The sequence below is a fragment of the Podarcis melisellensis genome, assembly GCF_964234715.1.
Source record: "Podarcis melisellensis genome assembly, chromosome: 8".
NCBI lineage: Eukaryota > Metazoa > Chordata > Lepidosauria > Squamata > Lacertidae > Podarcis > Podarcis melisellensis.
Genome location: NC_138540.1, coordinates 79954005 through 80009055, shown reverse-complemented (window position 1 = coordinate 80009055; position 55051 = coordinate 79954005). Strand labels below are relative to the sequence as shown.

General features: G+C 51.7%; 1 protein-coding gene across 3 annotated transcripts; it reads left to right on the top strand.

Moving 5' to 3' along the window:
* Positions 1-8684: 8684 nt before the first annotated feature.
* Positions 8685-54634, top strand: CIC (capicua transcriptional repressor). Of its 3 annotated transcripts, none has more exons than XM_081921876.1 (21): positions 8685-8803; positions 13900-16488; positions 35685-35834; positions 36006-36222; positions 36587-36716; positions 36888-37070; positions 37702-37861; positions 37956-38146; positions 38575-38794; positions 41781-41881; positions 42392-43661; positions 44784-45004; positions 46034-46200; positions 46354-46547; positions 46705-46974; positions 47632-48086; positions 48714-48985; positions 50485-50636; positions 51516-51647; positions 51900-52031; positions 53282-54634. In XM_081921876.1, the coding sequence occupies exons 2-21, from the start codon at positions 13932-13934 to the stop codon at positions 53629-53631; spliced, it is 7524 nt and encodes a 2507-aa protein (XP_081778002.1). In that variant the 5' UTR covers positions 8685-8803; positions 13900-13931; the 3' UTR covers positions 53632-54634. The 3 variants fall into 3 exon arrangements, with proteins under 3 accessions (XP_081778002.1, XP_081778000.1, XP_081778001.1); XM_081921874.1 differs by having other exon boundaries at positions 50482-50636; XM_081921875.1 differs by lacking the exon at positions 8685-8803 and adding an exon at positions 9904-10066 and having other exon boundaries at positions 50482-50636.
* Positions 54635-55051: the final 417 nt, after the last annotated feature.

Here is a 55051-nt window from a genome sequence, read left to right as displayed (position 1 = left end):
GAAAACAGAAAACCTGTAGTTATCAGCAGCCTGGGTGCCAGGAAACATCAATTTGTCTCCCCTCCGCTGGGAGAATGCCAGACTGCAGAGATTAGCAGTAGTTACGTTAAAGGTAGCCTGCGTATGTCACAGGCTCTTCACGTATTTCTTTATGTTCCAAAACTAAAGGGAGATGTTGTTTCTGTTTCTTTTCTTTCTTAGAAGAGAGAGGTGCCCGTCGTTTTAGAGGCCACCTGTTTCCAATTTTGAAACCTAAGGGCTTCAAAGTGCGCTTAAGGGCCTCTGTGTCTGTCCACTAGCTGAAGGGTTTTGTAGGGTCAGAGGCCACCTGAACCTATTTTCTGTGTCAAATCTCAGCTCTGGAACCTGTCAGTGTGCAAAGTAGCCTTCACTCATGCAACCTGGGACAATTTGTGTATGGGTGTGACCAGAAGCGGATGAGCTTTTAAGCACCACAGAACTATTTATCACGGCAAAATGGAAACCAAGAATACAGACCGCAGCTTCTTGGATAATTACAGCACCCTACTTGCCAACATTTAAACTGGGGGGGAAATGTGATTAAGTCGCAAATGGCAAATATTTGTTTTGGTGACCTAAACTGCTTCTGACATTTTTTCATTCCACCCAGTTAAAGAGTGTAACTCTAAAGCTTGCGTGTTTGTAAACCAACAGAAAGGGGTAAAAATACATTTCTTTTCTAGTTTTGCATTTCTTGTGGCTACCCAATGAATCCAGCAATTTCCTCCCACTCATCGAGGACCCCTACAGTGCCCTCAGCAGATCCCCCCGCTATTGTTTGCATATCAGATCTGAAACACCAGCAGCTGCGTTACAGAAAACCCAGTGGCCCAATATTCTGATGCAGCACATAATATTTTACGTATTGAATGGGTGGTGCAGAGAACCATGCCTATCTGGAAGTGCTGTCCCTAACCCCAGCTATGTGAAGGTGGTAAGAGGAAGATGCTTTTCACATGCTCAGAGACACTCTTTTCCAGCCAAGCTGGAAGTCAAATGTAAATCAGTCCTTGGCTAATATGGATAGATCCAGATCCTATGTCCAGAGCTGAAACAGATCCCATTGATTCAGGCCAATGTGAGAGTTGTTTGAGATTAAAGATTACACTCTGTGTGTGTGTGTGTGTGTGTGTGTGTGTGTCTGTAAGTCACTGGACTGCTTACGGAAAGCTAACTGGAGAATATGTTCTATTGCCCTGGGTGGAGACTAGCTTCTAAAATAGAGATTATGTTCTGCATTCCAAGGATATCCTCACAGCATCAACACAGTTCTATTTAGGAAAAGTGCTAGAGGAACTTGCAAAGCTAGCTTCAGAGGGTGGCATGACTGGACATTTGTGGGAGCTTCAAGAGCAGCAGAGAGCCCATTGCCGTTTCCACCTTGCACAGAGTATCAGATGCAGCCAACGATAATTCTCTTTTTTAAAAAAATATTTTTATCGCTCAATTTCCACATAACAAATTATCAAACCATATAATCACCTACATATTTTTTTTCCCTCCCTCCCCACCATGGACTTCCCTTAGCTTCTCTCCCTAGTTTTGCTGCACATATTTTCTCTGCATATTATAAAATTGTATATATCCTTACATATCTTTCCATCATGTTATCAACAATAAATTTGTGTATGTTTATTCAAAACCTGCCAAGGAGTCCAGTTCGTTTTGTTGTGTTTTTAAATAATTTGTGTAAAGTTCCCATTCCTCCTTAAAGTCACAGTTGTCCTTGTGTCACAGTTTGTATGTCAATTTAGCCAGTTCTGCATACTTCATCAATTTCTCTTGCCATTGTTCTTTTGTCGGGGCTTCCTCATTCTTCCATCCTTGTGCTATCAAGACTCTTGCCGCTGTTGTCGCATACATAAACAAGTTCCTTACAGTGGTGCCCCGCAAGACGAACGCCTCGCAAGACGAAAAACTCGCTAGACGAAAGGGTTTTCCGTTTTGGAGGCGCTTCGTAAAACGAATTCCCCTATGGGGTTGCTTCGCAAGACGAAAAAAATCTTGCATCCCCCTGCGGTTTTTTTCCGCTTTTTTCTTCCTTTTTTTAAGCCGCTAAGCCGCTTATCAGCTGTTCCGCTGATAAGCTGCTTAACAGCTGATCGCTGGAAGCCGCTTGACAGCTGTAGCGCTAATCCGCTAAGCTGTCAATGGGCTTGCTTCGCAAGACGAAAAAACCACTATACGAAGAGCCTCACGGAACGGATTAATTTCGTCTTGCGAGGCACCACTGTATTTTCCTTGGCAGGTCTTGTCCTACAGTCCCTAACAAAAATGCTTCTGGTTGTTTTTTTTACAAATGTCATTTTAAACATTTTCTTCAATTCATTATATATCATTTCCCAATTTTTTAAAAAATTCTTGACACTCCCACCACATATGAACAGCCAAAGATAATTCTCAGTTTGTAAATCCTGCTTGTTCTATGTTGTCCCCTGAGGGTGCTGTGTGCCCAAGGGCCTGCAAAATCCTGGATCCAGCAGCTGGGTGGAGTGCTGGGAGACTGGTTTTCCCCAGATAATTCTTTTTTTCCTAAATATCTAATTTTAGGACACTGAGCAGGGGTGCGGAGCCTCTGGCCCTCCAGATGTTGTTGGACCACAACTTCCACCATCCCTGTTGAGTTGGAGTCCAACATCTGGAGTGACACAGGTTCCCTAAGCCTCCAGTGCAGATCTTATACTGGAGGTTTGCAGTGCAATGCTCTGCGTATCCACTCAGGATGAGTCCCGTTGAGCTCAATGGAGTTTACTTCCAGGTACGTGGGTATAGGACTGCAGCCCCAAAGAGGCACAATGCATTCCACAGAGCCACCTGCACCATCTATTTTCAGTGCATGTGGGTTCAGCTTTACTGCTTGAGTTTTGACATACTGTTATTATTTCATTTATGCCTTATGCAAAAAAAAAGGGGGGGGGAGAAGCAGTAGCAAAAACGCCTCTAGGCAATTTACAGTTTAAGAACAAATATGCAACATCCAGTATGACAAACACAATAAATAAAATTTCCCGCTGGAAAAACAACAACCGTCAACAAAATATCCTATATAGCATAAAGACAGCAATCAGATCAGAAACCCCATCGTATGGGAACAGCCGTTCATATTAAAAACACGGGCTAATAAAACATGAATAATTGCTAAAAGTGCTAAGTCTAAAAGGCCTGGGGGAAATGGAAAGACTTTGCCTTAGGGCCTGGGGTAGGCATCACATTCAGCTAGCTCAGCCTTTGCCATCCTGTGGCCTGCCAGATGATGGCGGTTTAAAATGAAGATGGGGAGAACATTGTACACCAGCTTTTCACTCCTTGGAGAAAAAAGGTGGGGTAGAAACGCAGCAGTTTGTTCCCTCGATGCAAAGCCATCCTATACCTACATTGGCTCCCAGTACGTTTCCGAGCACAATTCAAAGTGTTGGTGCTGACCTTTAAAGCCCTAAACGGCCTCGGTCCAGTATATCTGAAGGAGTGTCTCCTCCCCCATCGTTCTGCCCGGACGCTGAGGTCCAGCACCGAGGGCCTTCTGGCGGTTCCCTCACTGCGAGAGGCCAAGTTACAGGGAACCAGGCGGAGGGCCTTCTCGGTAGTGGCGCCCGCCCTGTGGAACGCCCTCCCATCAGATGTCAAAGTGATAAACATCTACCTGACATTCAGAAGACATCTGAAGGCAGCCCTGTTCAGGGAAGTTTTTAATATGTGACATTTTAGTGTATCTTTCATCTTTGTTGGAAGCCGCCCAGAGTGGCTGGGGAAACCCAGCCAGATGGGCGGGGTACAAATAATAAATTATTATTATTATTATTATTATTATTATTATTATTATTATACAGTGGTACCTCGGGTTACAGACGCTTCAGATTACAGACGCTTCAGGTTACAGACTCCGCTAACCCAGAAATAGTACCTTGGGTTAAGAACATTACTTCAGGATGAGAACAGAAATCGCATGGCGGTGGCAGGAGGCCCTATTAGCTAAAGTGGTGCTTCAGGTTAAGAACAGTTTCAGGTTAAGAATTGACCTCTGGAACGAATTAAGTTCTTAACCCGAGATGCCACTGTACATTTGCTGTACATCAGTACAGCTTTTTCCCACCTGGTGCTGCCTGAATGGGACTTTAACCTTCTGCCTTCTGGTGCTGAGAATGTGAAAGGGGGAGAGGGTGGACCTGAGAAAACAGACCAGGTCTCCCACACTATCATTATTCCAGCAAATTTCCCTGCAATGTTGCAACCAGCGAATGCACCAAAAAGCAACACTGCTTGGGTCTTCTTGCCGAGTTATTTTATGTGCCTCTTTTCTTTTGGCCAAGTTCCTGAGTGCTACTCCTCACATATGACAATCTCCATATATATATAGCTATATATCTATATGGAAGTATCATGTGCAGTTTTGTCCTCTTTACAATGTCCGAGTGGCTGCAGCTCAGAGGAAGAGCATTTTGCTTCGCGTCCAGAAGGTTTCAGGTTCAATTCTTGCACAGGCACAACTAAGAAGGACGTCTTTCTGAGACCCTGGAGAGCTGTTGCCATTCAGGATATTGTGTCCTTGAACTCCGATAATGCCTCGCACATACCTGGATGGAGAAGGGTGTGCGAGTTTGTGTAGGAGCTAGCCTGCCGAGCAAAGTTAAACTCGTTTTAATTGCACCACCCACTTTTGGCTCTGGCCCTGCCCAACTCTAGCATGAGGTCCCTGGAAAGTTGCCCACTACCACCAGGCAGGAAAACCTTCCCTCCCACTTCCCACAGCATCACAGCATTTTCAAGAACTATCACTTCTTCAAGGCTTTTCTAGGAAAGGGTAGTAGAAGGCTAAAGGGAATGCCACCATTTTATCGTTCTGGAAATTCCGCTTGTGGTGTTTAAGAGGTTGTCCCCCACTCCCCCCAAAAAGGACTGGATGTTTCACGAAGATTGATGTCGCTGAGGATCCTCAACTGTCCCGCTCCAGAAATCAACTGGAGGACACGTGGGTTTTCAGTCAGCCTAACACCGTCGCCAGCATTTGTCTGTTTGTGAGCATGATGGAATGCAATCAAAGAATGAATGCCAGCTTTTGCAAACAACAAAGACTTTGCAGTTCCGGGAGGTAGGATGCCAAGTGAGAAATCTTCAGCATCCTCACCAAACTACAACCCCCAGAATTCTTTGCAGAAAGTTGCCACTTTGGGTCAGGCAAAATAAAGGACGGTTCAGGAGAGTGGGGAAACAGCCAAGCAGTGGCGGACCTGCACTGTGCTAGACCAACATAATAATTATTTTAGGCATTTATTTAATATTACGGTATTTATTTTCTCTCACATTCTAGGGGTTGGACTAGATGATCCTCAGGGGTCCCTTCTACGATCTTCTGTGCATATACACATGCAAGTGATTTCGGAGCGATCTCCTTTCAGAGTGACTTGTGTTTTCCTTGGAATTCCATTGTATGTTACAAAACCTGCACAGCATTCTCTTGAAACTAAAACACCTTGTGGTGTGGCTAGAAAGCTCCCCTTTCACGCTGATTGGGCAGCTCTAGGATGCTGGAGGGGAAGAAATGGAGGCAGTAAGAGATTTTACTTTTTTGGGCTCCATGATCACTGCAGATGGTGACAGCAGTCACGAAATTAAAAGACACCTGCTTCTTGGGAGAAAAGCAATGACAAACCTAGACAGCATCTTAAAAAGCAGAGACATCACCTTGCCAACAAAGGTCCATATAGTTAAAGCTATGGTTTTCCCAGTAGTGATGTATGGAAGTGAGAGCTGGACCATAAAGAAGGCTGATCGCCGAAGAATTGATTCTTTTGAATTATGGTGCTGGAGGAGACTCTTGAGAGTCCCATGGACTGCAAGAAGATCAAATCTATCCATTCTTAAGGAAATCAGCCCTGAGTGCTCACTGGAAGGACAGATTGTGAAGCTGAGGCTCCAATACTTTGGCCACCTCATGAGAAGAGAAGACTCCCTGGAAAAGACCCTGATGTTGGGAAAGATGGAGGGCACAAGGAGAAAGGGACGACAGATGACAAGATGGTTGGACAGTGTTCTCGAAGCGACCGGCATGAGTTTGACCAAACTGGGAGGTGGTGGAAGACAGGAGTCCCTTATGTGCTCTGGTCCATGGGGTCACAAAGAGTTGGACACGACTAAATGACTAAACAACAACAACAACAAAGGATGCTGGAGACAGGGGACCTGTTGCAGAATGTATCGTAACAAACATCTGACGACCTGCAATCTGGGGCCCACCACACCACATCTGACAAATGAATATGGCTTCCATGTGGCAGCCATACCATGTGCCCATTGCCTCTCACTCCTTGACTGTGACCCTGCTGACATAAACCTGCAGCTATTCTTCACTGCCGGTGGAACTTCCTACGTCTGTCCCCTGCTGGAGACAGAATGCTAGCCTAGAGGGGCTTTGAACCGATCCAGCAAGGGGATTCTGATGTCGTCCGTTGCCTGCGCTCACATAAACAGCACCAAGTCACAGAGCAGTAGGTGAGATTGTATCTTCTACAGCACCAGCTTCTTCTTCTTAAAAGTGCTGCGGACTTGCAAACATCACGAGATGTTTTCTTGTTAAGTAAGAGATGTCGGGAGCCAAAGCAAACCGGGAGAAGAGGGAATATGTTTCTACGTGTCCAGGCTGTTGGGTCACCCTGGGATGCTTTCTGAGCAAAGGGCCTTCAGGCACACATGGTGATGATTCAACTGCAGCCCTGCACAGATGTCAGGGCTGAAAAGTGCCCTAAATGTCAAGCTTTTAAAAACAGAAACACCACCCACGTTTTGAGCCTTTAAGGCATGCTTCCCTAACGCCTATTTCCATGAGTGCAACACCCTGTTCCCCAGAGAAATTGACTGCAGGAGAAACACCCTTCTCTTGCATCTGAATCCTGCTATGGTATAGATCAGGGATTCCCAAAATGCGGTCTATGTTTGGGTTGCCATATGTACTCTTTTTTTCCTGGACACCTCCTCTGTCCAGAGTCATCATGGAGATCCATAGTTAAAAGCAGAATTCGGCAAGTGTGTCCTCTTTTTTGCTCTTCAAAATATGGCAGCCCTAGACTGTGAACCACCAGTGGTTCAGGCAGTTCACGGCCATGTCTGCACGAAAGACTGATTTGTAATTGCATTTTTATTGCTTCTTTTCTTTCTTATCTTGTATTTTATTGTATTACATTTTGAATTCTATGGAATGCAAATTGTAATACAATAAAAATTCAAGATAAGGGAAAAAAGAAGCAATAAAAAATAACAGTTAAAGCCATACAGCGTGTAGTGCAGTGCATTACACTTGTTACAAAAGACAGAAGAGTCATTAAGACCCGCAATTTTCAAGTGGTTTTGGGAACCAGCGATATAAATCAAAAAGGAGAATTCTCATTGGGAGGGAATGGCAGATTCTGAGGGATGAAGGTGATTTTCATCAGGGCCATGTCGCAAAAACATTAACCCCCTCTCTTCAGGGTACAACTTTCCCAAATTTGGTTGGGACCTCTCTCTCCTCAGCTGCTATTTAAACAACAACTGAACAGGTTAAATGCATTTTTGCAGGGCCCATTTCACTGTTTAATAGCAGAACTTAAATCTGCTTTCCTATCATTTACATCCCTTTGTTCTAAGCGGTGAACGCACCATACATTTAAAGTGAACTCTGAGATCACTGGATCTCAGAATAGTAACAATAACAGCAGATTTGAATATTTTCTCTCCCCAAAAGAAATCTGGGCACTGTAGTTTGTTAAGAGTTGCTACAGTGCCTAACTGCTTCACTTCCCGGACCCTTCTGTGCTTCTGTGTTGGCAACTGCGAGGGGCAGGATTTGGCCGAGGGTTCTGGATAGCTTGAGGAGCAGCTGCTTTGGACGTCAAACCTAACGGGCCAGGGCTTTGTCCACATGGAGGTGAGAGAAGGAGCGTCAGAAGACACCGCTGTCCCGAGGAAAGCAGCTGCCACGGCACGGAGGCCCCTCTCGCCGCGCTCTCCGCTTATTTAAAACTACTACTGCAAGGCAGAAGGAATCCGTGTAGCTGTGCACGACCAGACACGCCGCCGCGCAAGTGAAATAACACGCAGCCAGGGCGTTTCTGGAGGGTAATTTACAGGCGACGTGAACGCGCCTTTGCCCTTCCTTTCTGCACAAACTCAGCACAGGCGAAGCGGGTGCGGAAGGCCTTAACCTACCCGAGAAGGCCGACGTGCATTTCCGTAGCACGCGCCCGTGTGGCTGACCTGCTTTCTTTTTTTTGTGTGTGTTTTGCGGAGCTGAAAACTGCACCGCGCTGCGCCTAATTGTTTTGACGGGAACGCCAAGTAGATCGCGCTTGTTGCATTTGCTCAAGTTGCATCGGGGTCAAATTGCTGGCGCAAAACGTGTGTTTGTGCATTGCACGCTCTTGCGGGGAAGCGACGGGCCTGCACGCGCAGGTGTGAGTGTGCGCGCGCGTGCGAGCGAGAGAGCGAGAAGTCGCCCCCCCCCCCCCGCTGCATCTTCCAGGTTCCACAACTCCCGACTTCTCGCCCGTTCCTGTCCTGCCGAAAGCGCCTCCTGATTGGCTACGAACTCCGGCAGCGCCGGCCAATGCGGGCCCGCCCTGGTGACTTCATTCCTAGGCCGCCCCAGGCGCTGATTGGTCGCTGCCGACCCCGCCTCCTCAGCCCCACGTGGGGAAGGGGATCCCGGTCCGGACGCTGATTGGCCGCGGAGCTGTCGGCGGCGGCTCCGCTGTTGCTGAGGGGAAGCGCGAGGGGCCCGGCCGGGGCAAGGGAGGCCAGGAGCGGACGACGGGTGAGTTTATGAATATGCTAATGACATGCAAATTACTTAAAAATGGACCTTCCGCCGAGGGGACTTGGGATGGGAACGAAGTCCACCCTCCCCGTTCGCTCCGCTTGCCTCAGTTGTACTTTGCAGCCCTGCGGGGGGAGGGGACAGGCTAGAAGTAACAAGCGGAAGAGCTTGATGGGAGTTGTAGTCTTTCCTAGGGGAACTCCCCAGGATGTCCTAAGGGCGGGCCGCAGTTTTGGACTACAAATCCCATGAGGCTGTGCGCGGAGCTTTGGCTTCTTTAGACGTTCTGTTGCCCCAAAGCATGATGGGTGCGCTAGTCTTTTACGAGTACGTCCCTCTGCTTTTCCTATGGGCATCGCTGGCCCTGAAGATTCTCCGGCACCCTGACCGTCCTGAGGAACGGCGCGTTGCATCCCGGGAGTTGTGGTTCTTTCTCTGGTAACTTCCTGGTTTCTCCCATAACTCTTTATGGGAACCATGACTTCGGCGGCCGGCAGCCCTTGCGCGCTCAGCATTTCTAATGCTGTAGAAGCCTGGCTAACAAGGCACTATGGGAATTGTTGTCTTTGACGCCTACGCAGTATAGGAAGGATGAGTGACAAGAACTACAAGTCCCATGAAGGATAGCTCCCCGTTTCTGCCTCAGCTGCATTTCGCGTAGTGTCATGGGAATTAAAGTTCTTTCTGCGAGGGTTGGAAGACTCAATCAGCTGTGGGTGAAAGTCCTTAAAGACTACATGTCCCATGATTCTCAGCGGAACCTCGCTCTTCCTGTTCGCTCGGCGCCCGGTAAACAAGTCTGTGTTCTTGCTCCGCCTCTCCGTCCCTATTGGCTACTGTATGGTGGGCTTCTCCCACTTCTCCCTTAATTCACCTTTCTACAGGCTACTGTAAGTGCTTCTCTCAAGGGAGGGGCAGGAATGCTTTGAATAGTCTGGCCGACCCCTTTCAGCGCTGATAGGCCGCACGCGCTGCCTGTCTCGGGAGGTGGGGAATGCGCAAGTTCTGGGGGCGAGCTATTGGCTGTTACGAAAATCTGTCACGGAGTTGTGGGTGCCGATTGGACAGTGGCTCCAGCTGGTCCAGATTCATTCACCATTTTGTCTGTTGGAGTAAAAGGGGCTCGGAGGGGCCGAGAGGGGCTCGGGCTGGACCATCGGAGAAGCGGGGGGGGGGGGAGTAAAAGCTGGACTGTACCAAGACTCCCTGCAGAAAGAATTCTGGCTATCCTAAACTCCCTGGGAAGAGGGAGTCATTCAGGTAAGGGGGGGGTGATATTAACTCCAGTGCCCCCCTTCCCAAGGAGGGGGGGGAAGAGGAGGCTCCACAAAGGGTTAACATCTTCACCATAGCCTCCAAAGGAAAAGGAGGGAGTGGGATGCAACAACTTTACTCCCCCTCCTCCCCATTAGGTCCCGGGAGGTACCAACTCCCGCAGCCCCAAAATGGGGACCCCCACAGTTGCAAGGCAGCAGCAGGAGGCAGCAGCAGCAGAGATGCCCGCTTTTTATGTGCCACAACTTTTGGTGGTTTTATGCAAAATAATTCTTGCAGGGGGGGGATGGGATTCCTTTTGCAGCTGCTAAGGCAGGTGGGATCAAGGCGAGAGACCAGCTTTGCCTACCCACCCCCCCAGCTCCCCTTTCCTGGGAGGGCAAGTGGGTTGTGATGCACCTCCAGGAGAGGAGAGGGGTGCTGATCCTGGCTGTGGTGGGATGACTTTGAGCAGGGCAGCGGTCCAGGCTGAGACCCAACACCAGTTATTATGGGATGGGAGGATTGGCAGGGAGGCCTGGCCATTGTGTGTGCGTGGCAGGAGGTGTTTGTGTGTGTTGGGGTGGGGGTGGGGAGAAAGAGAGAGCGGAGAGGAGTTGCATAACATGGGAGGGGTCTTTGGGAAGTTAGTTGCCTGGTGGGAGCGTTGTCAAGAGCGAAGGAAAGTCTTCTGCCCAGCATTTGGGGTGAGCAAGGTCACTTGTGGGAGGTGCTGTGGGGTAGAGGGTCTGTCGTTCAGCTATAAGGCCGTGGCCAGGAGCAGATGACACTTTGCTGGCTTTTGGGAGGGGGCTGCTAAGGAAGGATGGGATGGCTGTGTGTATATGACTCTGGGGAGATGGTAACGTGAAAATACTCCAAACATTTCCTATATGGGGCAGGTGGGGGGGGATTATGCAGGGAGAAGGTGTGTGGACGAGATCGGGTTTAATTGTTCCCCGGGCACACGGGGACCTGTTCCGATTCAGCCCAAGGGTATGTGGAGTAACAGCATGTGCCTCTGAGCGCATACAGAGTGCCGCTGCTCCACCACTCAGGAACAGAGCACCCACATCTTCAGCTGAAGGAATCCAGAGCAGATCTGGGAGAAGAGGAACATGTTTAGAGGGTTTGAAATGGGGGAGATGGGGGCAGCAGCCATGGAGAGTCTGGCAAAACCTCTCTCTCTCAAGGAAGCTTGAAGCCAGGGTCCGGAATGATAACATTAGGAATGCTGTGTCGAGCCAATCCTTGAGACTGTTTGCCCATAGTCTGTTTTTTTCCAGGAAGCCTCTTCTCCCTCCCTTTTTGGTGGGGTGTGGGGAAGAGGAGGGGATTTGGCCTACGTCCCTGCTTGCCGCCAAACGGATGGGTTGCAACTCTTCCACATTCCTTTGCACCCTGCTCCTGTCTCCAGGCCTCAGATGAGAAGGGAGCTAGGAAGGATTCCTCCGGAGGTCTCTGAGCATTCCTCTCCCCGCCCACCAGCTGCACCCAAGCTGGTAGCAGGGGGAGACATGTGAGCAAGGAAGGTGCCTCCCTCTGCAGGACTTGGGGTTCTTTGGGTTTTGCCTGAGTTCGCTGCACCCCTTACCCGGGTAGCACATTATGGAAAGCCGTTGAGAAAACGTGTTGGCCATATTGAACAAGTGAGGATATGCCGTTTTCTTGCACTGTCTCATGTTGGGATAGACGTGTGAGTTTCTTCTCTGGCCTTTGGCACAATGAAGCACAGACAAACTCGGGAAGCATCCGATGAGGTAAACAGAAATGGAGAGAAGTGTATCTCCAGAGATGCTGGAAAGGGTGAAAGCTTCTTATTATGCTAGCCCAATTTGTTTCAGGCCGAGCAAGCCTCCTTGGGGGGGCTTATCTTACACATTTCTTTATAAGCTGCTCAGCGAACATCCGTTTTGAGGGACCTTGCAGGGCAAAACTTGCCTGGTCCTTACGGCATAACAGCCAGTCCCCGAGACCCTCTCCCTTTTTTATTCCCCACGGATGCTTCTGCTGTATAATTAAAAATGAAGGCAAAGGACCTCCTCTTCGTGTTAACATCACCCGGTGGTCTCTTATTCAGAATGTTGAAGGTGCAAGCCGTACGGTACCATACCAAACCCTGTACTCTATCGTAAGTTTTAACTCGGATGAAGAGTTCTGTGTTGCTTGAATTCTTGCTCTCCCATTCTGTAGAATGGTGACAGGGAGCCTGTGACCTTCCAGGTATTTTTTGGACTCCATTTCCCATCAGCCCCAGCCAGCGCAGCCCATGGCCAGGAAGGATAGAGTTGTAGTCCAGTTAAGAGGGACTTGGGTTCCCCCTTCCTGATTTACAACATAGCGTAGTTAAGTGTCATGACTGACCTTACGGGGGGGGGCGGGGAGCTGGAAGGGATCCCCGAGGGTCATCTATTCCAACCCGCTGCAATGCAGGAATACCTAAGCTCTTTTATTTATTCCATTTGTTCTTGATTTCATTGGCAATGGTGCCAGGGGTGGTGTATGAGTGCTACACAACCATTAGTGTATCCTGCTAAGTGCCTGCCAAAGCAGTGTTGGTGTTTTCTCCATTTCTGAATACAGTGGTACCTCGGGTTAAGAACTTAATTCGTTCTGGAGGTCCGTTCTTAACCTGAAATTGTTCTTAACCTGAGGTACCACTTTAGCTAATGGGGCCTCCCGCCGGCGCCGCCACACCGCGATTTTTGTTCTCATCCTGAAGCAAAGTTCCTAACCCAAGGTACTATTTCTGAGTTAGCAGAGTCTGTAACCTGAAGCATCTGTAATCCGAGGTACCACTGTACAATTATATGAGGTGAAGGAGCTCATGGCTGGGAGATGGGCAGAGAATTATGGGACGGGGCAAAAGTATGGAATATGTTGCCTCAAGCCTCACACAAGCGAGAAGTAGCAGGTGGGTTTGTGCTTGCGGGAAGGGTCTTTTTTAGGGCTAGAGCTGGGAAAAGACAACGGGAGCAGGGAGCGTTTTAAGAATTGCATTGCAGCGGGTTGGACTTGATGATCCTTGGGGTTCCCTTCCAACTCTGCAATTCTGTGATTCTACAAGGAGACTTCTACAAGGGCCCATCTGATCCCACACCTTGTTCTCACTGTGGCCCTATATTTGCTTCTGGGGAACCAGTGAGCAGAACGTGAATCATAGAATCATAGAGCTGGAGGGTCATCTAGTTCAACCGCCTGCAATGCAGGAATCTTTGGCCCAACATGGGGTTTGAACTCATGACCTTTGGATTAAGAGCCTCAAGCTGTACACAAGAGCACTCTCTCCTCCTGTGGTTTCCAGCAACTGGTATTAAGAGGCATTACTACCTCCCAACTGTGGAGGCAGAGAATGGCCATGGAGTGTACAGACACCAATGGGCTTATTCCCCATGAACTCGTCTGCTCCTCTTTCAAAGCCATCCAAGCTAGTGTCATTGCCCCTTGTGGGAGTGAGTTCTGCACTGGTGAAGAAGTACTTTCTGCCCTGAATCTTCCCAGCATTCAGGTTCATTGGATACCCAAGAGTTCTGTCATGTTTAGAATGTTTAGAATATAATGGATGCTTTCGCTGAAATTCCTGCATTGCATGGGGGTTGGACCCTCTAGGGGTGCCTTCTAACTCTATGATTCTGTATGACATCCCTGCTCTTTAGCTTAAAACAAAACCTCCAGGTTCTCAAAAGCTGGATGGCTGCAATAGTGGGGAAGGAGAGGCCAGATCCTTAGACCAGTGAGAGAGCAGGTATGGGGGTTTGTCACTCTGGTTCCCTGGAACCTCGGCAGAACGAGCCTCTGCCTGCTCTTGTAACCTTTGCCTCTTGTCTTTCTCTCCTCAGCTCCCTGAGTCCACACCCAGCCTGGAGGGAATATGAAACCAGCGAGGAAGGCTGCTGGCTCCTCCTCCTCCTCTAGCAGCAGCAGCAGCAGCAGCCGCTCCCCACCCTCCACCCGGGCAGCCAAGGCCCAGAAGCGCAAGGCCACTGAGGAGGGGCCCAAGCCCGAAGAAGAAGCAGGGGAGGAGTCTCTAGATCAAGCCCCGCCTTTCCCAGGTGCCCGGTGCCTGCAGCCGCCGATGGATCCCGGCCTGCAGGAGTTGGCAGGGATGCCCGAGGACCCCTACAAGCTGCCCGAGGGGGACAGGGACCCAGGGACTGAGGCCTGCGGGGCGGAAGCTTCCCTGAACCGCAAGACGGCCACTTTCAAGTCGCGGGCGCCCTGCAGGAAGTGCCCAGGGGGCGACGAGTCGAATGGCAGCGAAGGCGCGGCAGGGCCCACCGAGGACGAGCCCAGGCGCTGCCCCTCGTCCAGCACCGACACCGCCAGCGAGCACTCTGCGGATGAGAACGACAAGGGGGCGGGGGACGCCTGGGCCACGGCCCCGAGCGACTATGACCTGCGGCAGCTGCGCTCGCAGCGGGTGCTGGCCCGGCGTGAAGGGCTCTTTCAGCCGGCAGTAGTGAAGCAGATCCGCCGCGGGCAGGACTTGGGGGTGCAGTTTGTGGGCGACCGCGTCACGGCGTACTACGAAGGGGCTCTGGGCTCTGGCGCGGTGGACGTGGTCCTGGATGCCACGCCTCCACCGGGGGCCTTGGCGGTTGGCACACTGGTCTGTGCTTGTGCGGACCCCGAGGAGACGGCCTACCGGGAAGGCACCGTCGTCGAGGTGAGCGCCAAGCCGGCTTCCTACAAAGTTCGCTTCGCCCGCCCCATCGTCCTCCCTGGCACTGCGGCAGCCCGCAAAGACTCTGCCTGGGTGACGCGCTCGGCCCTGCGCCTCTTGCGCCCCCCGTGGAGCTGCGAAGCTGCCCCCGAGGACAGCAAGCCGTCCGAAAAGTCACCTCCATTGCCGGAAGAAGAGAAGGTCGCCCTGGCCCTCCCGTGCCCGGACCCGAAACAACCAGAAGACGCGGAAGTCTCCAAGATCAGCGCCTGCGTGCGGGCAGAGGAAAAGTCCGTGGTGGTGCCGCCCCAGATCCTGTCCCCGCCAAAGTCCCCAGCTTTCCCTCGCCTCCCCGAGCAGCCATCCCCGCTGCTGAGCCCGGATGCGAGCGGGAGCCGCAGCAGCAGCGTCATGTCCGTGGACAAATGCAGCACCCCTGGCTCATCTCGCTCCCGGACTCCCCTTACGGCGGCCCAGCAGAAGTACAAGAAGGGGGACGTGGTGTGCACGCCCAACGGCATCCGCAAGAAGTTCAATGGGAAGCAGTGGCGGCGGCTGTGCTCCCGGGAGGGTTGCATGAAGGAGTCGCAGCGGCGCGGCTACTGCTCCCGCCACCTCTCCATGCGCACCAAGGAGATGGAGAGCCTCTCGGAGGGGCGGGCCAGTGGGCTGCGGGAGGGCAGTGCCGAATTTGACTGGGATGACACCTCGCGGGACAGCGAGGCCAGCAGCGCGCGGGGGGACTCTCGGCCCCGCCTGGTGCCCCCCGCCGACCTGTCCCGCTTCGAGTTTGATGAGTGCGAAGCAGCTGTCATGCTGGTCTCCCTGGGCAGCTCTCGCTCGGGCACCCCTTCCTTCTCACCCGTCTCCAACCAGTCTCCCTTCTCACCGGCACCCTCTCCCTCTCCCTCGCCCCTCTTTGGCTTCCGGCCGGCCAACTTCAGCCCCATCAATGCCTCGCCCGTCATCCAGAGGGCTGCCGCCCGCAGTCGCCACGTGAGCGCCAGCACGCCGAAGGGCGTCGGTGGTGCCGTGCTGAGCCCTGAGATGCTGCACCACGCAGCCTCCCGCGAGCGCCACCACTCGGGCATCACCTTCCAGACCAACCTCACTTTCACCGTGCCCATGAGCCCCAGCAAGCGGAAAGCCGGGGACTCACACCACAGCAGCACAGGCTCAGCGGCCGACTTCCACAAGAACGAGAGCCTTGACTCGGGCGTCGAGTCTGTCTCGCACACACCCACTCCTTCCACACCAGCTGGCTTCCGGGCCGTGTCGCCCGCCGGTGCGGGGCCCTTCTCCTCCCGCTCCCAACAGGCTTCCCCGCTCCTGCTGGTGCCCCCGCCGGCTGGGCTGACCTCCGACCCCAGCCCCACCGTGCGCAGGGTGCCCGCCGTGCAGAGGGACTCCCCCGTCATCGTGCGGAATCCCGACGTGCCGCTGCCCTCCAAGTTCACCGAAAAGCCCCTGGAGGGGAGGGTGGGCAGCCCGCGAGCAGGGAAGGCCGGCTCCAAGGAGCATCTTCCAGGCAAGGGGCAGCTGCAGATGCCGGTGCCCATCAACGTGGGCCGGACTCTTCCTTCCAGCCAGCCCTGTGTGGTTTCCGCCTCCGAGCAGGCCCCGCCCATCTTCAGCGTCTCCTCCCCCTTCCAGCCGGTCGCCTTCCATCCTTCTCCTGCAGCCCTCCTGCCTGTCATCGTCCCTGGAGAGTACACCAGCCACCCCACGCCCAAAAAGGAGATAATCATGGGAAGGCCTGGGACAGGTGAGTTGGGCTGGTTGCTTAGTTTGTTTTCGTCTTCTGGCACAGTTTTCAATCCGTGTGTGGACTGCATTTGTTGGTTCCCAAGATTCATTCCGTAGAAGATGAAAACGAGGCACTTGTCTGTGCGTTAGGCCCTTTGCATATACCTGCTTTGAATCCGCTAACTGTTGTCTTCTTTGCACCAAGAGAGGCTGCGTCTCTGTTTCGGAAAGAGAGTGGGGGTCTTGTGTGCTGTATGGCCTAGTGGACGAGAGAGTTTGCTTTGGATCTAGGTCCTGGAGATTTGATTTCAACAGCCGCTGCTGCCCTGCTGCTGTTAGCAAGTACTCCTTTTTTGGGCAGCGGCAGCAATAGCGTCCTGCTCTGCAGGGTTGTTGTGAAAGCAAGGACATTAAGGACTGTGAAGGACATTGTGAATTGAAAGTGCTCCATGAGTTGTAGGTACACAGAGATATTTCACTCGGTGCTGTTCGGAAGCAGGAAATGTACGCTGGCTTTGAGGCTGCATCTAGGAGGCAGTTTGAAAGTGTCCACATAGTTCATCTGAGGATAGTATTTTTTTCCAGCTCTGGGCAGCCAACCTGGTGCGGATGTGATTCAAACATGACAATGAAGGGAAGGCGAAAGGTTTGTTGGTGCTCCATTTTGGGTTTGTACCCTAACCTCCTCTTAATAGCTGGTGCAATGTTAGAGACTCAGATATGTAAACTAGGCACCAAATGGCTACTTAAGCCAAGGTTACAGTCGAGAAAATGGAATGTCTAGTTGCCATTTTTGGCCAAGTCTTATTTTTCAAAGGATGGAGTGAATGTGGTTCATTATCAGTTAAACATCTGGCTATTTCAGATGACAACCTTGAGCTCAGTTAAGAACTTTGAGAACTTAAAGAAGGAAAGTCACTTGATCCAGCAACAGTCCACATATATATTGGCCTGTTCTGACCCCTCTCTTTTTATGGACCATTCATAACGTATGAATACTCTTCACAACTGTGAATGTGAGCAGGGCAGTGGGGTGGGGTAAATGAAGACAACCGACAACAATTAACTATGACGTTGTTCGCTGCTCCTGCTCAGGCTGTACAGAAACAGCATTTGGGTTCCAGAAATTCACCCTGACCTTGCAGATAAAATATAACTGATAGAATTCTTCAGGATGTGGTATTAGTGCGTGAAAACAGTCCGGATCCAGTGATCCCCAGGCACGCACCTCCAGATGGTGGATACGCCAGGCCCTATCCTGGCACCTGGGCCTCTTCACTTAGCCGCAAGTGGCCGATAGCCAGGTCCAAAATGCTCCTGGCGCCTGGCTAATTTCTAACACTGAGCTGGCAGCAACATTTTTGTGAGAGTCCTGCCGCTTCAGGCCAAAGATCATGAGAGCAGAAGAAGGAGCCCTGCAGGATCATGGTCCATGGCCCATCTAGTGCAGAATCTTGTTCTCATAGTGGCCAACCTGATGTGTGGGGGACACCGGCAAGCGGGGTCCAAGCCCTCTCCCCTCTTGCGATTTCCAGCAACTACTGTTATTCAAAGGCAATGCTGCCTCCAACCGTGGAGGAAAAACACGGCCATCCTGGCAAGAAAGCCGCCCCAAGTTGTTGGCCATCGCTGCAAGTTCCATGGTTAGACTCTGTGCTGTGTGAATAAGTTATTTCTTCTCTCTGTCCCCAATTTTTCAGCTTCATTGGACGTCAATGAATTCTAGTGGGAGAAAAAAATCTTTTCTCTCCCCAATTTCTCCACAGAAGGCATAATTTTATAAACTTCCATGATGGCACCTCTTCTTTACCTTTCTCTTGGCTAAAGAGTCCCAAATCATAGGAGAGTTGGAAGGGATCCCGAGGGTCATCTAGTCCAACCCCAGGACTCTCAACACACGGTCTCCCATCCAGTTTGGAACCATACCAGACCCTGCTTAGCTTTGCAAATGTGCCAGCAGTTTTCTTGCTGTTGCAGCCTTTCCTTATAGGTCCCTCTTGTCCATTCTCCCCACTCCTACTGTAGCCCAGTATCTTCTTGTGTTTTTCAGGAAGCAGGGGCACAAGGGGCAATGAGCCCCACACCCCGCTGCCTGCCTGCCTGCCTTCAGGCAACTGCTATTCAGAGTCCTACTTCTTGTGATTACTGTTGTAGTTAATGGCCATTGAGAGATTTTTTTCCTCTGTGAATTTACCTCTAGCCTACATCACGACCCAGCAGCAAAGTCCTTACACTCCTATCTTTGTTTTCAGTACGAGAGATTTTAAGTAGGCGGAAATCGCAACGAGCCTTGGCTGGATTGGGCCCAAGACCATTAACCGTCCCCTTTGATAGTTGTGGAATCTGAAGCAGAGAGAGTATGTGATGTGCTCAAGGCAGCAGCCCTGTCTGTCTAGGGCTGAGTTGGGATTTCAACTTTAGTCTCCTTTGGTTCTGGCTGGACGTTTGACGAAACAGATTCTCTCCTCCTCCCGGAGGTAGGGGCACGCAGAGCTTCCAAGTTTTGACCCAGCTCCTGCGAGGGATGGAGTGTCATCTGTTATGGATGCTTTAGCTGAGATTCCTACCTTGCAGGGGGTTGGCCTAGATGACCCATGGGGTCCCTTCTAACTCTACACTTCTTTGATTCTATGAGAGTGCCTGTGTGTCTGTGCAAGAGAGATCCTACAGTAGTCTAGATATCTCCCCCCCATGATTTCTCATGTTCTGCCACTTGCTTCCCAGTGCACTCTGGAATGGAGAACAGGCCCATAATGCTTTTGAACCACCTCCAAGGTTACACGCATGACTGTTTGCAGTCCCAAGCAGGCCACAATGCCAGGTTAGCCAAACTATCCTGTTCGTCTCCGTACACATTTGGTAGGTTGCATTTGACTTGGTTGGGTTGTGAGCCGGGTAAGCCTGATCTAGAAAAACAAGTTTGTTGAAAAATAAGTAAGCAAGTTCCCAGGTGGTAGTGTTTGTGTCCTGCACACAGGCTTTTCATAGTCATCTGGTTGGCCACTGTGAGAACAGGATACAGTGGTACTTCGGGTTAAGAACTTAATTCGTTCTGGAGGTCCGTTCTTGACCTGAAACTGTTCTTAACCTGAAGCACCACTTTAGCTAATGGGGCCTCCCGCTGCCGCCGTGTGATTTCTGTTCTCATTCTGAAGCAAAGTTCTGAACCCGAGGTACTATTTCTGGGTTAGCGGAGTGTGTAATCTGAAGCGTATGTAACCTGAAGCATCTGTAACCCGAGGTACCACTGTACTGGACTAGATCAGCCTTTGGCCTGATCCAGGAGGGCTGCTCTTCAGTTCCTAAGTCACTGAAAGGAGCCTTGGATTTTTAGAACTGGCACTGCTTTCCTGGCTTGGATCTGCCTAAAGAAGTTGCCCTAGTCTTGTCCACATCAAAACAGCAATCGGGTTTTAATGTAGGCTGGGAGCAGGAGCCTAAACTCAGAATTATAGAAGGGACCACAAGGATAACCTAGTCCAACCCTCTGCAATGCAGGAATCTTTTGCCCAACGGTGGGACTCGAACTCACGTCTTTGAGATTAAGAGTCTCACGCTACCAAGTCCAGTTTAATTTTTTTTGTGAGCCACCATGAGTCTTTGTTCTAAGGAAAAGGTTGGATAGCTAACTAAATAACTAACCAACCAACCAACCAGCCAACCGACCAGTTTGGCTAAGTGCTAGTTTTGATCAGTTTGAAATCAACTTGTTTTTAACCTGCTTAGATGATGCCAAGAGCTGTGTGACATATGATTAATGGCTGGGAGAGTTAAAGACCACCTTGAAGGCTTTTAGGTCTGCCACTTTCTCTCGGAAGTCTTTTACCCCACCAAGTTACATTTTTTGAGAGAATAAGGAAAAACCCCTAATGCAAAAGTCGGTTGTGTTTCTTTGGAATGTGTACATATATGTGTGTAAGACATAGACATGTCTGAAACTTTCTTAAAGAGAACTGCAAATGGTAAGTGGGCGAACTTTGGGGATATTGTTTGCTACCAGCACAGTAATATCTTGGAAGGACTATGTGGTAGGCAAATAATGTGGGGCGGAAAATTTTCCAAAATGGAACGGGCTGTACTGAATGTCAATCATGCTCAAGAGAAGACTCATTGAATTGGATGACCATGACTAGCTTGCTTTCTGGATTCAAATTACAAAAAAGGAGATCCCGACTAAACATTAGGAAGAACTTTCTCTTGCTAACAGCTGTTTGACAGTTGAACAGTTGTGGACTCTCCTTCACTGGAGGTTTTTGAGCATAGGTTAGACGGCCATCTGTCAGGGATGCTTTAGCTGTGAGTCCTGTGTTGTAAGATGTTGAACTAAATGGCTCTTGGGATTCCTTCCAGCTCTGATTCCGTGACTACCTTGGGGCCCATTTTCAGTGGGTCCACTCTAAGGGAGAACCCGGTTGGCTCCAACGTGCCATTTTAAAGCGCTTTTATTTCCCCACGCAGAATTTTCTGTTTCATAAGCGCATTAGCAACACCGGAGAGATGCTGGTTCCCAAATACAATGCTAGGCGAGCGCGGCAGTTTCCAACCGGTTTAGCTTTGCTTACTAAATATAGGTAAAACGAACATGCTCAGTTAGGTTGCTCTCCGGGGCATAAGAAAATTTCCTGATGCGAACTGAATTTTTCCTGATGCAAAGGAAGAATTTCTGGTTCAGGTTTCCCTAGGAAACCCGAATCCCTTGCTGTCAGCCTACTTCTGTGTAAACTCTGTAATTAAAAGTGCACCACTGGGGTAATATCCCCCCCCCCCGGTCTGGGTTAGGGTTAAATATCTACTCATGTATGGTGAATAGAAATTGTCTCCGGACAGGGAAGCTTGTAAACCGGAAGGGAGTTGCTTCTATTCTCCCCCCGCCCCCATTTTCCTTTTAGGCCAGCTGTGTACCACTACTGACTGAGGTATGTGTTAGGAGGCTATTTATTAAAATATTCCTAACCCCCACCCTGTATTGGTTGGTCTTGGAGCAGGATATAACAATAAGGCAATCCTAGGTGGGCTAGCAATTTTTGAGGGGGTGCTTTTAAGACTGCTGTGTAGATCATCCAGCATAGACATGCTGGATTAATACCAATCAACACAGATACTCAGAAGTGTTGGCATTTTAGAACTTGATCTTATTGATAGCAAAGCGCTTTAGAATTTGTAGGAAGGGTTCCATCTGCACTATGCATTAGGGCTGGGCGATATCTGGTTTTCTACATCACAATATATTGCCAATTAAACATGGTGATATACCAATATATCACAATGTCTGAAATGAGGACGGACCTATGTAGAGGCCTTGGCTGGCTTCATGGGTTCCCCCACATTGTGATTTTTGCATAGCTCACACATACAAATAACAATTTGCAATATATTGCCAGGTCAAAAATTACCAGACCAATAGCACAATATGGACTTCAAACCGGTTTTGGATGGGACAACGATATATTGCCCAGCCCTGCTACGCATTTCAAAAAGTGCCATGCAACTTTAAACAATCATTTAAACAACTTTAAGCAATCCTAGGCCTGTTGTTGTTCAACATCTTTATAAATGACTTGGATGAAGGAATTGAGGGGATGCTCATCAGATTTGCAGGTGACACCAAACTGGGAGGGGTTACTAATGCCGCAGAAGACAAAATCAGAATTCAAAATGACCTTAACAGTTTGGAGAACTGGCCGCAAGCTAAGAAAATGAATTTCAGTGGGGGCAAATGCAAGGTTCTGCCCTTAGGTAGGAAGAACCAGGTGCACAAATATAGAATAGGGGACACCTGACTTAATGCAATACACGTGAAAAGGATCTAGGGGTCTTGGTGGTCCACAAGCTGAACATGAGTCAACAGTGTGATGCAGCAGCAAAAAAAGCTAACGCTGTTCTAGGCTGTATCAACAGAAGTATAGTGTCCAGATCAAGGGAAGTAATAGAACCACTCTATTTTGCCTTGAGGGATGCGGGTGGCACTGTGGGTTAAACCACAGAGCCTAGGACTTGCCAATCAGAAGGTCGGCGGTTCAAATCCCCACGATGGGGTGAGCTCCCATTGCTCGGTCCCTGCTCCTGCCAACCTAGCAGTTCGAAAGCACAAAGTGTAAGTAGATAAATAGGTACCGCTCCGGTAGGAAGGTAAACGGCATTTCCAGGCGCTGCTCTGGTTTCGCCAGAAGTGGCTTAGTCATGCTGGCCACATGACTCGGAAGCTCTACGCCGGCTCCCTCGGCCAATAAAGCGAGATGAGCACCACAACCCCAGAGTCGCTCATGACTGGACCTAATGGTCAGGGGTCCCTTTACCTTTTTATTCTGCCTTAGTCAGACCACACTTGGAATACTGTGTCCCGTTCTGGGCTCCACAATTTAAGAAGTATGTTGACAAGGTGGAACATGTGCAGAGGAAGGCAACCAAGATGATCAGGGGTCTGGAAACTAAGCCTTATGAGGAGTGCTTGAAGGAGCTGGGTATGTTTAGCCTGGAAGGAGGAGACAGAGAGGAGATATGATAGCATCTTAAAGGCTGTCAAATGGAATAGGGAGCATGCTTGTTTTCTCCTGCTCTTGATGGTAGGACTTGAGGCAGTGGCTTCAAGTTACAAGAAACTTTAGGGTTGCCATACGTCCGAAATTTCCCTGACATACCCGGAATACTGCAGTCAGAAGCAATGTCCCGGCGGAAAGTGGCAAAATGTCCGGGAAAATCTGGACATATGGCAGCCCATGCCAGCAGTGTCATTTTTGCCTTGGATTTCCCTTAAAAGTAGATTAAAAAATGTCAATTGCTTTTGTTTCCGGATTTTCACTTTTTGAAATATGGCAACCGTACAAGAAAGGAAATTCTGACTAAACATTCTCAAAAACGTTCTGACAGAGCTGTTGGGCAGTGGAACAGACTCCCACAAGAGGCGGTGGACTCCCCTTATTTGGAGGTTTTTAAGCAGAGGTCGGATGGCCATCTGTTATGCATGATCTGGTTGAGATTCCTGCCTTGCAAGGGGCTGGGTTTGATAACCCGTGGGCAGTGTTAGAAACTGAGATATGAAATCCAGGAGCTAAATGGCACCTTCAGCCTAGGTTATGGCCGCAACAATGAAATGTCTAGGCGTGCTTTTTTTAATAACAAAAATAGAAAGCTGAAAATGAAGGAACTGCAGCTAAAATATTATGCTCATTTTTCACCCAGTCCAGTCCTTCTCCTGCCCACCCCCCTAATATTCTTAAGAGGGTCTCTTCTCCAGTCTTCAGAGAGTAGCTGGAAATGGGGAGGCAGAAAAAGGTCCCCCTTTCCTTTCTTTCTGCAGTTTTAATCTCAAATCTTAGGCTCAGTACTGCACCCAGAGCTCAGAAGCTGCTTGTGCTGATGAAAGTTTTGAATCCTGCCCATGGGTCCCTTCCAGCTCTAAGATTTTATGGCTTCCCCCAAAGAATCCTGGGAGCTGTAGTTTATTTAGGGTATTGAAGGTGGTTAAAAGGTGAAGGGACCCCTGACCATTAGGTCCAGTCGTGGCCGACTCTGGGGTTGCAGCGCTCATCTCGCTTTATTGACCAAGGGAGCCGGCGTACAGCTTCCGGGTCATGAGGTCAGCATAACTAAGCCACTTCTGGTGAACCAGAGCAGCGCATGGAAACACCATTTACCTTCCCGCCAGAGCGGTACCTATTTATCTACTTGCACTTTGACGTGCTTTTGAACTGCTAGGTTGGCAGGAGCAGGGACCGAGCACTCACCCCGCTGCGGGGATTCGAACTGCCAACATTCTGATCGGCAAGTCCTAGGCTCTGTGGTTTAACTCACAGCGCCACCTGCGTCCCTTACTGAAGGTGGTTAGGAGACCCCAATTCCCCTCACAGAGCTACAGTTCCCAGAATGATGCTGCTTTAAATAGGTAGTGCAGATGGGGCTTTAGTGTGCAGAATGTGGGAGACTGGGAGAATGTGTGCAGACTGGGAGACCCAGTGCTGTGACCCCGCACCCACCCCCTGATTACTTCACTGCAGCAAGTCATGCCTGCTGCACCATCCCGTTCTTGACCCTGAGACACCTGGGTTGAAGCATTTGCCGCAGCCAAGAGACCATGACTTTTCTTTATTAGACATTGGACTCATTCCCACATGCAGGTAGATACAGTTTGTGACATGGCTGAACACGTGTCCAGGTGTTGTGGTACGTTTGCCCATCCATCCATGTGTGGACAAGACTTCTCACTTGGATTTGCCCTTAATATAACTGTCGGTACCCATAGGAACGACCCGTTGCACACCAGTCTGTGTTTTGTGTATCGTCCATGTGCAAGACTGCTGGAGCATCACATGATGCTTGCATGAGTGAGTGGAGAAAGAGGAACATACACGGAACGGCTGGCTGACTGCAGTTTGCCCCCCACCCCAGCCACTGTTCTGTACAATAAGAAGCCTCTTTTCTCCCCCTGGTGGCTGCTGTCACCAAAATCATAATGTGAGATCCAAACGCCATACCACTGGGTACCTCTGAGCAGTGTTAGAAACTCAGATATGTAAGCTAGACGCCAAATGGCTCATTAAACCAAGGTTGCTCTCGCCAAAAGGGAACGTCTAGTTGCCATTTTTGGGCAAGATGGCTCTAAAGTCATTTTTTTCCAGATGATGGACTGACTGTGATTTATTCTCATCTGACTGGTTCAGACGAGCTAAGTTAAAAGCTTTGAGAACTTAAAGAAGAAAAGTCCCTTGCTCCAAGAACGGTCCACATGAATATTGGCTTATTCCAACCTCTTTCTCTTAATGGCAACTGCTCCTACTCGGGCTGCATAGAAAAAAACCTATTGGTTTCCAGAAATTCATTCCGATTGTGCAGATGAAATATAACTGGGTGGGGTATTAGTGGATGAAAACAGTTCAGATCCAATGATCGATCCCCAGAGGGTGGAGATCTCAGGCGCCATCCTGGGACCCAGGCACCTTCACTTGGTTGCAGGTGGTCAAAAGGCAGGCACAAAATGCGCCTGGCACCTGGCTAATTTCAAACACTGCCTCTGAGTCCATCCCTTTCACTCCTGGGAGAGACCTTTTGGGGTGGATAAGAATGCATGCTTGTGCTTTGCCAGGTTTCTGCACCCAACTAGACACACTCTTCAGGGACTTGAGATCAGGCGGTTACATTTGAGGTTTGCTCTCTGGGGTCCTCATTTTGGCAGTGGTGACAGGCAGGTTCTGGAGCTCTGTGTGTCCAGGACACTGTGGCTCATGGTTGCTTGGGTCTGTGCACATCCTGCTCTGGGGTGCTAGGACATATGAAGGGAAGAGCGCACCTGGGACAGAGGTGAGGGCTAGAGCATGCGAGGTAAGGGAGAGCGTGGCATGTGCTTCTCCCATTCCCAAGGCACTGGCTCCATCTCCCTGCAGCATCACAACTGCAGTTTGCTGTCTCTCGGCAACTGGTAACCAAGGCTACCATCTCCCTGCTGCTCGCCCGGAGCCCCATCTCTATTTTTATCAGCAACGGGAGAGACCAGATCCAGATTTAGGGGAGTTGTACATTTGTGCATATGGCTTGGGGCTTAGGTGCATTTTGTGCGTACTGCAGTAGTGCCAGCTCCCTAACTCCCACACCCTCACATGCGATGGGTTTGTTTGTGTACTCGCACTGAGCGTGGGTGTGCTTGCGCAATTGTGTGCACGGGCATGTCCATCGCATGCACACGTGTGTTCTGCAGTTGCACCGTGCACGTATTTCCCCGTGGCGCAGCCATGGTGTCGCTTGAGCAAACCTCGGGATACGTTCGCACTTCCTCTGAAAGTGCGAATTTCATGCTTGCAAGCTGGCGTTCCACACCTGTCTTGTGCTTTTATAAAAGGAAACCATCATTCTGTGGAAAGCGATCAAGCTTGGCAGACTTGCATGTGGGAGGGAAACTACAAAACGATCCTGTGGCATCTTAAACACTAACCCATTTATTAGAGTACAGTGGTACCTCGGGTTAAGTACTTAATTCAGGTCTGTACTTAACCTGAAACTGTTCTTAACCTGAAGCACCACTTTAGCTAATGGGGCCTCCCGCTGCCGCCGTGCCGCTGGAGCACGATTTCTGTTCTCAACCTGAAGCAAAGTTCTTAACCTGAAGCACTATTTCTGGGTTAGCAGAGTCTGTAACCTGAAGCGTATGTAACCTGAGGTACCACTGTATGACCTTTCGTGGACTAGAGTCCACTGTATGCAGTAATCCATGAAAGCTTATACCACAGTAGATTCATTAGTGTTTAAAGGGCTGTCAGACATTTTTGGGGTTTGGGGTTGGTTTTTTTTGGCTGCAACAAGTTAGTTTATTTTATATCCCATCTTTGCTCAAGGGGGCATACATCTTTTCCTGTAAGGTAGGCTAGGCTGGAAGACAGTAACTGGCCAAAGGTCACCCAATGAGCTTCATGGCTGTGTGGGGATTTGAACTTGGTCTCTCAGGCCCTAGCCCTGGGACTCTCTAACCCAGCTTGTTTTGGACTACAACTCCCATCTTCCTTAGCTAGCAGGACCCAGTAGTCAGGGATGATGGGAACGGTAGTCCAAAAACAGCTTGAGTCCCAAGTTTGGGAAACCCTGCTCTAACCACTATACCACACTGGCCAACCCCCCGGATGTTCTTGCAATGTGAGTCCAAGAGGCTTTTCACGCTTTATTCGCCAGCCTGGATCCACCAGTGCTCACCATGATAAACGTGCAAAGCATGGCTGGGAAGGGTGTGGGCTCTGACATGCATTAGACGTGCAACAGGCTATGGCTGTCTGATGCAGCTCTCTGCAATGTTTGGAGTAGGACCAACCTTAGCTCAGTGCCGGAGAACATGCTTTGTACCTAAGAAGGTATTTGGTGCAACCACTGACATTCTCAGGTAAAATAACATGGATCAGGTAGCAGCAGGTTATGGGAAAGACCCCCTGCCCCCAAACCCTAGAGAGTCATTGCCAGTCAGAGTGGTTAATACTTGGAGAGATGGATGAATAGGAAGCTGTCTTATATCAGGCCAGGCTGTGGGTCTCATAGCATGAGAGTTTCAGAACACAGGTCTCCTTTTCCTCTTCCACTGCATCAGACATTAGTGGAACTCTGATGCCCTGGGTTGTTGTATAAGGTGTGATGTGTGTCTTTCTCCCTATTATGTAATGCAGCGTGTACCTAGTTCCAACACTGAATACTTGCTCTTACACAATTCCGGATGTTCCCTACACCCTGGAAAGTGCCAGGATATTAGTATGGTAAATGATTGTGCTCCTGACAGAGGACAGTGCCGAAAGCACGCCAGCAAGCCAGTTGTATAACACACCCTGCTACAGCCAGGATGCAAAACTCCCCATGCAGCAGAGGCCAGAGTGTGCACACAGCCTACTGCTGTGTGGGAAATCCAGATGGGAACAGATGGCAGCAGGCATCTGCGGTTGCCCTCTTCGCAGCTTTGCATGTCTGCACAAGAACGCAGCTTTTCCCCTACAGTGACTGGTGTTGTATTTGTATCAACACAGTACTAGGTCGACAAACGTTTAATGGCTAGTGGTCACTGGGGGTGGTTAACCTGTGTCCGAGTTGTACCGTTTTCAACTCAGGCAGTGACTCAGATGATTGAATAATCTTCCACTTACGGTAACTGTGATCAATATGCCTCCATGCTGTTTACTAGCATGTTGAGGAGTAAGGCTCTCACCTCACCTCCACCCCCATGCTCAGTTTTCTATGTGGAATGCATGCTTTTTGTATGGGAGAGCATTGAGTCATGCACATCTTTAGGCCTGAAGTGGTTTAGCCCGGCTATGGGATGACCACATTGAGTGACGGCTTAGCCTCAGTCAGGGCAGGACAGGAATTAAGCCAGAAGCATATTCGCCTTGAAAGAGGTGGACAATCCCAGTTGAGCCCGTCTCCCTCTGGAGATGGTGGACTCCTTGATTTGAGGTTTTTAAGCAGAGGTTGGATGGCCATCTGCCATGGATGCATTAGTTGAGATTCCTGTTTTGCAGGGAGTTGGAACAGTTGACCCACAGGGTCCCTTCCAGCTCTATGATTCCTCATCTTCCCGTGAAAAAAGGAGGCCTTCATTTCTAGCAGTGTGTTCCTGTGTCCTCACCGAACATGAGCTTTTGCATGTGAGAGAATGTATTTCTCTACAGAGAGTGAGTGTGGGCACTGAAGAAGCAAGACACACACACACCAGTGAAACTTCTAATGTTGCTTGCTTGCAGTATGCAGGTGAGAAAGGCTCAGCGTTCTGGGACAGATCCCTTTATGTGGCCCTGAACTCCTTGGAGGAACTATGGATCGTCTGGGATTTGGTGGCCAACTCTTAGGTCCATTTAATCTGGAGGCCCTCTGCATTCCTTTTAGACGGACAGGATGGTGCGCTGTAAGTCGCCCCTCCCTTTAAGCCACCTTGAAGTAAGGAACTTAAGATACAGCTTTGATTTCTGTCGTTCACCCGAGAGAGGTATATCTGGGTTTTGAGTGTCATGTGCCTCCTGTTCTGCGAATATGTTTTCCTCCCTCTGTGCTACCTTCTGTCCTTTGCACTCAGCAGACATAAAATGCGCTTGCTGGCGAGAGAGAGAAGGCGGTGTGTGTGTTGCCCTTGGGCTGCAGAGTTTGCAGGAAAAAAGTTCTGTGGGCTCCTGTGAGGCAGCGGGTCTGCATGCAGCATGCGTGGCTGTGTCGGGGCAGAAGCATGAGGAAGGCTAGGCTCCTATGAGTTCTCTGCATGTGAGTCGATGTGCATTGCAGAGTGAGCATTGAAGAGTGAGCGTGGGTGGCGCTTTTTCTGTGCAATTGTTTTTTTTTTCTCCCCCCCCCCCGCCCCAACGTCATGGTCAGTCTTCCCTTCCACCCCGCCCTTGGCGTAAGGCAGTGCGTGCCGGGAGTGGTGTGTTTGTGTCCTCTCCTTCTCACCCCCCCCCCAACTCCCTCAACAATGGGATCCTCGCCCAGGCCTGGCCTTGTGCCCAGATCTAGTGTGTGTGTGCTTGTGTATTGGTGTGTCTGTGTGTCTGTGATGGGGGGGGGGGAGTTCCTACGTGTCTCCTTACTTCACCTCATAGCCTATTGGCTGCCTGCTGGGGGAAAGAGGCTGGCTACAACCCACCCACCCCCAGCTGTGAGCAGAGGCAGCATTGAGTCAGTCTTGCGGGGGAAGGGGCTGTGGTACTCAGGGACAGGAAGGGGCTAAGGGAGGAGGCGAGTGTGAGTCATAGGGAGGCAAGCGGAGGCAGCTCTGTGGAAGGAGGCGGCACGGAGGGGGGTGCCCTGGAGTGCACGACACTCGGGGTTCACTGCCTCTCTGCCCCCCCTCGCCCACACTCCTTTTTCCCCGCCACCCTGCCCTAGGGAGGATAGATTATCCCAGGAATGCGTCTGTGCTGCAAGCTCTTAATCCCCAGCCACACTGGGCTGCCTGCCAGCAGAAGCAGCTTCAGTGCATATGTGTGAGTAGTATGATAGGAGGGACTTTAATGTACGGACATGTATGTATCTCGGAGCATGACGGTGATGCACCCATCTTAAAAGGTCCTCCATCAGCCTGCATGCTTAACTGGGCTCGCGCCCATGTGCCCCATTCAGATGTTACACAAGGATGCACTTAATCCCACGTGTGGGTCTGTCCATGCGTATAGCTAGCCAGGCATGCGCCTTATCAAGGGTATGCTGGTGTGTATGTGTGTGTCCATGCCTTTGCGTCTGTTCGATGTGGTGCCCCCTCACAGGCATCTGCCAGGGCATGTGTGGCCACAGGAATGAGCACGATCCAAGTGGGGGCCCACATGGGCACAAAGTGGGTGGGGAAGGGGCATATGGGGTGTATCATGTATGCACTGCATTTACACTCTACCTTTCTCCCCAAGGAGATCAGGGTACAGTACCTGGTTCTCTCTCTCTCCCCCCTCCCCACATCCTTCATTTAATCCCCACAAGCCCAAGCTCAGAGGTGGTGACTGGTCCAAGGTCACGCCAAGGCAGCTTCACCTCTTGAGCAAGGATTTGAACCCAGGTCCTAGACCGTTGTGCGCTAAGTCAATAAGCGGGGGGGGGGGATCCAAACACCACAAATCTTGCACAGCTTTCCTTAATACCCCCTCCCTACTTTGCTTTGTCTTAAAAACAAAACAAAATTGCATTAGCCCTATTTGTTTCCTCTTTTTTCTTACTCTTGACCTGGTTGGCCCCGTCACTACTTCCTGCCCATCCTTGCCCCCCCATCTTCCCTTTTATTGCTCTTCCTTTTACCCCGCTTCCCCCTAAGCCCCCACCCTTATTTCCCCCACCCTTCCTCCCTATGCCCCCTACTCTCAATTCCCCCTTTGCCTCCACCCCTCCACCCTTTGCCCCCACTCTTTTCCATCCCCCTCCGCCCCCAGGATTTTCCCACCTCGCGCCCCCCCCCCGCCCCCATCCTTCCTCTGCCCCCCTTATCACGCCTTTCTTGCCCCCTCTCCCCTCACTTCGCCTCCCTTTTTCTCTCCTCCGCTCCCCCCCTCTCCCCGGGCGTGGTCTCTCCCTCTCTCCCTGGGTTCCGACGGGTGGGCCTGAGGCGGCGGTAGAGTACAAGAGAGAAGACGGGGGGGGTGGGAGCCGCGGGAGGCGGGAGAAGAGGAGGAGAAGGCGACTGGTAGTAAACCACGGCCAATGGGAATCCCTCTCACCCCCCACCTCTCTCTCTCTCTTTCTCCCGCCCCGCGATCCGTTCCTTCACCCCCACCGCCACCCTCGCGGCGGCTCGCGGATTTGCATATGACTGACATTCCAGGGGCGGCCAATGGGCGGCCGCGGTGCGTGCGGCAGGGAGGGGTGCTCATTTGCATGTGAATGACCCAGCGCGGCGGCAGCCAATGGCGCGGCGGGGGCTAATTGGGCATGCGTGACGACGGCAGTCTGTGTGAGTGTGTGTGAGGGAGAGCGAGCGAGCGAGCGAGTGAGGAGAAGAAGAAGGAGGGAGCGGGCGAGGAGAGCGAGAGGAGGGCGGTTCGGGCGAGGGGGCCGCCCCTGTTCGTAGCCCGGAGCGGCCGGGAGAGGGAGGAGGAGGCGGGCAGGCAGTGAATGGTGTTTGGTTACAACGTTACAACCGGAGGGGACGGCGCGACAGGCGGAGCAGCAGCAGCGACAGCCTCCTCCCTCCGTCTCCGTCAAGACGCTCCGCGACAAGCAACCGCCCGCCTGTCGCCGACAGTGGCTGCGAGGAGGAGGAAGGGGAGGCGGGCAGACGGGAATAGGCGGACAACTCGCGACCTCTCCCCTTCCCCTCCCTCTCCTCCCCTCCCCCCCTCCCCGGTCTCTTCCTGCCTTCCCAATGCGCGCACACCGTAATCCTGCCAGGCGACAAGCCTCTGGCCGTGGATCGGGGCAGGCGGTGTGGGCGCCCTCTCTCTCCGCCCCCCTTCCAACCCCTCTCCTTCCTACCCACCCGCTTTCATCGCTGAGGTGCTAAAGTGCCCTTGCATACTCGCACACACCCACCTCTAGAAACTGCACCTCAAGGCAGCCTGTATTTCCTTCCCTCTCTCTCTTTCTCTCCCACCAGCACCTTCCTCTCAACACTGCTGGACCCACACGCCCCTCTCTTTTTGCACACACTGCCAGAGCAGCCGGCTTGGCACATGGGTGCGCGCACACACACGCCACCGCCACACGGCTACCTACCTCGCCTCCCTCTGCTCCCCCACCCTAAGATGTTTCCTAACTTACCCCATGCCGACTGCCGGACACGCTGCTGCGCCTGTGAGGAGGACCAGAGCAGGCCGTAGGAGAAGAGTGTTGCCCCTCCTGCTGCTGCTGCTGCTGTTGCACATGGGCGGCAGTGCGGTGGTGAGCCTTCAGACTGTTGACATCCAGCTGGCCTTCGCCCCGCATGGGACTTTCTAAGGCGGCCCTCTGCCGTGGAGGGGAACTGGCTTGCTGACCCAGCGCGCACCCAAAGCTGCAGACTTCAGTGGGCCTGTTAAAGAGACCACCCCCCACGCCTCCCTCCCCAGGGCAAGGGCAGGGGGAGAATGCTCTCCGGACTGGGCAGCTGAGAGACACGTGGTCCACCTGCCCTCAGGACAACGGCTCAACACGCCTTGGGATGTTCTCCACAGAAAGACCCCCGTCAGCGTTGCCCCCTCTGCCGCACAGGGGGCTAGGCATGTTCGGTCAGTGAATTCTGGGTTGCAGAGTGGTAATTCTGAAAGGTGGATTTGTTTGTGTATGGAGACATGCCTTGGTCTTCCCTCGTACTCTCTTCATGCTGGAAAGAGGGGTGATTTGGAAGATATAGTTGACCTGAAGCTGACCTTTAACCTTTCTTGTGTCACAAAAGATTGAGGGTGTCTTCCATTTCATACTAAGATGACTGTAGAGGTGAAATCTGCAGGATGGAAGGTGGCGTGGGTTCCTTGATATTTCCATTTCATTCACATAGTCCCCTTTTAAGTTCAGGAGGTCAGTTGGCTGCAGATGGGGAATGGTATTCGAAGTTTCCCTCTCCCCCTTCCGTGGCTACTATTTCTATTCCTTGTCTTAATATGTTGGATATTTGAATTTGCAATATTGTGTTTGCTGGTCCATTATGCTAACAGCAGCTTGGCACCCAGGTGAACTTTTTCTTGGGAGTTGGAGATGTTGCAAGTGACAGAACAGCAGTGTTTTTTCCAGCATTTCTGGATGCAGTAAAAAGACAGAGCAGCCTGTGGTAAAGGTGGCAACCCTGACTGAGTTTACAGCTGGGCACCCTGTTTTATCTGAAGCCCCTCCCTATGGGCACTCCTCCCCTCTCCTCCCCACCCCTTTATTAGCATCCTCTGTGGAAAGGTGATTGGAGAAAGATTCCATGTTTTGCTGTTTTCATGCTTTCAGTTCTTTTAATTTGCATGCCAGGTCTTGCATCCATGCCAGCTCTGTGAACTTGCTTGCTTTGTCTCCACCTCTGTAGATGAGAAATCGAGGCTTAGAGAATGGTGGTGGGCTTGCGGTTGGTTTATGAAACTGGATTTCTTGTCCTGTTCTCTGTGTTGGATGGGGGCATCTTGGGGGGGGTCAGGAAAGGACGCGGGATGCCATGATTCCACATGGTGCCGCTTCAGACGAGCCCTGTGTCTGTACTTTCTTCATCACGTGTGTTGTAGTTTTTCTCGATGGACAGCGGCTTCAATCTTGGAAGCTAAATCAGTAATCTTTACTTGGGTGGGGGTGGGGCAGCCTCCAGTCGTGACATTTTAAGAGCCTTGTTGCTTTGCTGAGACCGGAGGGATGGTCTTACTATTTCGTGCCCTTCCTTCTGCTGTTGCCCCCCTCCCTTCTCATCCTCCCCCTCCGCATAGGGATGTGGTCACCAGCCGGAGGACAGGAAGCCACTGAGCCAGCATTTCCCGGCACAGTCCAACCACGATGCGCTGAGTGCTTTTAATAATTGAGTTAACTTTACACACAGGCACAGGAGCGATGTGACTGATCCATCAGGGGATGCAAAGGAAGGAAGAGAGAGAGAGGAATGATGGGAAAGGGGCTTAGCAGTGGGAATAGAACTATCCTTTTCTTTCTGGAAAGCAGAGCCCCCCCCCCCCCCGGTTCTATTATGATTTTAGCATTCTTCTTATCAAACAAGTACATCCTTTTTTTAAAAAAAAACCCCAAACCATAAGTAAAATCCAAATAAAATTGAAAGCCCCCAGCCTGCAAAGGAATGATGAGCAATGCAGGAACATGGGAAACTTTATATACCAGGACAGATTATTTGTCCATCTGGCTCAGCATTGCCTACTTTGGCTGGCAGCAGCACCCCAGGGCATCTGGTAGAGGCATTTCCCAACCTGACCTTTTTAGCTGGGGATGCCAGGGATCAAACCTTTGGCCTTCTGTGTATTATTCCACCAAAGTATAGTCAAAACTAAGTATGAATTGGTTTTTTGGTAGGTATGTTATTGCTTGTGAAGTGCTGAGCACTTAAGAACGCAGGTGACCCTGAGCAGCAGTTGCGTCACAGGGATGAGGGTAGCATAAAGTATGTTAGGTTGTGCTTTAAGTTTGTGCTGTTGTTTAGAATCAACACTACTCACTCCACAGAATGAAGCCTGAGGCATCTTTGCGCACAACTGATAAGCATGTAGTTTTCCAGTTATGCATGTCAGCTGTGTTTTGTAGAGGCTGTTTGTGGGATGGTGGTAGAGGTGGCACTAATTGTGTGTTTGATGCTGAAACAGAGCCCTGCTGCTGCCACTGTATGACTGAAGTTGATCAAGGCAGCCCTGCAATGTGTCCTGGGTTGTTTCCTGTAAAAAACAACAACACATGATGTGGTTTGTTGCAGTGGTGCAAGGCTCTGGTTTAGTCACACTGGTTTAGTCAAGCTGTAGTGGACACTGTGGATCCACGTGCCATAGAGGTGTTTTCACAATATTTTCAGCTTACTGGTGTTGCATATACGGTTTGTTTTTTGGGTGCCATAGAACCAGGAAGTACAGATGCTGCAAATTTGATTGTGTGTGCACACGCGTAGGCAAACACATGCAAGCCAGCTCAGGTCTCTCTCCCCTGCGCAATAATAGCCTTTTCTTGGAACCCCAAGAAGGAAGTCTTGCTTAGCCTGATACAGGGGCAGCAGGAAGTGATGGGAGGGAGAGCCAGTGCAAGCAGATCACTTCCACCTTCAAGGAATATCTTCTAATGGGGGGCAGTGCTGATGTCTATGGACACTTCTTCCTAGGTGGGGAGGACCTTCTTCTCCTGAGGGCACAACCCTGGGGCGCCGTTTGGCTTCCCTTGCCCCACGCAGCCTGAGCTCCTGAGGATGCTCTCAAGCCCTCTGGCTGGGATGGAGCCAAGTAGCTTGGCTGCCCCAGCAAGCGTGGGAGTCTGAGTGAGCTGGGCCCCTCACCCCTTCCCTCCCCTTCCCCTCCTGCAGCTGTAAAATTCCTTTGCCTGGCTTCCAGCTGGGAAGGGCGGAGGAGGGGGGGTTGTTGCTTCCTGGCAGGCAAAGGAGAAAATCTCTCCCACCCCCAGGGACCTAGAAGCTAGCGATAAGGCATGGCACAGATTGTGGCTGCTAGGACTGAGGACGGAAAGGCAACTGGGATGAGGCTGTTAGAGGTGTGCATGAGAGAGAAAGGGAACTGGAGGAAGGGAGGCTTGGACTGTGATTCAACCCTGGAGTCCTGACTCCCAGTCTCCTATTCCCTTTATTTTACTTGCTGGTCTGAGCTGACTGTTGCAACACTTTCTTTCTTCTCCCGTTCCTTCCAGTGTGGACAAATGTGGAGCCACGGTCTGTGGCTGTATTCCCATGGCACTCCCTTGTGCCCTTCCTGGCTCCCAGCCAGCCCGATTCCTCCGTGCAGCCGACCGAAGGCCAGCAGCCTGTCAGCCACCCGTCTACATCCAATCAGAACAAAGGCAAGTGCGCAGGGCGGGACGAGGGGAAGAAAGGGGGCGGGTGCAGAATTTCCACCTAGGCTTCCTGCTATGGGACAGGCCAGCAGGTAGGACCGGGCATGCGCTCAACTCCTTGCCCTCCTCCGCAAGAGCGCATGGCTGTTCATTCTCACCCGAGGCTTTCCATTTCAGAACCTCCAGAATCAGCTGCCGTGGCCCATGAACTCCCCGGCGTGTCTTCGGGGGCCGAAGCAGGGAGGCCAAACACTTCGCACCCTGACAGCCCGACTCCAGTTTCCCAGCCATCAGCGGCGACTCCTGGAGGGAGCGGAGGGCCAGCCCAGCAGGAGGACGATGTCCCAGGGCACTCGCGCCTGGACAGCGAGACAGAGAGCGATCACGACGATGCGTGAGTTCTGCTGCCTTCCGGGGCTGCTCCATCTTCCAGGGCTGCTCCATCGTGCTTTGTTGCGATTCTCTTTCCAACACCCTTGCGAGGTCACAGCTCCCCCACCCTGCCTGACAGACAGCGGTTTTATAGCTGTGGGCAACTTGCGCAAGCTATAAGTCCACAACAGAGGTGGGACCGCAGCACAGTGGAGCAGGGAATGTGCTGCTGGAAGGAGCGGCGTGAGGCAGTTGGGAGAGAACCCTAAAACAGAGAGGGAACGGGGAGCATGGTTAAGTTGAAGGAGGATGTCAGGAGACCCGGGCCAGGTGGCGGCGCTGGGAATAGTTTGGAGAAGATGGTGAAATTGGACTTCCTTCTGTAGGTTCCTGTCCGTTGTATCTTCTGAGATGCAACTCCCACTGCTGCCAGGCAAGCGTCGTACCCAGTCATTGAGCGCTCTGCCCAAAGACCGAGATTCATCTTCTGAAAAGGATGGGCGTAGTCCTAACAAGGTGAGGGATCTTTTCCTGCCATCTCCTCTTCTCTCTCTCATATTCCTCAGCCTCCCTTCTCCTCATTCATCTGTGGAATGCTCCCCAGTATTCAGAGTTCACCCTGGGTAAATTATAAGCTTAGTGGTGGCTTTGGTGCTCTTTGCATCCACACACCCCTTTTCTTTGCAGAGAGAAAAAGATCACATCCGGCGGCCTATGAATGCTTTCATGATCTTCAGCAAGCGACACCGGGCCCTGGTGCACCAACGGCACCCCAACCAAGACAACCGTACCGTCAGCAAGATCCTAGGCGAGTGGTGGTACGCGCTGGGGCCCAAGGAGAAACAGAAGTACCACGACCTGGCCTTCCAGGTACAGCCTCCTAGGGAGCGTAACACAGAGAGCGAGTCGGGCGTCTTATCTGTTGCCTCCCATTGTGCAGCTAGCATGCTTGGCTTAGATCAGTGGCTCCTTTCATCCAGCATTCTGTCTCCCAAGAGTAATGCTGTTAAGCAGGGCCTGGTGGTGAAAGCCAGGGCTGTATGTATGTAACCTTTTCAGAAGTACAGGAAAGGTACGCAAGGTTGTATGGTTGCAGACCTGAGTTTCTGAAGAATATCTGCTTTCATGTAATTACAAAAAATTCATGTAGTTACAAAAGCAAGTCTCTGGCCTTTAGGTTGCCAAGATATGCTTGAAAAATTCGTAGGTGAAACCTAGTAAAATCTCAGAAGCAGAAGTTTTAAAGGGAACATGGATGCGGTGTCTTGCTTTGTTTCTTTCCCCAGTGTATAGCAATGATGCATAATTTGCTCATTTTAGATGGGATTCAGATCTCCATTTCACAGAATTTTAGCTTTTGCGGCATGGAGTCTGTGACAGCCATTCCCACTTTTCCCCCTCAGTAGCTGGTACGTTGCCTAAGTATCTTTTCTTCATTTCTCTCTATTCTCAACTTTTCTCTCTCTCTCACTCCCCCCCCCCCCCCCGCAAATAAAACCAGGTGAAGGAAGCCCATTTCAAAGCACACCCTGACTGGAAGTGGTGTAACAAAGATCGGAAAAAGTCTAGCTCAGATGTGAAGCCCTCGGGGCCAGGGGGATGCTCCAAGGAGACCCGAGAACGCAGCATGTCTGAGACGGGTACCGCTGCTGTGCCAGGAGGTGAGCTCCTTTCATCTCTCTCTTCCCCCTGCCCCCCGCCCCTTGCTTTAAGGCTCTCTCCTTCTTGTCTTACCACTCTCTGCTTCCCCACCAGGCCCTTCCGAGATGCAGGTGCTGCTGGGGCCAGAGGGCAAGGCAGGCATGATAGGATCCGGCCATGGCCATGGGGAGCGGATCCTGCCCTCGACTGGGCCTGGCGCACAGCGCCCCCGGGCCTTCTCCCACAGTGGGGTACATGGGATGGAGAGCGACCGTGACAGCCAGGTGCTGCAGGAGCTCACCCAGGTACGTTGGCACACTCTTGGGTTCTGGCGGCGAGGGGCGGGGCAGTAGGAAGTCATGGAGAATCTGGGTTCTGATCAATTCCAGGGGAATTGAGGCTTTGGGAAGGAGAAGGGATTATTGCTTGCTGCAAACCCAGCTCACATGTGCACACAGACAGGAAAAAGTGCAAGAATGCAAGGCAAAGGCAGTGTCGCTCAGACACGTATCCTGACTTGGGAGCTTGTAAAGGGAATTGTGGTACCACACATAGCCTTTTCTGGCCTACACTAGTTCTGGGGCTTCCTTGTTGGCTCAGCTGTTGTTTTGCCACCCAGTTCCTTCTTTCAGCTGAAGTCTGACCTGACAAAATCCTTCAGGTCGCAGATCAAGGATCACCTTGTTGCCCTGGGAGATGCGAGGCTCTAACAGATGACACTATTCTGTTCCAGATGTGCTCAGGACAGTCTCTGTACGTCAGTGGGAAGGGGCAGTTCGGGGGGCTGGGCCCTTCGGGATCCCCATTTGCAACCCCAGGCGAAGGCCCACGGCACTCCTTGCACCTGCACCCCTCCCGTGCCTCCCGTTCTCAGCGCACAACCAGCGAGGACATGACCAGCGACGAGGAGCGAATGGTCATCTGCGAAGAGGAGGGTGATGACGACGTCATTGGTAAGGAGTCCCTGCCCCAAATGCTAGCACAACGCTTTCGCTTATCCCTGAATCACACTGAGCTCGGAGTATTTAAACTTGTTGCCCTAAATTCCTGCATGGCTGCCCCCCTCCTAAAGCAAAGGATGAGGAACATTGCAAATATACTGGGGGTGAGGAAGATGGCATGTTAATTAAATGCTGTGTCTTCAAGAACTTGATGCAAACCATGAACTAATAGTTCAGCATTAAATTTAAGTTGAAAGCTGGAGGACTGATTTTCATCGATAAGACGTTCACTGTTTTGGAATAGGCTTGCTGGTCTGCTAACTGTTGCCCTCACATCTGCAGCAAGAGTAGCGTGTGGTCTTGTATGGCCTTGGTGTTGCTCTTGTGCCATAAATATCAGTGTACCTATATTCTTACCTACCCACTGACCCAACTCTTGCTAGGAGTTTGCTCTTTGCAGACTAGAAGGTTATTCAGCACTGTGTTATAGGCGCACCTAGCTTGTTCTAGGGCATGACTTAAAGTTGCTTTCTGGGGCGATGGGAGCCCAGTTTGTTGTCCTGCAAACCCAAATTCATGCAAATCTACCATGTGCCACACAAACCTTGTACTTAATCTGTTATCAAATGATGTTACATCTGGTAAAATTCAGTGAAACCAAGGAGGCAGGACTTTCTGCGATTTCTGGGAGCTTGTAGAGGCGAAGAAGCTGGGCCCCCTAAGTTATCTTTGACTCTCACTTCTACAGTGCTAAAGTTGATTGGGTGGGACTGGAAAGGCTGTGACCCCCATGGATTTAAGAAAGTGTTAGGTTTTTGTGAAATACCTTGTGATTTGCTGCACGGATAATGTAGCGCAAGGATGAAGAAATTGCTACTCTTCCGTTATTGATGGGGGGTATCCGTTTTCTCTATGTATTCTGAGATTGTAGTTTGTGGGCATGGAAAATGGTACTGGGAAATTAGTACTTGGGATTTAGCATCTTCAGAATTCCTTAAGTTTCTAACATTTAAGACTGCAAAGATGGGCTGGTGGACTGCCTTTCCATGACTGGGAGAGAAGCAGAGTGAAAATACGCAAACCAAGTAAATATATGCGCTCGTTAGCATGATTTATGCAGATTGCAGAATAGTGTGACTGCCCTGAATGCCTGGATAGCTCAGTTGGCTAGAGTGTGGTGCTGATAACGCCAAGGTTTGCAGGTTTGATCTCATATTCCTACTAGATGATCCTCAGGATCCCTTCGAACAATACGATTCTATGATTCCACCGTGTTTTTCCCTCCTCCCGATTTATACAGTCTTGCCAATAAAGAGGAACATTAATTTACTTCGGTCAGAGTGCAACATCGACTGTTCTTTACCTGCAGTGACAAGCTGTGCTATTACACTGTAAGCTAAACAAATGTTCCCCGCTACCCAAACCGTTCAAATTTTATTAGCTCAAATAAATGAATGGAATTTCCTCTTCTAGACACAAACTCAATTCAGCGATGGAAGCAGCCACCTCTTTTCGAACAGTAGCTTTAGGCAAGCTGCTGTAATCACCAAATTGCACCACAGAAGGAAGAAAGAGGGATAAAACTCAAAATATTGGTGGCGGGAGGGGTGCAAAGTGAGGGCACAGCAGTGATGACGCCCCCTTGGGGAGCGTGGAATTCATATGGAAGTCTTCAGTCTTACTCCCATAACCACAATGGCTCAGACTTCCCCATTTATTAAAAAAACACAGGTGTTTTCTGTACCACAAGATCATTGTACTCTGCATTAGTTAATGTGGAATAAGCTGCTCTCAAACAAGCTTCTCTATGTCCTGATTCCCTTGCACACAATCCGTCATGTGGGATAGAATGCAGAGTGAGGCGGTTTGCTGTGCTGCTTTATTGAGGCTGGATGTTCTTGGCGGTAGAGCCAGGTGACCTGCATGCAAAATACCCCAGGCTTAATCATTGGAATTTCCAGGTAGACGCCTGCTTGGCACCCTGGAGAGCATCAGCCAGTTACTGCAGACAGTATTGAGGCAGATGAGGCCAGTGGTCTGATTCTGAATAACGTGTCTTCCTAATCCCAAGAGAGATTTATTACAGGAGTGGGATAGTCCCATTCTTGTTGCTACTTGCTTTTTAGATTGTGAACGTAGTGGTAGTGGTGCGTACTGGCATTAAAAGGTAACTAAGGGATGCGGGTGGCGCTGTGGGTCAAACCACAGAGCCTAGGATTGCCAATCAGAAGGTTGGTGGTTCGAATCCCCGCCATGCGGTGAGCTCCCATTGCTCAGTCCCTGCTTCTGCCAACCTAGCAGTTCGAAAGCATGTCAAAGTGCAAGTAGATAAATAGGTACCGCTCTGGCGGGAAGGTAAATGGCATTTCTGTGCGCTGCTCTGGTTTGCCAGGAGCGGCTTAGTCATGCTGGCCACATGACCCGGAAGCTGTACGCAGGCTCCCTCGGCCAATAAAGCGAGATGAGCGCCGCAACCCCAGAGTTGGCCACGACTGGACCTAATGGTCAGGGGTCCACTTTACCCCCTTTTTAATCTGCATTTAAATGCAATCTTGATTATTTACTGAACAAGATTCTCTGAACACCAGAAGCCAGATTGCTCTGCTTCAAAGCTGGGCTGCGGGTAGGTAAAGAGATGGACATTTCTGCCTCTCGTTTTCTGTCCTGCGCAGTGTTTTGTTGTGCTCTGGTTATTGGCCCATTAACAGCACCTTCTTTTCCTCTGATTACTTAGCTCCCTTCTGCACCCAGAGCACCCCTAATTTAGATCTCTTCAGGGGGCCAGCCGCTACAATTTCTAACACACACACTGCAAAAAATTAGAAATAAACGCTCTGCATTTTGCCTGTACTTGCAGTAAGTGAATTTGCAGATTTGCAGTAATCCTATCTCTCTCGGATAAAAATCTCTGCCTCTCCAGGAGAGTTTTGGAGAGGGAGTGGGGGATGTTTGGAGGTGGTCAGGTGTCTTGCTGACTCATGCTTCTGCCCTCTTACAGCTGAGGATGGGTTCAACCCTGCTGATGTTGACCTCAAATGCAAGGAACGAGTGACGGACAGCGACAGCGAGGGTTCCTTGGGGGATGAATCCGACAACAAGGTGAGTAGGCTGGAAGTAAAGGAATAAGGATGCAACTATAAGCCTTGCAACATAAAGAGGTTGTAGCAACGAGAGAGGAATCTTTGCTTTTTGTGGGGGTCTAGCAGTGGGATGCTTCAGAGTGTTCAAAGCACCGCCTGCGTCTTCCTTGCTGCAAGCTAAACTCCTGGCTTTTGGTATGGCATCTTTAGAGGTTTTTAATTAATGTTTTGTGTTAAGATGAGCAAACACAAGCACAGTCCTTTGCAGGCAAGGCGCTGGAGCTGAGGGGGACTTTGTTGCCCTCTTGGTGGAAGTGAGATTCGAAATGCGAACTGTCCTGGTTCAGAACTCATTCCTGTTTTGGGACTTAGAACTGTAGAGTTGCAAGGGATTCCGATGGTCATTTAGTCCAACCCGCTGCTATTCAGGACTGGCGATGCTGTAAGGAAGAGTATGAAAGCAACGCTGTGGAGGAGATTGCTCACGATTGTTCGGCAGCCTTTTAACCCTTTCCCCATCTGCTCGCAGGACTTTGGGCGCAAGCTCTTCTCCCCAGTGATCCGCTCGGCTGCGCTGCCTCCTTCCTCCGGTGCCTTTGCCCCCTGCCGCCCGCCGCCCCCTCTGGACTTGGAGCCACCCCCGCCTCCCCACAGCCTCGACCAGCAGCCCCCTCCCAAGACGTACGGCTCCTTCCAGCTGGCACCCAGCACCTTCAAGGCCCAAGACTCCCGAGGAGGGCTCCGCCCTCACAACAACCCAGCCAAACGCCTGGAGCCGCGCTTCGAATCGGCGGCGGCCTCTTACCGGCGGAAGCGGGCAGACAGTGCTGGAGGGGGCTCTCAGGCAGCAGCCACAGAGTCTGGGGTGGCCCCCCTGGCCGCCCCTACTCACTCGGTCATCTCTTCGCCTGGTGGAATGTTTCAGGCCGTGGTGCTCTCCGATTCCGCCCGCTTGTCCTCGGGCACCGTGCTGGTGACGGCCCCGTCCATGAGCGCCCCGAATGTGGGAGTGATCGGCTACAGCGGCGCGCCCAGCCTGGTCCGCACGGCCTCCACCGTCGTCACCAATGTGGTCAAGCCGGTTAGCAGCACCCCGGTGCCCATCGCCAGCAAGCCCTTCCCGCGCGGGTCAGGGGAGGGGCTCCCGCTGCTCAGCCCCCCTCCCTCGGACGGGGCCACAAAGGCGGAAGGGATTTCTGTGGGGCGCCTCGGCCTCCTCTACGCCGACAAGAAGACTCAGCAGCCCTCGGCGATGCCCGGGATCCAAGCCACGTCGCCTCACCTTGTAGCCGGCCCTCTCATTGGGCAAGGCTTGACCGCTGTGGGGAAGGGGCCTGCCAACCAGGGCAACGTGGTGACCAACCTCCTTGTGGGAGCTCAAGGCTACGGGCAAGCGGGCAGCGCGGGAGGGGCTGCCGTTCCGGTGACTGTCTTGCCCCCCGGCGCCATCGCACAGCAGCCCTCGGTGCAGTTCATCACGCAGAATCCACCTGGGCCTGGGCAGAACGGCCCAGTGCCGCTCAGCATCCTGCAGCCTCAGGGCATCCTCTCGGGGGCAGCGGGCAAGGCGGGCGGCATCACTCAGGTGCAGTACATCCTGCCCACCTTGCCTCAGCAGCTGCAGGTGGCCGGGGGAAAGGTGCCGGCGGGAGCGGGTGCTCCTGGAGCTGCCAGCATCCATTTCACTCTTCCGCCAGCCAACGGGAAGGTGATCGCCACACCCCAAGCCATCCCCATCATCCAGCCTGCTCCAGGAAGCGGCAACAGCAATGTCACCGTCATGTCCTCAGCACCCAAAGGTAAGGGCATGGGCCTTTTTGCTTGATATGCCCTCCGTACCAATATTTTATTTTATTTTTTAAAAAAGATAATTGCATCGCATCGGAGGCTTAGACCTCACCCTGCCTAGTCTCTCTGTAATTCCTAAGACTGATTGAGAATGCTTCCTGGCTAGTTCATCCATGCCCCATGATGGAGTGCAGAAAGAGATTCATTTTCATTAACGGATCTCTCATCCCTGGAGGGTCACCGCGCCCCAAAGCATTACACATTTTAGAAGCGCCAGGTTCCAGACATTTTTAATACACGGAAGGGGTTTTTACCTGAACCTCCTACCACCTCTGTGTTAACTGAGCTCGCCTAACTGTTAGTGGTGATGGCGTGGGTCACCGTTTTGTATGGCAGAGTTCACTTCCGGTCCCTGGGCAAGCAAGAGGCGGCCGGCCGACAAGAATATGCACATTGGCTCTCCCTGGTGTAAAAGATCCAAGAAGAGCCGTGCTGCATTGGGCCAGGGCCCTGTCTAGTCCAGTATCCCATTTTCCATGGCGAGAGCCATGTGCCTTTGGGGAGCGCCTAATGCAAGGCATGAGGTCAATTGGCCTCTCCAGAAACGTGTGTTATGTGACCATCACAGCTAGTAGCCCCTGATAGCCTTTGCCCTCCATGAATTTGTCTAACCCCCTCCGCCAACTGCTGCCCTTTAAAGAGGACAGTGAAGGTGCCTGCCTGATGTCAGCAGGCAGGAAGGGGCTCCGCCATATGGGTGCTGCCACCCAGAAGATTTGATTCCTTGCAAATGGGAAGCAAGCATTACGTGGCCTCTGTCACGGTGCCAGTTCTGTGGATCAAAGTGGTTGGGCGGCCACATACAGGGTAAGGCGATCTTGCAGGAAAACAGTAGAATTACGTAATCCTTGATCGATCTTCCAAACTTGAGAAGCCCCAAATGTAGCTTTCCTTGTAGGGAGAGGTGCTTTTGTCCTCCCGATAGTCGCCCTGTCCTGTGCCTTTCCCAGCTCTGCAACATCCTTTATGAGATGTGGTACCTTGGTACCTCCGCTCAGATGCTGGGCTTTTTGAGATCCGTAAACTGACCTCGCTGTGTGCACCTCTCTTCTCTCTCCCTCTCTCGCCCCCAGTTCAGTCAGTGTCTCCAGTTCAAGCTCCATCTCCCGGAACTTCAACCCACCTCGTGTCTGGGCAGGTGGTGCCCCCCGCTGGGCTCCAGGTACAAGGCAAGGTCCTGGTGCCCATGGCACCCCCACAGGTGACAGTGCGCACCTCCACTGCCACCCAGCTGCCTCTGGTGACCCCACCTTTCCCCGTCCCGGTGCAGAACGGGAGCCAGCCAGCCAGCAAGGTTAGTTAATTGGGGGGGGGGGGGCTGTGCTGGGTACCTTATGCGACGGGTGAAGGTGGTGGTATCTGCTAACTGTGAATACTACGCTTAGCATAAATGCTGCAGGACTGTCCAATAATAATAGTAGTAGTTGTAGTAGTAGTAGTTGTTCTGGCGGCTGCTATTATTACTTTCTTGCACAAAGGTGGATAGGTGGCCAATTCATGGAGCAGTAGCTAAGCCTAGGGATGGGGGTTTGAAATTACCCCATGTAGGAGTCTTTCTTCCCTGTCCTCTGCATATCCTATTTGGGTCACCCTCTGGGTTTCAAAGTCCAGGTACTTCCCTTGAACCGCAAGGTCTTTAATTCATGGCATGTAAAAAAACAACAAACCCCAAGCTTTCTATAACCTGCCAAGATACCTTTGGCTAGTACAGTTCTTTCATTTGTTTTTGACTCTTGTATTCCCCCTTTTCCTTGCAAATAGTGTAATCAAGTTTCTTTGAGTATATTGTTAACGTAGTACAACGTGGGGAGGAGAGCAGAGCCTCTTAACGTTGTGTAGCAATGCTTAATTCAGTTGCTCGTTCTATAAGTAAAGCAAAGAAAAACTCAACCCAGCTGAACGATGGCACTCTGCTGTAGGGCCACAGGCATGCTGCGAAACTGGAGGATGGAAGCTTTGGTACAGGATGCGTTGCTTCGACTGGAATGCTGAGAAAATTCTGCTTTTAATCTCTCTTTTTTTGGACGAAGATTGTAGATAAAACTAAAAGGTGATTGGTGGGCTCAGATGGTTTCTTCCTCACAACTCGCTGTCCCTACTGCTCACAGGCTGCAGTTCCCACTCACACTTCAACACTCCTTCCTCTCTTCCAGTTAGGGCACCTAAGGCAGCATAGGTTACACGAATACCGTTCCTACTACTGCAGATGTTGAATTCTGACAAATCAGACCTGAATGGCGTGTGGAAACAGTGTTTTCATGATGTTGGTTGACAGTTCTGATTGACAGGTCTGCCTGGCCACCCCGTCTTTCTGCTTTTCCAGATCATCCAGCTCACCCCGGTGCCCGTGGTTCAGCCCCAGCCCTCCTCGCAAAGCAGCGCCACCTTGGTGCCACCCCTTAGCCCAGCTGCTCTCCAAGGCACTGTGGCCACTGCCGTCATGGGCTCCCCGAGCCAAACCCAGAAAGTCCTCTTGCCCTCCTCCACCAGGTACAGACCCACCCCCCTACTGATTGGCTACGCCAGATCCTGGGGGCACCCTGCCTGGGGAGTGGGGAAGGTGGGAGGGGCACGATCTTGTTCATTTCAGCACCAGCCACCTCCTTTGCTATAACACACTCTCCCCCCTCTCTCTGCCCCCAGGATCACCTACGTGCAGTCAACAGCCGGGCACCCCCTCTCCCTGGGCACCTCGGCCTCCCACACGCAGCCCAGCGCCCCCCCGGCCACACCTGCCACGACCTACGTTCAGTCCCCAGTGGGCCCTGCCCCCATGGCACTGGGTTTCACAGCCATCGGGCCGAATGGGCAGGCCATAGTGCAGCCGCTGCTCTCAGGTAAGGTTGGCAAGGCAGCTGGGGGGGGGGCAGCTGGGGCCAGGCTGGACGGATGCGCTTGGCAAGGGGCATGGGGGCAATGAGAGATGGCGCCGAGGGTCGACTGGCCTTGCCCCTGGCTTGCCTCTGATTCCACTGCCCATTCTGCTTCCTGCAGGTCAAAACCCTCTGCTGGCTCCAGGGCAAGTGGTGTCCCCACTGCAGAGCCCCCAGCTTCCAGTGTCCTGTGCTGGACAAGGGCAGGTCATCACCGCCATCTACCCCAGCCCCACGGGGACCAGCGCTGCTCAGCCCACCAGCCACGGCGTGGTCTACACGGTGGCAGCCACAAGCACCGTCACAGTCTCCTCTCCCACAGCCATCCTGCCCAAGGGGGGCAGCAGCACTCAGAGCCCAGGGGGCCCCAGCCAGGGCCTGATTTCCACAGGTACGGGGTGGGTGGGTGGGTAGCAGCAGGGAAGCCCCACTTGAAGGTGGGGCTTGACCCAGAGGGAGGAAACGGAGAAGTAGGGGAGGCGTCCAGGGAGGACAATGAGCTAAAAGAAACAAATTGTACACCTAGGCTGCAGTTTGTAATCCCCGCAAATATTGCCCATCGTTTTGCATCATTTGAAGTCCATAAGGAGTAGAAATCTTGTCTTTTTTTTAAAAAAAAGTGCATTCCACTATAGTGCATTCCATTATAGTGAAATGTATGGGAAAGGATATTACCATGACAACAGAAAAAGTATAATGGAAGTTTTTTGCAAAAAAATATTATTTGATAGATATAATGTTGTATAAATCTTTGGTCTTTTTTTCTTTTTATCATTTTTTTGTCTTTGTTTCAAAATTTTCCTTTTTTTCCTTTCCTTTTTTTAAAAAAATCTGAAATACTTACCTTCCTTGTATGTTTGTATCTTTGTATTTTAAACCAATAAAGATTTAATTTTTATTTTTTTAAAAGTGTGTGGGGCACTCTTGCTTGGCAGCACTATGTTCCTGTGGTGCTGGATCTGCCCGGATCCTGAGTTAGGTGGGCTTTCTTTCCCTTTTGGGCGTTTCTGACTGGACTCTAACCAGCTTCGTTTTCCCTCCTACTCAGCTACCCCTGCCGCTCCTCCAGCGGTTCCCCGACCTCAGCGGCCGCCGCTCAAGCCCCTCCAGAAGGTGAAGGCCACGATCGCCAGCATCCCGGTCGGCTCTTACGAATCCTCCCCCTCTCCGGGTCCGGCCCGGCCCCCCGGAGGGCAGCAGCAGGAGCCCGGAGGGTCACGATGCCACCGGGAGGCCGAAGCCGCGGGAGAAGCCCGGACTTTGCGGGAGGCGGGGCCCCAGGAACCGCCTCTTTCCCCCGTGTGCCGGGGCAGCGAACAGAACCCCCAGCCCAAAGCCCAGGATCTGAAGCGGGAGTCCTGGGAGCCAGTGTCACCCCCGTCTCCCCAGCAACCACAGGTTACGGAGGCGGCGCCCGCGGAAATCTGGAGCCAGCGGGAGGCAGGAGCCGGCGAAGAGAGGGCGGTCCGTGACCCTCCACTGGGCAGCAAAGGGGCCGAGACGGTAAGGAGGAGACAGGAGGCCTTTGCTCAACCTGTGCTTCCAGCACTTGGAAATCCCGCAACCGTCTTTGCCAACCCAGCCCCCACCCCCCCAACATTTCACTGGGGCAGGCGGAAACTGGAAAACTCTTCCACAAAGTCTCCAGCAGAAGCTCCAAGGTGATGGTTCTGCGTCAGGGGAGCACAGCCACTGAGAATCCCTCTCTCTGTGCCAGCCTTGACCAACATGCGCTCCCCCCCCCACCAGCCAATGTTTTGGCCTACAATTCCCATCAGCCCCAGCCAGCATGTCCCTGGAGATTCCCCCAAGCTGCGGCCTGAGCATCTCCTGGAGACTTTGGAAGATCTTACCCGTTTTCACCTGCTTTCCGGTACCCAGTTTTAAGTTCACGAAAGTTTACAGGGTTTTGATCTTCGGGATTGAGGCTTCTGGGCTGTGCATTTATATAATAACCTCCCGCACATAATCATCTTGCCTTGCGAACCAAGCGAGAGGGTCTCCCCACTAGTAGTTCACCTCCGCATTTGCCAGCCTTGCTGATCTGCCTCCATGTTGGCTCGCCTTCCTTCTTAATGCCTCTTCCCAGACGCTCTCTGGTAGCAAACACCCTATTCCTTTCTTCCCCAGGCCCACAAGTTCTCCACTTCCCCGGACTGGAGAACGGCCAGTGCTGAGGGCCGCGGTGAAGCGTCTGCCCCATCCACAGGCCCGCTGACTTCCTCGCTCAGCCCTGGCCCTTCGAGCTCCACGGAGGCCCCTAGAGGAGGCCCCTCGACCCTTGCTCCAGCAGCAGCAGCCTCCACATCCGAAGCAGGGCCCGAGCAGAAGGAGGTCCCCGTGGGGAAGAAAGTCAAGGTCCGGCCTCCGCCGCTGAAGAAAACCTTCGACTCTGTCGACAAGTGAGTGATTGGGGAGCTTCAGGAATGGGTTGCCAAAGACCTAAAGCACAGACAGCTGCTATACAGAGTCAGATTATTAGGTCCAGCTAGCTCAGAGTGGTCTGCACTGATTGGCAGTGGCTGTCTGGGGTTTCAGGCAGGGAGTCTTTCCCTGGAGATGTTGAACCCCAGGACCTTTTGCATGCAAAGCAGATGCTCTATCTCCAAGTTACATCCCTTCCCCAGGAGTTAGGTTTTGCAAAGTGCTCTGGGGTATCTGGAGTTCTTCATCAGGGGTTGCCGAATTCCCCCCCTACCCCTCAAATGCAGCTTGCTTGTTGATACAATATTATTATTGTTGTTTTATTTACATGCCAACCATCTGACTGAGTTGCCTCAGCCACGCCTTTCCTTCAATCGGCAGTTGTCTGCTGGCAGTTAGCTTGAAGGGACCACCTTCTGTTCATACTGATTATATTTATTTTATACGTATTATCACATGGTTCTCCTAGAGTCATAGAACTGTAGAGTGGGAAAGGGAACCCTGGGGGTCATCTAGTCCAACCCCTTGCAGTGCAGGAATCTTAGCTGAAGCATCCATGAGAGATGGCCACCCAACCTCTGCTTTAAAACCTCCAAGGGGTCCATAACCTCCTGAGGAAGAGACCATTCCACTGTCAAATAGCTCTTAATGTCAGAAAGTTCTTCCTGATGTTTAGTCAGAATCTCCTTTAACTTGAAGCCATGGGTTCAGGTCCTACCCTCCAGAGTGGGAGAAAATAGGCTTGCTCCATCCTCCATGTGACAGCCCTTGAGATATCTGAAGATGGCTCCTCTCCCAGTTAGTGCTTCCCAACAAGCCTGTGATGTAGACTAGGCTGAGAGAGAGTCCCTGGCCCAAGGCCACCCACGAGCTTCATGGCTGAGTGGAGAGTTGAGATTTGTTTTCCCAGATGTTCTGTCCCTGCAGTGACATGGAGCCAGGGAGGTTCTGTGGCAGTACATTCTAATGTGCAAAGAACTCTGTGCAGCTAGGAAGCTTGGGAAGCTGCAGACGCCAGGGGGGAGTTGAGGTTGGTTTGGCACGTGTGAAGGCTGCTTTCCATGTCACTCTTTTCTACACAGCTGTTGATGCTTGTGCCGAACTAACAGCCCAGTTCCAGAAAAGGCACGTGCCTCCATAATGTGCAAATAAGTGTGCAAAGTGCCCTGAGCTCACACGTCGGTAAGAGAGTACGTGCCAGCGTCGCATCCTGCAGAAACACACATGTTGGTTAGCACTCTCTTGCGGAACGGGCGGTGTTGCAAGTTAAATTCATGGGTGAAGGCAGCCTTTTCCATAGACAAGGTTTTCCACAAAGGTGGTGGTGGAGGGACCCTGGAGGAAAGCACTGGCCTTTTGAAGAGCAAAGCACAAGGAGGCTGCTGTGTTGGGGGGCAGCGTGTGTGTTGGGGGGGCATGTTCTGCGGGAGCCCCTGACTGCACGGTGTGACCCACACCCTGTCCCCTTCCCCAGCAGGGTTCTGTCGGAGGTGGATTTTGAGGAGCGCTTTGCCGAGCTGCCCGAATTCAAGCCTGAGGAGGTGCTGCCCTCGCCCACCCTGCAGTCTCTTGCCACCTCACCCCGCGCCATCCTCGGCAGCTACCGGAAGAAGCGCAAGAACTCTACCGGTAAGGAGCCAGGCAGGGCCAGGAATAGCCTTCTGTGCCAGCGGCTGCTGGGCATTGCATTTCCAAGGCAACAGAGAGGACAATCACAGAGGAGCAGATGAGAACTGCAGACATAGATATTGTCAGGGGCTGGACGGAGGAGCAAGGGTGGTGGCCGTCCCCCACACTTCTCATGAACCTTCCTGTGAACAGGAGGACAGTATAGACTTAGAGCAGTGGTTTGCAGAAGGACATAGTTCAGAGGATGTAGAGGTGAAAAGCTGGGCGACATTGGAAGAGGAAGCAGATTCACTGGGGGAGAGACAGATGACAGACTCAGTGTCTTTGGAGAGCATTCCTGATTCCCCCTCCCCCAGGACTAGGCGTGCAGTGAGAGTAGCCAAACAGAAAGCTTAAGAGACAGAAGTCCAGACCAACCGGCGCAGGGATGACGTAGGATAAGAGAGACGAAGGGGGTGGGACTTGGAGCAATGCCATTATAGGGATTGCTGCATTCCTTCATCATTCTCTGTGAATTATTGAATAAATTGCTTGGTAAGAACTTTAATCGTTTCTCGATTCTGGGCTGCCACCGTGGGAGGGATCTGATTCCCCAAAGGCTGACAGATATGGAGGATGGGGTACCATCTGTTCTGTGGAGAGTCTCCAGCCAGGACAAGTTTGCCCAGGAGGTTACTGGAGTCAAAAAGCAATGTGGGATATCCGCCCCTTTCACATTTCTGGGATCAGGTGGGAAAGGAAGCATAACTTGTGCTTCCTATTTCCAGGCTCTCCCGTAATTCTGCATCCTTGGGTTTAATTTGGTGCAGATTTTTTAGGGGCAGGGCTTTCCCCTCCCCTGACTTGGTAACACGACTTGTGTGCGGGTGTCCCTTTCAGACCTGGACTCCTCTACGGAGGACCCCATCTCCCCCAAGCGGAAGATCCGGCGCCGCTCCAGCTGCAGTTCGGAGCCCAACACTCCCAAGAGTGCCAAGTGCGAAGGAGACATTTTCACCTTTGACAAAACCGGTGAGTAAGGTTGGAGGGCAGGGGGATGATTGGGGAGAAAAGGTGGCAGTGGAGGAGAGGCCACCTGAGCCTCAAGCAGCACTGAAAGGGTCCAGAAACACCCCCAAGCTGTGTACCTGCTTCTTCAGAGGGAGGGTGACCCCATTCAGAGCAGGCAAGCGCCCAACTATCCGCTAGCAAACCACCCATACCCCAAACTTTTTAAAGGGGCATTTTGGCTCCAGGTGCATCATAGATCCTTTCTCAATTTAGGCACAGACACAGAAGACGTACTCGGGGAGCTGGAATACGAGAAGGTGCCATACTCTTCACTCCGACGTACCTTGGACCAGAGGAGGGCTCTGGTCATGCAGCTCTTCCAGGATCATGGATTCTTCCCTTCAGGTAAGGAGGAAGCTCAGCCCGGCTTTCCCAGCTGACATTGTCCTTGGGGGAGTAGAAGTTTGGACTTTCCTTTTCCTGCAGGGCATTTATCCCCCCACCCCACCCTTGGACCCTTCCTCCACTCCAAGAAAAATGACTGTAGTTTTTGGGTTTCAGCTTAGCAGCCATTTTAGGGTCCACCAAACATTTGTGGAAATGTAATCGAGAACAGCTTTCCTCGTCTGGCGGGTTTTTTTGGATTCCCGGCTCTCACCAGCCCCAACTACCACGGCCAGTGGCTGGGGATGATGGAAGTTGTAGTCCCAACAGCTGCTGGAGAGCAGCAGGTTAGGATAGACTCATGTCGAACAACTCTGCGTCATCCTCCTGCTATCTGAATGGCAGCTTTCAGTTTGGAACAGGAACCGAGACTGACTGTACCCCTCTAGGCTTCTTCTGTATATTTTTTGGCTTTGCTGGCGGGTGGGGCGTATGCTCCAGGTTCTTCACATTGTTAAAGCACTGCCTAGGGAAGAGTTTCTGTATTCGTTCTGTTAGAAAGGGTGGCTTCATCTCTGTAGAGGAATCGCACTTCATTCATTCATTCATCCCATCCATTCATATACCCCACCTTTGAAAAAACAACAATTATTTTAAAAATTGAACATAAATAGAATTAAATCTATGAAAAATATATTAAAACCATACAAATAAAAACAGCATAGCACCAGCCCTTTCATTAAAAGCACTCAGTTCCCCAAAGCCTGTTGGAGAACAAGTGCCTGGAGGGAGCACAAAGAGGGAGCCAGTCTAACTTCTCTAGGGAGGGAGCTGCAAAGTATGGCAGCAGCCACTGAGGCAGCCATTTCCGGCATCCCTACCAAGAGTGCCTCTGAGGGTGGTGGGACTCGAGAGAGGGGCCTCCCCTGAAAAATCTCAAAACCAGGGAAGGTTCATATGAGGGAATGCGCTCCGTACAATTGTATGGTTGGAAGGGACCACAAGGATCATCTAGTCCAGCCCCCTGAGATGCAGGAATCTTTGCCCAATGTGGGGCTTCAACCCATGACCCTAGCGTTCAAAACATTTCAGAGAGTACTGTAATATTCCTTAGTCTTTCTCTCTCTGTTTTGTGGCCTAGCTCAGTTCTCTGCATTAGTCTGTAGGCTTTCTTCCCACCCCCCCTTTTTTATTCCCCAGACGTTCTCCTCCTCCCCACCCTCCTTGCTGTGGCACTCACCACCTTTCCTCCCTCCCTCCCTCTTTGGCAGCCCAAGCCACCGCGGCTTTCCAGGCCCGCTACTCCGACATATTCCCCACCAAGGTCTGCTTGCAGCTCAAGATCCGGGAAGTGCGGCAGAAGATCATGCAGGCGGCCACCCCGACGGAGCAGGCCCCGAGCACGCCGGAGCCCGGAGGCCCCGCCAGCCAGGGCAGTGCTGCGGAAGCGGGGCAGCCTCTGGAGTTGACCATGGCGCAGGACTGTGCGCAAGGAGCAGAGGCCACCTCTGCCGCCACCGCCACAACTGCCCCCCTTCCTACAACAGCTGCCAGTTGGGACTGTAACCAGCAGTCTTCCCCAGGAGGCAGCGGCAGCGGAGGCAACACCAGCAGCAGATGAACAGCCGTGAGCAGAGAGAAACAGCCTTGTGGAAAAGGAGTGGGGGGGATATTGGAGCTTTGCCCCCCCCTCACCCACTGCCATCTCTGTTCGTCCCTCCTGCCCTCCTTCCCTTGCTAAGTGCTTCCCCCATTTTCTGTGCCCCTGCTCAGGGACTGGAAGCAGGGAGGCAGCTGTCCTTCCTATGCAGACTCTTCCCCTTTCTTCTTGCACTCCTCTCCAGCCTGTCTGCTCCAAGAGGGAGGGGCTCTGGACTGCTGCCAGCCCCTTCGCTTCCCCCTCCACCCCAGGACTCGAGTGGTGGTGCTGAAAAACCATTCCAGGACACACAGGCCTTGCTCTCTTTCTCTCTCTCTCAATGCAGCGGAGACCAGCGACGGGGCCGAGTTGGGGGACAGTTTTACAAAGGGCCTTGAGCGACGGACCCGTGCGAAGTGTCGGGTTCCAATTTCAAGCCCCCTCCCCGCCCTTTTAATAATGTTAAATATTTTGAGAACCCACATATTCGTTGCTTTTGTGTCCGTAACTGGGGTGGAGGGGAGAGTCTTTTCCCAGAGACACACATACACACAGCTGCAGGGGGTCGGGCAGGGAGTCTGCGGCCTTGAGTTCTGGACAGGGTTATTGCTTCGGTCGCCGGAGGCGAAGGAAGAAGAAAGCACACCCAGACCGCTGCCGGGATCAGTTGATTACGACGCCCGCTTCTCTTGACCGGTCAAGGCTCTGCGTTGGCAACGAGAAGGAGGGAAGAGGGCGCTATTTGCGGTAGAGACTGCATACAGACCAGCCTACGTCTGGACAGGAGGTGGAGAGGGGTTTCTGCGAGTGAGGGGCTGACCCAGCACTCAAAGAAGCAATAGAGAGCAGGTGTGGGTAGCTGGGGGGGCTCTCCCCCCCGAGCGTGAGTGCCCTGGCGGCCCCACGTCACATGTTGACCATGTGTGTAACCCCTTCTGTATTGGGGTGCTCCCACCTCACATGCTATTAAAGCTCTTTAACAATCCGTTCAGTCGTGGAGTTTTAGTTGAGCACATCTTTGGAGAACACCTTCTGGTGGGGGATACGCTTTCCACCAAATTCTCCTGCAAGTCTGGTTCGGAGTGGCACAGAACCCAGCTCCTTCCAAAACCTCCACTCCAGCATCCTCCAAAGGCTTTTTAGCCTTAAAGGGGGGAAAAAGAGGTATGTCTGAGATGAGTGTATGAGATGAGAAACCAGAGGGGTTCCTGTGAGCCTTGGCCCTGGGCGCTCTCCCTTATACACACTTTTATTCTGCCGCTGCAGTGTCGCAGATTTGCAGCGAACTTGTGCAGGCTTCAAACCTCAAGGTGCGTCTGCTACGAAAACCAACAGCAGGATGTGGAGTTGGCTGCATAAATCGAGCCCTTTTGTGCATCTGATTTACAGGTCTCTCTGGGCT

Bases quoted from the DNA above. Each gene is read 5' to 3' on its own strand.
- CIC (XM_081921874.1), top strand. From the start codon at position 13,932: ATGAAACCAGCGAGGAAGGCTGCTGGCTCCTCCTCCTCCTCTAGCAGC. The intron at 48,986-50,481 runs GTGAGTGATTGG...CCCCTTCCCCAG, and splicing joins ACCTTCGACTCTGTCGACAA to CAGGGTTCTGTCGGAGGTGG. The intron at 51,648-51,899 runs GTGAGTAAGGTT...TTCTCAATTTAG, and splicing joins TTTCACCTTTGACAAAACCG to GCACAGACACAGAAGACGTA.